General features: G+C 33.8%; 2 protein-coding genes across 6 annotated transcripts; both read right to left on the bottom strand.

The window, feature by feature from the left end:
• Window positions 1-43,997: 43,997 nt before the first annotated feature.
• LOC107893888 (uncharacterized) lies at window positions 43,998-47,932 on the bottom strand. The gene is made up of 4 exons (XM_016819027.2): window positions 47,241-47,932; window positions 46,536-46,640; window positions 46,229-46,403; window positions 43,998-44,513 (listed from the first exon to the last, which is right to left on the bottom strand). The coding sequence occupies exons 1-4, from the start codon at window positions 47,930-47,932 to the stop codon at window positions 44,352-44,354; spliced, it is 1,134 nt and encodes a 377-aa protein (XP_016674516.1). The 3' UTR covers window positions 43,998-44,351.
• Window positions 47,933-47,971: 39 nt separating this feature from the next.
• On the bottom strand, window positions 47,972-58,355 carry LOC107893887 (uncharacterized). Of its 5 annotated transcripts, XM_041086107.1 has the most exons (7): window positions 57,990-58,355; window positions 54,190-54,223; window positions 51,800-51,925; window positions 51,624-51,693; window positions 49,959-50,245; window positions 48,714-49,594; window positions 47,972-48,601 (listed from the first exon to the last, which is right to left on the bottom strand). In XM_041086107.1, coding segments are annotated over exons 4-7 (1,800 nt in total). In that variant the 5' UTR covers window positions 51,626-51,693; window positions 51,800-51,925; window positions 54,190-54,223; window positions 57,990-58,355. The 5 variants fall into 5 exon arrangements, with proteins under 5 accessions (XP_040942041.1, XP_040942040.1, XP_040942042.1 ...); XM_041086106.1 differs by lacking the exon at window positions 54,190-54,223; XM_041086108.1 differs by lacking the exons at window positions 51,624-51,693; window positions 54,190-54,223.
• Between the last annotated feature and the right edge of the window lie 13,734 nt (window positions 58,356-72,089).

Here is a 72,089-nt window from a genome sequence, read left to right as displayed (position 1 = left end):
CCAAACGTCTATAGTCATGCAATTCAAGACCAAAGAAAGAGGGAAAATACAAATTAATGTTTTTGGATCAAATCTTGCATGAAGGCTCTTCAAGAAGTATTTTTTGGTTCAAATATAAGTACTTAAGATGGATAAATAAGGTTAGATTTTTAGTTATGGGTGTATACCAAACAATGCCTTAGGTCATCCCTAGGGATCTCAATACTCACAAATTTAGTCCACTAAATTATCACAAATTCAACAATTTATCATACATACTAGCATGCTTGTTTCCCTTTATTTCCTATATCATATGGTATATTAAGTTGCTCAATGCCTATTTACAGTGTAATATATAGAACTTATTAGTCAAATAATAAAAAATTTAAACTCAAATATCATCATGCCAAATTTACAAGAAATACAATCAACCTATGTATATACTATTAACCAATCACTTGTATTTCTACAAGCTCAAGCACACTATTAACAATAAAAAAATCAAAGAAAAGCATAAAGATTAAGGAGAGAACTTAACTGATTGATTGTGGTAGTTTCGTAAGCTGTTGGTGGTTGCTTTCTACTTTCATCATTGGAGGTTTGAATTTGTTGTGCTTCTTCACATGAGGTTCCTACATAGAAAATAAAAAACGCAAGACAAATAATAATCTACTAATACTCATACTGCTAAGAAAACATATTTCAAAGTTAGAACGATTCCAAAAATTTAGTTTTAATCTTTATCAGAATTATCAAAATGAGGCTAATGGCTCCTTTCCATCGGTGCTTTTCCCTTCCCTGAGCTATATCCTTGGTGGGAGCTTCCACCTGCCAAAGGTGCATGTCGGGCTAGGCTTCGAATGATGGGCCCCTTAGTATAGAGTATTGTGGCTGGAATGATGCCTCATAATTGACATCCTGTCTCTGGAACTCTTGTTCGTCCACCTTATCCTCCTTGTCTGAAGTCGCCTTCTCATCTCTTTGATGACTTTACATAGGCCCAAACATGTCCAGTAGGTAATTTTGAGCTCTTAAACCATGTTGTTGTGTGAATTCTTAAAGAACTGGGCTCGTCTCTTGCATCCATCTTATCATTCCATCTAGTTCTTCTTCTGTGCTCCTACTTGTTCCTTTTCGAGCCTTTGCTTGTTCCTTCCTTTTAATCGAAGCCAGAACATCCATTTTCTCTTTCCTCCTTTGTTTCTAGTCAATGATTTGCTTTCTTTGAAGCTTAACATACTGAGTATATAATGAATCACTAATTAGGCTTCTTGTTGGCTTTTTGAATTGCTTATTTTCTCCCATCGGGACCTCCACCCTTTTACAAAGTGCCATCACAAGGTAGGGAAAGAAGAACCTTACTTTTTGGCCACTTATACAACACTTCATATTGTGGTATATCCACCTACCCACGCATACTTTTTTATGTTGCAAAATACCATATAATAGAACAACTCGAAAGGTATTAACGTTAGAAACATTTAATGTAGGTGTTATTCTAGTGCATATAAATTGCATCCACATTTTGGCTACCGGAACATAATTGCTTGATTGAAATTAGTCAAGATTGTAGTATCCGGCCTATGGTTCTATATTCCTCTACCTTGAGGAAGTATTTTAACAATGTCATTCATTTCTATGTCGTTAAATGCAATTAAGTCAGTATTATCAAGGAAATCTTTTTCATAGTAAGGGACATCGTAAAACTCACATATTTCTCTAAGGGCAATCGGTACTTCTTCACCAAATTACCATTACAGTGTCCCAAAATTCACGTTACCTTTATCTAGTTTCCTAATCTCTAAAAGAGGCGTAAAATTCTTGTACTACTAGTATAATCGCATTCTCCTTAAGCGTGGCACAAAATTGCTCCCATCTATGGTACCTGACTAATGTTCAAATTTCTTTGCAAATGGCCATTGATGGTCCAAACCCTTGCTCTTGTATAAAAGTTTTTCCTCGTAATTTGAGAAAATATTTCTCGACATTTAGATGTTGGAATTTTTTAGGGTCAGATACCATCGAAGTTTTTTGGACATTAGATTTCCTATTCTTTCTAGGAGGCATATTCAATATTCAATACCAAAGCAGCTAAATAAAATCAAATAATAGTCGATAAAATAGTAAAAACAAGTAGAACTTAAAATAGTGATGGAGGCTAATGGATTTAAAGGTTTGGGGGAAAGAGGTTTTGAAGGTTGAGAGTATTTTAAGAAGTTTACTGTTTAAGGAGGGTTGGGGTAATGAGTTAAGGTGTTTTGAAGTTAAAAATAAGGTGTTTTTACTTTTAAAAACCAGGAAATAAAAATTAAACCACTGAGTTGCACGATCAGGTTAGGTTAACCCTGCAGGAAATTGCAGTGATGTCACAACATAGGGATTCTGTGTCGCAACATTAGGGTTTAATGTTGCGAGACACTCTGAAATTTTGGAATTCTGGGTACATTGTCTTTGGTGTTGCAACATACAGAGCCCATGTCACCACATCAAGTTGTTTTTCGTAATTCCTTAAGTTCTAGCCTTGGTGTCACGACATAGGGTTACATTATTGCGACACCGACTCTGTTTTTACCTAAAATTTTAATTTCCATAGTTTTTTTGGTTGTTATAAAACGTAAATTTGATACAAATTAGAATCTAGACTAAATAGTTAAATATATAAAAATTTAAATAAAAATAAAGGTTAAACCAAATTATCAAGTTTTACTACTGAATTCGTCCTACAACTCCTTTGATGCATACAAGGGTGGTTTTTTGTTTCTTTCAATGTTAATCCAACATCCATTATGCCATTTTGCTCTTCTTCATTTATCTCGCTCTTTGGATTTACCTTTTCGTCCTAAATTGATCACTAATTTTTTTTCCGCAAATCGTCACAATTAGCTACTTTTAAAATTGGGTAACAGTGTAACAACGCTAAACTTTTTGTACAGTCCCTATTCTATAGGATATTCTGGAGATATTTTCCATACCTACTTTGGATAAATTTTTTAAGGAAATAATCCAGTGAAAGAGGTTTCTCGAGGATTACCTCAAACAGCCTAATTAGGGAATCGTTATAAACCGCATTACTTGGTTGCTTGTTCCAAAGGCCTTCAGGTTTTCCCTCATGTTGAGCTACTATTTTATTAGGTGATTCTTGTAGGAATCGAATACTTCGTAGTTCCTTCAACTTCTTCTTTGTGTTTAGTGTTGGTACTACTTGCCTACTAATAGCTTTATAATCATAGATTCCATCAATATATACTTTTCTAATCTTCATCAGTATCTGAAAGACTCCTAAATTGTCAAAATTTTAAGGTGTCTTATTTTGTAGAATATATTCAGATTATAAGTTCCCTCAAAAGTTGCATCGTTGTCCCTACTTTCTTCCACAAGTTTCCGAGACTCATATTCCTTCGTTGAGTTAACAGGGATAATTATTGCCTCTACCAATTGAGGTGGATTCATAACTTGAGTACCCTTTATACATTTTGATCTTGTTCATTCTTTCCATCGAAAAGACCTAACGTTGTTGGAAGGGTGAACTCGACTCTTGATTTAGTCATCTATCCGATCACTATCTCCTCAACAGGCTTTACATCTTCCTGAGTAACTTTTCGTGGTGTTATTTCTCCTAGCCTACCTCGGTATCCTTCCATACTCAGAGCTGTTTGACTATTTGAGGGTTCCCTCCCTGCATAGAAGTTTACTTATAAGTTTCCTTATTTGTCTAGGCTTTGGGCTTGCTCATACTGGTGACTCATTAGATTTACGTTGATGCTTGTGTCACAATCTCACAAATCGGTTGGACTTTCACCTCGAATTTGACTCAGTCCTAGTATGAGTAATCTCTGATTTTCCTGAATCTTCTATTCCTCATAAACTCCTTCATAAATTTCATCATCATAATCCTGTTCCTCATCTGACCACATGAAGTCAAAGTTTTCCATGGTTTCTACTAAACTAATTTCAGGAAAGTATTAGTAATGTTAACAACTAACTAAATGAACTGATTATCATATCTATAATTTAGATATTTCCTAATTATTCTATTTTAAATGAAAAAATTAAAATCAATCTAGTGACATTGCCTCCCCAGAAACGGCGAAACAACTTCATTGCCTGTGGACATACTAACGTCTAGAATAGAATTCCTGTGCAAAATATGTTTAAAAGGCGGTATCCGTGTAACACCCCTTTATTAAGACACATTCAACATTATCTCGTCATTATACATATGTTCCACCTACTTATGATAAACTAGTCTAGCCACATTATTACATATTCATTTGACCTTGTCATCTCATTAATCACTTATACCATTAAACTAAGGTTACTAACTTATACATCAAACACCCATGTTCAAGGCACTATCATCTTATTACCATATTACACGTTTAATTCATGGTCATGACCACCTCGATTGGTCATAAAACATGCATTCAACACACATGACATATTACCAACCATGCATGGCAAACAAACATATTCATATCATCAAATCATATGCATTAAAACGTAACATGATTAGCTAGACTTACAAACCATAATCAATATGAGCCACCTCTCATGTCCATATACAATAGCTAGATATAGGCCAATATATTTAGCCAAATAATAATAACAAATGTCATAGAACTAGGTCCCTATACATGCCACTCACTTGATATTTCTAACATATGTATCAATACTCCAAAGGTATTGGCTTGTAGCGTAATACTGCCTCCGGTGATCTCCAACCCCGAGCCAACCTAAAAAAACTAAAATAAATGGAAAGGATGGAGTAAGCTTTACGCTTAGTAAGCTCGCATGAAAAATAATAAGCAATGTATTAACATGCTATTTTTCAATTCCTCTCTATTTATTCAAAGTCTAGTTAAGTTATTTTCTCGCGTCATGGTCACTGAATTATTTATATCTGGAGCTATGGGACTCCAAATTTAGAACTGCTAATTTTCCCAGAAACTAAACTCACATATATTCTTACCATAAAATTTTCAAAATTTTTGGTTGAGCCAATAACTACAGTTTATTCTTTAAAGTCATCCCCATTTTTCTGTCTGACAGTTTCGACCCTTCTGCACTAAAAATTAATTATCTCTTTGTACAAGATTTCCATAATGTTATCATTTGTATCTTTCGAAAATAGACTCATTAAGAATTTTAGGTATATAAATTATAACCCATAATTATATTTTTATAATTTTTACTGATTTTTCCAAGTTAAAATAGGGGATTCAAAAATCATTCTGACCCTATCTCACAAAAATTCAAATATATCATAATATGAAATTCTTTTTCTTACATCGTTTCCTTTATATGAAAATAGACTCAATAAAATTTAATTTAATATCTTATTCAATCTCTAATTCGATTTCCATGATTTTTGGTGATTTTTCAAAGTTACACAACTGCTGCTGTTTAAAACTATTTTATTACAAATTTCACTCTTACATAATTTCACTTGCTACATTCCATCTTACCGAAAGTTCGCTCAACTATCGAGCACATTGCTCACAAATTTCCACAAACATATACCTGTACTTATTCATCACATGGTCATGTTCACATGTATTTTCACTTAGTTAATTTCCCGTTGAACTCATCGGAATAATAACAAATACACGGTTGCATGCACATATTACCACCCTTGTAACCGAAGCTATCTGGTACTCATAGTAGCCTGCACTTAGTACTACACATGCGACCAACAATCTGGTACAAGTAATAGCCTGCACTTAGTACTACACACGTGACCTAACCATCTGATACACGTAGTAGCCTGCACTTAGTACTACAAATGTGATCGAAGTTGTCAGGTACGCATAGTAGCCTGCACTTAGTACTACACACGTGACCTAAAACCGTCTTAAACACATAGTAGCCTGCACATAGTACTACACATGTGTTCTCAAAATGGATCATTCGTATCATTTCTATTCCAAAGGTTCGATTGGGAAATTTTTCACTTTTCAACATTCAATAAATTCATTCATAGTCTATTTCGATTCATAATTTACATCAAATGATCATTCTATAGGCAGCCACATCTCATATAATAACAAAATATAATAACATAAAAAGAATCGATATATTATTTACATACAAACTTACCTTCCTTTTCACTCTTTCACAAGTTATCCAACTTAATAAAACATCATGTTATATCAAATTCTCAATATATTCAGTTATTATATAGAAAGCCATCAATGATGGAACCATCAAACATTTCATGTGCTATTAGTCATATATCATTGTTCTCACAAATTTTATATACCATTCTTTCATCACTTTTCAATATATTAATCCATGCCATTCGTGCAATAATAATATAGAATTTTCAATTCAAATATAGCATTGCAATATTATTGACACATGAACTTACCTCGGCACCAAAATAGCAAAAAGGAACTTAACCGTCGATTTTCCATTTTTCACCGATCTAGGTCCAATCATCATTTTCCTTGATCTATAATATCACATTTACTCCAATTATTAGTCAAATTATTTAATGTGATCCAAAAATCACATTTTATAAAAATTACGTTTTTACCCCTAAACTTTGTCAAAATTACACTTTTACCCTTAGGCTCGTAAAGTGATTTTTATTTAATTTTCTCACTCTATATGCCTATCCGAACCATTTTCGTCACTATATAAAACTACAATTCTCATCAAAAACACACCTTTATACCATTTTACAACTTTTACAAAATGGTCATTTCGGACGTTTTCATCGAAAATCGCTTAGTAAAAGTCATTTATTTAACACCCAACACTCATTTTCTATCGTTATACATCAAAATGCATGTATGTCACACATGGGTCAATTTTTAAACATTAACCCTAGCTCAAATTAATGGTAGAAATAGATAGATATTGTTACGGGGATTGCAAAAACATAAAAATCATTAAAAATGGGGCTAGAGCGGACTTACAATCGAGCTTGGAAGATTGAAAAACCCTAGCCATGGTTTCTCCATGAAATTTTCAGTCAAAAGGTTGAAGATCGATAAAAATTGGCTTTTAATTTTGTTTTTAATTCATTTTAATAACTAAATGACCAAAATGCCCTTAATGCAAAACTTTGGAAACATACCTAACCATGTCCATTTTTGTCCACCATCTTAACCAATGGTCTAAATACCATATAAGAACCTCCAATTTAAATTTTCATAACAATTGGACACCTCTAGCATGTAGAACTCAACTTTTACACTTTTTACGATTTAGTCCTTTTGACTAAATTGAGTGCCCAAACGTCAAAATTTTCAAACGAAATTTTCACGAAATCGTTTCATGAAATTTTAGACCATAAAAATATAATAATAAAAAAATTCTCATCGGATTTGTGTTCTCGAAACCACTATTCTGACTAGGACAAAAATCGGGATGTTACAGTCCGCAAGCATACGGGTTAGGTTTTAATATAGTTACAACGAAGTAGGTGAGTACTCCAAGGATTGTACCCAAGCGAGGCCAGTAATAAATTAATCCTAATCTAAACACAAATGAATCTAATTAGTACTTTAACTAAATTATATTACAAATAAACATAAGTAAAGATTTTTAGAGTTTTTATATAATAAAGATAATAACATAAATAAAGAAACGTTTGGAAATCAATAAGTAAACAATATCAAATCTAAGCATGGGTGATTTGCTTGCTTTAGTAATCATAACCAAATGTTATTTTGGGCTTCTTATTCAATCAACTAATCGTTATCGTAGTAGGATTTTCTGATCTTCCACTAAAATAACGAGTCAACAAGAACTACTTATCTCTCGACCTCATAGTCCATACCAGTTCGGGGCTAAGGTCCTCACAGATAGGCCATACAAATTTTGGGTTAATTCCCATCTAAATGACTTCCTATGGTCACCAAGCCTGGGGTTTATGTTCTTTCTACCCCGAACAATTGATTCGTTAAAAAAACCTTACAAAATAATTAATTAATCATACCTCCACTCGCTAATCCCTATTAAGGAATTAGTTCCTCATGGATCTCATAAACATGGTAAACTTGATATAGAAAATAGACATGAAGAACGAATCAAGAGAATAAGGTTTAGGAGAAGCCTGAATTGTATTGAAAATAATGTCGAATCCACACAAAGTTTGATTGAGTTCTACAGAATGGATCTCCCAACAAAAGCAAATAACAAAACTAGAATAATCCTAAAACCTAAGGAAAGAGAAAACTAAAAACTAAACTATGAATAAAATTATACAATATAAAAAGCTATCCATAACATGTGTTAAATGAGGCTATTTATAGAATTAGAGTGGTTATCGTCCTTGACCCTAGGCTAATTTTCGTCCTCGTGCTTATTGTTTTATTGTGTGGACCAAAACACCTTTGGCTCATCATTATTTCCCATATAGAGTTGATGTCGAGACACACCAGGTCTTGTGTCACGACATCGAAGGCAGTATGATCATCTTTAAGGTATCTTCAGAGGTGTGTCGCAACATCCACAGACTGTGTCGTGACACCAAAGGAAATCTTGAAATTCTTCTCTTTTACTCCCTATGTTGTAACATAGCAACAAGTATCAAGTTAGCACTCATTCTAATGGTCTCTTGCATACTCACAAAGTAAATTAGCTCATCCTTAGGCCTTATTCAGCTCTTAAGTTCAATAAAAGACAAAAATTACGCAATTTATTGAATTTAAATAGAGTAAAGAAAACTTAACTAAAATCTAACTAAAGTGCTTGTATTCAAGCTCTTCACATGTGAAAACTAGTTTAATTTACTACATCGAATTACAGTAGATCAAGTGACAGTAATCAAATTTTGTATCGTTACCCAATCATGTGTAGCGATACTCGTAATAAAGTTTCGATACCTGTGACAGTCCTAATTCGACCCTAGTCGGAATGTGATTTCGGGGCCACAAGACCGAGTCCCAAAATTTATTTAAAATTTGGTTGCATATCCTCTATGTGTATTAGTGCATGTGTGAAAATTTGATGTTTTAATTTAGACTTATGAATGTGAATTTCATGTGATTGACTTAGTTGAGAACTTAAGAAAATATGATAGGGGAATATGTAAGGATCAAATAATAACAAAGTGAGGAAACTTGGGTTTGCATGTCAAATTGCCCAAAAACCCAAGTAGTGGCCGGCCAAGCCATGATGCCCCATCCACTAGGTTGAATTTCAACGCAATTCTTTTATTAGTTAACAATTAAAATAAATTAAAGAAAGGAATTGAAAAGAAAAGATGAATAAAATAAGGAAGGAAGAGGGAGTATTCATCTTCTTTCTTTTTTTTATTTGCAATTGCCGTGAGTTAGGAGAAGGAAGGAAGAAATGCTCTAGACATTCGGCCAACTCAAAAGGGGTTGATTAAGGTAGGATTTATGTTACTTTTACTAAATTCTTGTGAAAATCTAGTTAGTAGCCAATGGCTTATTACAACCCATATGTTAATTTTCTACCTAAAGGAGTACTTAGATGGCATATGGTTAGGAAGAGGTAAATGCTAAGAGTATGGTGCTTTTGATGTTGTGAATGGAAGTAGTGGAAAAGTGAAAGAAAATTTATGTAGAAATGTGGTATATGTGGATTTATAGGATGTTACAAATAGATGTGAAGCCATGCTAGATTAGGAAAAATTCGGTCAAGTGTTCATGAGATGAAATTTTGTGTTTAGATGAATTAAAGATGATAGTATAGTTGATATCATATATATATGCATATTCAGCCATCAAATTAAGAGCATAGGTGATGTTGAGTCTAAGTTTTGCACATTCGGCTATATATATATATAAATGTATGCCCATTCGTGATATTACTTTTGGATTATATATATAATCGACTAAAAATGAGTAATTAGCAAGGGTGGTTGCCGAATGTCCAATTATATATATATGCATGTGTGATTGGATTATTGATAGTAGGGTGATAGCATATGGTTATTAGCCGAATAGCTCAAAAACATATGGTAGGAAGATAAGAATTAGTCATGTATCTCCTATGATATGAAATCATTAATATTTGATATAAATATTTAGCAAGACGGTTAAACTAGTTAATTTATTGATTAAGCTCAAGAAGTTAAAGGAGGAGAATCAAGCAAAGGCAAAGGAAAGAACATCGAGTAGCCGAGTTGGAACCGTTTTACCCAACACAAGGTAAGTTATTAAGCATATATTTTGTATTGATTTAAATAATCATAATACCTATGTACTTATGCCGAATGGAATGATATATAAATGCATGTAGTGACAAAATTATCGAGTGTAAAAAGAAGTGAGATGTATTGAGTTGTTGATTTCGGCACTAAGTGTGCGGGTATAAACATTTACGATAATGAGATGGGCACTAAGTGTGCGAGTTTGATTATTAAGCACTAAGTGTGCGGACTTACTATATATTTTCGAATAATTATTAACATTAAGTGTGCGACTTTATCGAGTAGATCATGGACAGCGGAATGAGTAGATACTTTGAGTTCATGAGGAATAGACGTTATGTTTATATTTAGAACTAAGCTTGGTAAGTCTTGAACCTATGTGGTGATTATATTTGAAGTTAGGAACATAAGATTATTGTGGAATAGATGAAATGCTATTATTAGTATAATCTAAACGAAAATAAAATGATGTGTGGAAATGCATCAAATATCATATCGAATATCATACGAGATGTCAATGGAGGCTTGGCTAGTTGAGAGCATGTAATGATAAATGTACGTGAAATTATAGCATAGTCGGTATGGATGGAGTACCTAATCTTGCATTATTTGTTTTCTTTTATGATACTTTATAAATGGACGGCAGTGTAATGCTTATGACTTACTGAGTTATATACTCATTTGGTGTGTTTATTTGTCACTTATTTAGGTTCCTTTGATCCATTTTTGTGTGCTCGGGACCATCGTCGAAGTCATCACACCAGCTTGCAACTTTTTGGTATCTTCTTCTTAGTTGGTCTAAGAGAACATTTCGGCATGTGTAGGCTATTATGTTTTGTTTGAACTTTGGTATGTATACTTTTAGCCATGCGAAAATGGCATAAATGTTAAGTTGGATTTGGTCTTATGATACTTAGTTATAAGTAATAGTTAAAGTCTATTTGATTATTATGCCGTTTGTCATGGCTAATCATTTCCGGTGTTACACTCATGATATGGTTATTGAGTAGTAAGGAAATGCTTGGTAATGATTAGCCTTTGGTATGGCTAGTCATGATCATACTTGGTGATATGTATGTTAAATTACTCTAATAGGTAAAATTTACTCTAATAATAGATGCAGACAGCAGTAGTGATGTGAAATTGAAAAATCACTAAAAATAGTAGAAATGGAATTAAATAATGAATAAATTAAGTAATCGAAGCTGGATGAGCCTATTTTCATATGGAAGAAACGAAACAACCATATGAGCTATATTTTATGAGATGTTTAAATTTTTGTGAAACAGGGCCAGAGCGATTTCTGGATCCCCTATTCTGACTTTGGAAATTCGCCATAAATTTTGTAGAGATAATTCGAAGTCATCCTTTATATGTGCAGATTCATTATTGAGTCTAGTTTCATTAGAGATAAGCGGCATAGGCATTGAAGCCTTGTGTAGGGAGATATCTAAGTCGTAATGCTCAGAGGTCAGAGTAGTCGAACCCTAAAAAAGGGGAGACTTTAACAAATAAACTGTACTAATTGGCCCAACCAAAAATTCTAAAAAAATTTTATTAGATATATATATAAGTCTAGTTTCAGGAAAAATTTACGAAATTTGATTTCAAGTTTTGGAACTCAAGATACGAATTTTTAAGTGACTATAACGCAGATTGACAGCTTGTCTGGGAGTTTTAAAATAAATTGTTTGAGCTGTATAAATGATGAATTAAGCCCGATAACACCTCGTATTTGACCCCGGTGACGGCCACGGTTTCGGGGTGTTACAATACCTCTGCAAAGTTATCGATAAAATGTTTAGAACAAAAAAATTGGCAGAGAGCTAAAATGGTATCAATTTTTACATTAGTATTGATACCTAACACATAAATATCGATACCTGCTTCTTTAGTATCGATACTCACACTGTATTTCGTAAAATTTTCAAAATAATCATTATTTCTCGAATAATTCTAATTCTAATATTTATTTAAATGTTTAATTATGATTTCATCTCAAAAGGTTGATAATGGTAGTCGTTGCTCTTATTTGCAATTGTGTATGCATATGTATCAGTTCTGATTGTTTTTGTATAATCTTGTAACTCGGGTTCAGCGATCAGACCGGGTGAAGGGTGTTACATTTGGTGATATTAAAGCCTAGGTTATCTAACACTCAGACCTAAAGTTTTTAAATATTCAGAACTAAGGTAACGTAACCGTTGGACCTAGATTTTCATAGTAGTTAGGTTGTTTGACTTGAATATCTTTTTTTGAAATTATTATGAAATTACTTGTTTTAGGGGTAGGATTTGGAAAAAATTGCCTTTATTAAAATGTTATTTTAGGAATATGCCTTGGATCATTTCTTTCCACTCACACTCTTAGTTTGTTTATGTGTTTTAGAGTAGATACAATATGCCTCGTAGACGTTTGCACTATTGGTACATCCTTTGCACCACCTGTATCGCCTCATAGAGTAAATATACAATATGCGAGTGTTGATCTTCTAATGCAAGCCATGGTTGGGGCATTTTAAATGATTGGTGGTGCCAACCCTACTCCTATTAGTCAAGGACTGCCACTCGAATGTCTACGGTTGTTTGCTTGAAAAATATGTGATAATATGGCATGGAAATGGATAAAAGATGTTAATAGGTTTGATTGAGTTAGCCATTAATTTTTTACAGAGCAAGAATATTATTTTGAGCATGTAGAATATTTTAACTCGTGAATTTTTGCATTCTAAGTAAAAGTACTGATACTCAAGACCAAAATATCGATACATTAGAATGGAAAATTTTGAAAAACCAGTAGTAACCAAATTTGGTATCAATACCCAATCATGAGTATCAATACTAGTGATAAAAATACTAATACCTCTGCAAAGGTATCGATAAAACGTTTTGAACCAAAAAATTGGCAGAGAGCTAAAATGGTATCGTTTTTACATTAGTATCGATATGTAATGCCCCAAACCCGATCTGATGATCCAAATCCCAACCTAGGGAGTTGCTACTCAAGTACATAAGAAATTCAATTCTATTCATTCAAATTACATTCAATTACAACTGTTTATTTACTACTTTTCTATGAAATATGTGAGTGAGAACCAAGCAAAATTTTAAATAGTATGCATAGAGAATTTATTTACAACTATGACAGATTTAGTATCCTGGTCCATCATAATCATTCTGTGTAAAACAACTTAGACTTGAACACTCCAACAATTTACTCTGTATGCATAATAGCCTGCCTCGCCACTCCCTTGGTATAGCCCTAGTGTCGTCCCTCCATCGCAAACCTTTGAGAGTTTACTTGAAACATAACACGCTAAAATAAGTTTGATGGAACTTAGTGAGGCAACCACCATTTACCTGAATCATATTTTCTTACGCATCTAAGGTTTCAACAATCATATTGTTATTCTCGTTCTTCAACGATTCTCTAACAAAAACTGCCCCCTATTTTCATTTCTTTAGTCAGGTTCGTTACCATGCCTTTCTCTGAGTCCTTTTCTTTCTCCTTAGTGCCTTTAATACTTACCTATATTCTCTATTCACCAAGCCATAACTTCTTTGAAGTTCAGGAAGTGACCCACACACAAGTGATCGATACATTTTTTTGGGGCGTATCTTTTTTATGCTCATTTTCAAAATACATTACCATTACCTCACTAATTTTCTTAAAATTTCCATCTCTAAACCAATCTTAGTGTATCGAGTACTTTACTATGATACCTGTCTATACGTTTTGTACTTATTGATCGCAGTCTTTGCATATAGGAATAATAAGAAATACTCCTATCACTTAATACAAAATCTACCACAAGAAGCATCCATCATAGTTTATTCTTGGGAGCCTTTCCAGTACACGCCACAGGAGTATCCCATCCTATGTGTGCCATGAAAATTTCTTTATAAGATCCACTATAGAGGATATTTCCTTCATGACCCACCACAGGGGCATATCCTTCGTTCTTTTTTGTGAAGATTCTAAGTTTCAAATTCGCCTTTAATTTAGTTACCTTCCTTATTCGTCAAAATCCATTCCATTAGAATACATCATATATGTAACATCCCGAATTAGGGTCTAGTCAAAACAGTGGTTTTGAGACCACAAATCTGAAGTAGAATAATTATTTTATAAATATTTTGAAGTCTATGGCATGTTTGCATGATTGTGTGAAATTTTCATGAAGAAATTTTGTGAACAAAGTGTCCAATTTGACATTTAGGACTAAATTGCAAAAGTTGCAAAATGTGAATTCTTTAAGAATGAAATTTCCATGGATTATTAATTAGAGGTCCTTAAATAGCAATTTTCCCAATATCTATTTTTATGGATAAAAATGGGCATGGGTAGGTAAAATTTCAAAAAAAGTTAAAGGCATTTTTGTCATTTGATTAATAAAAGAATAAAAAGGGAAAAAATTAAGCATAAATCTTGTCCATCTTCTCCTACCTTAGCCGAAAATCTCAAGGACCCATAACTAGGGTTTTGTTCAACTTCCAAGCTTAATTGGAAGTCAATCCTAGCCCCGTTTTTAATATTCTTTATATTTTTGAAGTTATCATCAACCGATCTAGCTATTTCAACCATTATTTTGAGCTAGAGCTCATGTTCAAAAACTTACTCATGTGTGACATGCATATATTTTGATGTTTAATGGAAGAATACGAATATTTGATGTGTGATAAACATCATATACTAAGTGATTTCTAGTGAAAATGGCTAAAAAGGACCTTTTTGTAAAAGTTGTAAAATAGGTGGTAAATATATGATTTGAAAGAAAATGTGAGTTGTTATAAGTATAATATAGGTTCGGCTAGGCTTGGGTAACAAAGAAAATGAGTACATTTCATTTTACAAGCCTAGGGCCTAATTTGTAAATATGTGAAAGTTTAGAGGTAAAATTGTAATTTTACGAGAGTATGATTTATGGACTGTTTTGAACAATGTGATAATTAAATAAGAGAAATTTTCTATTATAGATCAAGAAAAACGGAGTCTGGATATAAACCGAGTAAAGAACAAAGTTGTAGACTAAATCGAACAGTTAAACAAATTTTGGTACCGAGGTAAGTTCGTGTGTAAAAAATTCAATATTATGTTATTATGTATCTATTTCTTTGATATTGCATGAAATGTATATTGTATCTATGAATTTGGTTATTGATGACTCGATGACGATCCACAAAGGTTTGGTGGTTCGAAATCTCAGTTGAACCTTACGAATAGTTAGGATACGAATGTCATGACATTAGGGTTAGGTGTGAAACCATGTAAGACCATGTCTGGGACATGGCATTGGCATCAATATGTGATCCCATGTAAGACCATATCTGGGATATGGCATTGGCATCGATATGTGATTTCATGTAAGACCATGTTTGGGACATGGCATCGATTTGAGACATCGTGTGAGACCATAGCTGGGCTATCTGTATCGATATGTGATCCCATGTAAGACCATATCTGGGATATGGCATTGGAATCTTGCTATGTGTATGAGATTTTCACCGGGTATCCTTTAGTAGTCCAAGTGGTTTAACAGGTAATTCAAAGATTATGTCAAAGAAATGACAAGGTATGATCATGTTGGAAGGGTACAGGTATGTACACAAAGCTCATAAATATTGAGATTATGAATCGATGAGACCTCGGTAGGAAGTGAAAATGACATGATTTAAGATGTATCTATGACACTTGATGACATGGTGACAAACCATATTATGTCATGTGTATAAAAATGCATGATTAATATTGTTAATTATTTACCTATAAACTTACTAAGCTTTATGCTTATTCCCCTGCCTTTTCCATTTTCTTATAGTATTACCAAGCTAGCTCGAGAATCGAAGGACGTTAGAGATTCGATCACACTATCAATTGGCCATTTGGGTATAGTTAGTCTCAACATTTTGAGTATGGCATGTATAGGGACTTGGTCTTTTTGTTATATGTCATATTGGTATAGCCAAATATGTTGGCTTATAATTATTTGATGATTCATTTTGTATATGGTCATGAGATATGGTTCATATTGATTATTGGGTTGTAAACCTAATTATTTATGCATGCATGTGTCAAAATTTTGATGATGATGGATGGTGTTATATGGCATACAAGTATGAAGAATGAATGATGACAAATTGATATGCCTTTGATCATGGTTTCAATGTGTGAATTGAGAGTAGTTTAATAATGTTGACTGGATATGAAATTGGTGTAGAATGTCTTAAGTAAGCTTGTTAATTTGAGTATGTGAAATGGTGACACTACATGGGCATGAATTTGTATTGATTAGGAATGATTGATTATCAAAATGTGACATGTTGTGTGCCATGAAATATGTCTAAGTATGTGAGTGTCTAAGGGTGGCAAAGGGCCTGGAAATTAGACCTATAGTTGTCCACATGGGTAGAGACATGGGCATGTGTCTCGGTCGTGTTTGACACACGGTCTACCCTATGGGCGTGTGATCCGGCCGTGTGTCCCCTACACCCTAATTAGGTAAAACAAAATGCCCAGTAGTAAACACACGGGCAGAGACACGGCCGTGTGTCTCAGCCGTGTGAAGGACATGACCTCAGGACATGGACGTGTGCCCTGGTCGTGTAAAGTCTGCATCGAATTTTTGGAATTTAATTCGCCACATGGCCTAAGCACACAAGCGTGTGACTTGGCCATGTGACCCTATTTAGTTGATGACGTCATAAGCAGAGAGTTACATGGGCTGAAGACACGGGCATGTCCCAAGCCACACGGGCATGTGTGACCACACGGCCTACCCACACGGGCGTATAACCCCCCAAAATAAGAAAATTTTCTAAGTGTTGTATAAGTTCTGAAAGTTCTTGGTTTAGTCTCAAACCACACCCAATGTATGTTTTGGGCCTCAGGGGCCCATATAAAGGACGATATGCATGTGTATGAATGGTTTTAAATTGAATGAAATTTTATGGCCCGATTTTGTATGAATGTTTATGTTTGAGTTTGGCAACGCCTCAGACTCTGTTCCAGTGTCGGATACGGGTAAAGGGTGTTACAATAGAAATTATTTCATTCTTTCAGGGATTGCCATAGAGGTGTTTCTTTTAGAAGGTTTCCACAACAGCTTCTCTTTCAGATATGCCACAATGGCTTCCATTTCCAATACACCACAAAGGCTTCCATTTTCTGACATGTTCACAATAGGGATTTGCTTAAACTCGAGGTTTGCCCCTTATCATCTTGGGTCATGCAGACAACCCCATTTGATAATAACTTTCCTTTAGTTCTTTCCATATGATGTCATAACCCACTGGTTTTACCGGATATGGTGTTGTGGACTTTCCCTTTCAGAGAATAATATTTAAAGTCCTGACAGACCCCTTTAGACGACACCACAGAGACAAACGTAGACTCATTTGATAGACTTTCATGGATTGATACCATATTAATACTTAGCCCTTTTGATTCATTCACATATACCAATTGCACATACACATAACCCTTCCCATATATTTTAATTATTCTCATACAATCTTATTTATATGTGAATGTTCTTGTCAATTATTGTACAACCATTCATGCAAACCTCGCAACTATACATACCATAGAATACTCTATACGCTTTATTTTCTAAGGTTATTTTCATAGCCCATATGATACTAAACAGAAGCATCTATAATATATTGTATACACGCAAGAGTCAGCTTTGGGGAGTCACTTGATTTTCACCTTCTGCAACTTCGAACTCTAAATCCAGACTTCTATCGAACAATTAGCAGCAACTACTTCTAAAGCATGAAAAGTCATCAAAATCGATTCATGTAACCCTTTTTTTCTTCATCTCAAACACTAAAATTGTCAAATAAGATCTTATATCATCCATCTTACCAAGTTAAATGGATTTACTCTTTCACAATCAAAGCGTGTAAAGTCATAAATCTTACCTTGGCATAAAGAATTCTCCCTAGGTTTCTTTAGATCTAGAAAAAAATACTTCTTGTAGTAGGAAGAAGAAAACTCTCATGTTTCTTAACCTGATTATATAGATATACAACCTTTGTCCCTATGGAAACTTGACACGCATCGTAATCCTGATCAGTTTTTTGTATTGTTGGTTCATAGTTGTACAGAAATCTATATAAAAAAAAACCCAACACACACACATATATAGTAATTTCATCACTCGCTTCTAACCACCCTATTAAAACATAACCAGTACCATGAATAACCAAACTTGGCATACAATATGTTTGATAGCCCAATCACTTGAAATTCCTTAATTCTTTACCAAGCCCCTATTCTTAACAATTCATCATTTTCTAAGGCAATTACTCGCAATATTCCACTGCCTACCACACCACTACTTTACACGCCAAGAGCAACAGTTGGGCGGGTAACATTATGCCGCTTAGAATACTACTTAGTTAACCAAGTTTAGAACCCGCTAAATTCATAACCCTCCAGAACTAGGTGTTACAACTCTTCTCCCCTTAACAAAAAATTTCGTCCTCAGAATTTTTATCTTGAAAAATAATTACAATTGTGTACTTGACAACTGATCTTCTCCCTACGCAATAATATGAGTTGCATTTTTTGAATTTTTACCATCGTCATAAAATTTCTGAATGTTACACTTACCTCCTTATGACAGATGTCAACCTTACTTTGGAGAATTTGAAAAGTCCCTTTAAAGTAAAATTCTCAAGCAAGTTCTTCTATAAATAGGTACTCAAACACTTCTTCGTTTCCTTTTGCAAAATTGATTGAAACCCTAACTTTCCTCTGCTAAATCCTCCTACATCTTCATCATTCAATTCTGATTTTTCTCAAGGTAACTCTTTTCTTCCTTCTTCTTTCATTTTTTAACTTATAATTCCAATCCTGAGAAGAACCACCATCAAAGGAAGGGGTCGTGACCAGCCCAACCAAACTGTCACTCGTGAAATCTCACCTCATATTGAGTCCAAAATTTGTGACTGCACCACCACTTAAGAGGAAATCAATCGTTATTTGAGAGCTTGGGGTCTCTCAAACCAAAATTTTGCCTACAATTTCTAGCTTCCTGATTAGTGTCATCCCAGTGACAGTTCCTTGGGCTTCATCTTACCATTCACTCTGTTGGAAGCTGGATTCCATCTATCTCTCCAACCATTCTCTTGTGTCATACTCAACAGTTATGAAATTGCACTAGGTCAATTATCAGCCATATCTTGAGGGAAATTAGTGGCATTCTTCATTAACTATTGCATACACAATGAGCGTCCACTACTGAGTGTCTTCCAGAGATTTTACCAACTCATGAAATAGAGAATCGGAGCTTCTGTTAGCAATGCTCACTTCAATGTACGGTCCAATTATGAGCTTCTCATCAAGAACAAAATTTCAAATCTTCATATTAGAAAGGACAAGTGCATCAGGGTTGTGAGCAAACTCAAGTCTAGTTTTGGTTTCCCAACCAAGTGGCCCCTACCTTGAGGAGGCATCTACAACACATGCCAGCCAGATGATTCTGATGTAGCTGAAAGGCAATACCAAAGGTTGAAAATGGGTTATGTGCTTGATTTGATGGAGTTGTTTTTAGTCAGAGATGTATTTCAGTACTAGATGAAAAACCTAAGTCCAAATGGTTACAATCCAACATTCAGACAATTAGTCCTATTATTCCTTCTACCCTCAAAGCTTGGCCATACAACTTAGATAGTGATTCGGTGCGCATTTTACTACGGTGCATTCGAGAGACTCTTTCATACTTTTATCGTATATGTAATCTATTCCTAATAAATTGGATAATTATATCTTCAGATCAAGTAAATTCACCTGTTGCTGGTGTACGATCTTCGTCATGTTCCCATCCTCAAGGCATGGACATCTCCTTAATTCTTAAAGGAACTCGTGGCTAGGGGAAGACTGCTGCTAAACTGCCATGAAAAATGACAGCAAGGAAAAAGGCCACATCAATTGAGGGTACTCACGAATCTAGAATCATTGAATGTCCACCCTTAACGAGGCATAAACCAAGTAAAGAACCTATTGCAACGCTCACCCACTCTTCCTCAGTTCTAGTTCTTCATGCAATTCTTTCAGTGCCCGAAGGCTCTGGCCCTCAAATAGATTCACCGAAGCACGGTTTTGATCTCCCTACATCAAAGAATCCCTCAAGGATAAACCCTCCAATTCAATAATATATTCTTCCTCCTCCAGAATAAGAAGCAACCTCTACATAATCAAGTAGTAACTTCCCTTACCACGGCCTTATAGAGTCAATGCCCTTTGCCACTCCTCTTAGTTCTATCTTTCAACAACAGCTACACTTGTTACCTTAATAGCTAAAAGAAGTTTTCTTCTCTTATATTGCATCCCATACCTTAAAGGATCTTTTATCTCTCATGGCTCAAATCTCAAAGATCTCGTCACTCGAACATAGTCTTTGGAGAAGGGTCCTCTGAAAGGCTAAAATAGCATATTTGGAGAATTCTTTACAATCTAACGAAGACGCCCTAACTGAACTCTACCAAAAATACCACAACTCAAGCAATATGTTCTCAAGGCTGTCTATCAAAATCACGACTCTGAAGAGTAAGTGCATGTATGTTCAAACAGAGAATAATTAGTTGGAAGACAAGATCAATCATTTGAGGGATGAAAAATTTATCTTTGAGTGAAGGTCCAAGGCTCAAAAGAAGCATCACTAGGCTGAGTTGGAGAGGCTGCGCAAATCCTATAATGAATCCTTCAAGAAATATCAAGAGGATACTCGTAGGAATCTCATTAAGCTCTACCAGAGTAGAAATCAAATCTCATTCTGCACGACCAAGTGGCCGTTGATCCCCTTGACCTTAGCGAGGAAGACTTCAATTACTTAAAGGATACCTCTGTAAAGTTGCTCAACTTTGGCATTTACTATCATAACGGCGAAGAGTAGGAAGCCTTCCAAAGAAAGTGTAAACAACCTATTATATTTTCCACCTCCAACTTGTGACAGCCCTAAATTGACCCTAGTCGGAAAGTGGTTTCGGGACCGCTAAACCGAGTCACCGAAGTATTTGAATATGATATTTATTGTCTAAAATATGTGAATATGAATGTGTGAAAGTTTTAAGCTTCGATTTAGTCGATTGCATGTGAATTTAATTAATAGGACTTATGTGTGACACTTTTAAAAGGTGATAGGTTAATCTATAAGGATCTATTAGTGCATGTTATGAAAATAATGGGTTTGCATGTCAAATTTCCACCTATGACAAGTAGTGGCCGGCCATGATGGGTTATATACATGCAATATGTATTAATTATTAGTTAGTAGCTTTATATTTTATAACATAAATAAAAAAAAAGGAAAAAGTAATTGAAATAAGGAAATGAAGGGTGATGAAAACAAAGCTTGAGTTTCTTTCTTCTTGGCCGAATGTAAAGAGGAAGATGGGAGAAAGGCATTTGGTCATCTTAAGTTAGCATTAAGGTAAGAAGTTATGTTAATTCTTGAAATTTTGGTTAATCTTGAATGAGGTATCAAGTTATTTTAGTAACCCATGTTGAATTTTTGATTGTTGGAATGAGTAGGGCTTTCGGCTATGGTAATTAATAAGGGTGATGGTTGTTGTTTCATGATAAATTTAGATGAACAATGGTAGATGAGTGTTTGAACTATACGAATGAGCATATGTGAGCATTGGGTGCTAAGGGAAAAGAATCGGCTACCTTATTATGTACCAAGACCAAATGTGAATTTGATTATGTTTGAGTAATTTATGTACTTAAAATTGATGTAGTATAAGTTACCATGTTCTTGCCGAAAATGTAATTGATAAAGGAGGAGTTTGTTATTGAATGTTAGGCTAAGTCCCTAGTGGATGGATGAATTGATAATAATTGTGTATAAAGATTTGCTTTACTATGTCTTTGTTAACAAGATGAGAAATGAGTTAAGATGGTCTTAGTGTACCGATTAGGACCTAAGGAGTTGAGCTTATCGATAGTATAGATTTCAAATGCACCTATGGTAATAGCCGAACATGTAGTTTTTTAATGTTTGAACAAGTGCCGTTTAGGTGTTCTAAATTGTCTAAATTAGATGTTAATCATCTAAGGGTTCGGCATTGTGCATTCTTGTTAAGAGTTTGATTTGAAATAATGAGGTTTTGTTGACTTGTGTTTAAATGGCATTCGGACATGGTCTATGAGTGTTTGCAAATCCGGTTTAAGTGCATAGGTGCTAAATACTTTGTATTGGAAATTTTGATGTATAAGTAGTAAATTGATTCAAATGAATTGGTTCTAAAATGTATATGAATGCCGTATGATTGTGTTTGATTGGGGAGTAAATTGTTTGATTTAGCTCAAGATCTTAGAGGATCAAAGTTGGATAAGGGAAAGGAAAAAGTGATTGAATAGTCGTTGAAATCGTTCGACAACATCCGAGGTAAGTTTTTGAGTAATGAAACTTAGTTTATGATTTGATTAAGTCATGACATATAAGCATAACAAATAAACGGTGATATAATGATTCTACTTGAATTGTATATTGAGGTGATTAGTTTATACCTATGACGGGTAGCCGAATGTGTATAGAGATCATGTTATAAAGCAAATCAAAATCATGCTCTTTGTATGTGGCTATTGGGCCGAAAATGGTAATGGTTGATAAGCGTCTTGTGTTTGAATTCTAGTTATGATAATGAAATATGGATGTGTCATGATTTATTGGTATATGTGCTTGATTATTCGGATGATATCCGGGCTAAGTCCCGAAGGCATTTGTGCGAGTAGTTGCTATACCCGGGCTAAGACCCGAAGGCATTTGTGCTAGTGACTATATCCGGGCCAAGTCCCGAAGGCATTCATGCTAGTGACTATATCCGGGCTAAGACCCGAAGGCATTTGTGCGAGTTGCTATATCCGGCTAAATCCCGAAGATACTTGGGTTTGGAAGCGAGCGATCTTGCTGTAATAATTTCAATTAATACGCTCATAAAATACAAAGGATAAGGTATGTTTCGTATATGCATCGGAAAGGTTGATTCCTTTCAAATAGTACTCGCTTAATTGATTAACGAGCTTCCGGCCTCTAGTTAGGTTTGATACCCTGTGTATGAATATATTGGTTGAAGCGTGAAGAAATTATGATTTTGAGAATGTGCATATATGAAATTATTCATTTAGTCATATGAACGCTATACTTTAGTCGTAAATAATTTCGTTACTCAAAACTTACTAAGCATTAAATGCTTATTCCGTTTCTTTAATTCTCTGTTTTATAGATTTTTGTTCGTCAGCTATCGGACTCGGGATTGTCGAAGTCGAAGTCGTCCACACTATCTAAGCCCTTTTGGTACTCTTTTAGTTAAACGTTGATAATGGCATGTATAGGACTAACCTTTGTTGTTAATCAAGTACCTTTGGTAATGTGTATATATTCGGATAGGCATGCGAAAATGGCTTAAATATTTTGAGCATAGTATTAAAATCATTTTGCATATATATGGTTATTGAGAGGTGTGGAAATGCTTGGCAATGATTAGCCATTGGAATGGTTAATCACGATCATATTTGGTGCTATGTATGTCAAATGGCTAGTTGAATCATGGAAACTATGAAATAGGTGAAATTTACCTTAAAATAGATGCTGACAGCAGCAGTGATGTGAGTTTGAAAATTCACTAAAAATAGTAGAAATGTAATTAAATAATGAATAAATTATGTAATCGAACCTTGATGAGTTTATTTTTATATGAAAGAAGCGAAACGACCATATGAGCGGTATTTTATGAGATGTTTAAGTTTTCGTGAAACAGGGCCAGAACGGTTACTGGATCCCCTGTTCTAACTTTGGAAATTTACCATAAATTAACCAGAAATAATTAGAAGTCATGCTTTATATGTACAGATTCCTTTTTGAGTCTAGTTTCATTAGAAACAAACTGCATATGTATTGAAGCCCTGTACAGGGAGATATCTAAGTCGTAATGCATGAAGGTCAGAGAAGTCAAACCCTGAAACAGGGGAGACTTTAACTAATAAACTGTACTAATTGGCCCAACCAAAAATTCTGGAAAAAATATGTAGATGGATATATGAGTCTAGTTTCATGGAAAATTTACGGAATCAGTTTTTGAGTTTTGGAACTCGAGATATTATTTTTATGGTGAAAGTGACGCAGTTAGCCAGCTTGTCTGGAAATTTTAAAATGAACTGTGTAAATAAATGAATTAAGTTCGTTAACACCTCGTGTTCGACTCCAGAAACGGTCTCGGGTGCGGGGCGTTACAATTTTATTAGTATCAGAGCTACAGTTTCGTCGATTCTAGGACTACCGTACTACGTTCAGGTCTAGCTATACATGCCATTGTGTGTTTATTTGATAGTGTGGCGATTTCTGACAGTTAAAAATGTGTTTATTTATAGTAATGGATCCCGATCCCAACCAGGCGGTAGCTGATGATCTTGAGAGTGTAGGGCCTGCTCCCACTCAAGGGACAGCACCGGGGGACTCTCAACCTATTGCTAGTAATCAGAATGATGAAGCTAGACAGGCTTTTTATAGCGTGATGAATGATTGGTTCAACCAATACATTCGAACTAATACGGCTGTTCCACAACCCCCATTCCTAACTAATACAACCCCTGCACCTGCGATACCTCCGGTAACTGACCAGATAAGGTTAAATAAGCCCCCAGTTGATAGAATCCGAAAATATGGGGCTACTGAATTTAAGGCAACAGACAGCGACGATGTCGAGCAAGCTGAATTTTGGTTGGACAACACTATTCGGGTACTTGATGAACTATCTTGCACACCCGATGAATGCCTAAAGTGTACTATCTCTTTGCTACGTGATTCTGCCTACTATTGGTGGAATACGTTGATTTCTGTCGTGCCCAGAGAGCAAGTAACTTGGGAGTTTTTCCAAACCGAGTTTCAAAAAAAGTATATCAGCCAGAGATTCATTGATCAAAAACGGAAAGAATTTCTTGAACTTAAACAAGGTTTCATGTCGGTTACTGATTATGAACGAAAGTTTGTAAGGCTTAGCCGGTACGCTCGAGAATGCATTTCTTCAGAAGCTGTGATGTGTAAACGTTTCGAAGATGGACTAAACGATGATATAAAGCTATATGTTGGCATTTTAGAAATCAGAGAATTTGTGGTACTTGTCGAGCGAGCTTGCAAAGCCGAAGAGCTCAGTAAGGAGAAAAGAAAAGCTGATATGGGAGCAAAGGAGTTTCGTAAGAGATCTTCGGGGAAGCCCTTTCAACAGTCATCGAAGAAATTTAGAGATGATTTAGGCCGATCTAAAGACACTTCGGGCTTTTCTAGACGAGATCGTGATCGACCCCCTGTGAGTACACGAGTCACTTCGGTTGCCAGTGTTGGAAATGATCGTCGAGACAGAACAGAGTGCCAGTATTGTGGTAAATGGCATTCGGGGAGTTGTAGATTCCATGACCGCTCCTGTTATAAGTGCGGATCAGCTGACCACTTTATCAAGGATTGCCCGAGACTGTTCGAACAAAATGTAAACCAGAGTGGGAAACCGGGTACTACTACTGCTCGAGGTAGACCATCTAGAAATACGGGAAATCCTAATGGCGGTCAGAGAGGATCTAGAGACGCTACAACCAGATCTGAGGCTCGTGCTCCTGCTAGAGCTTATGCTATACGCGCACGCGAGGATGCTTCCTCGCCAGATGTTATTACCGGTACATTCACTCTCTTTGATACTAATGTGATTGCATTGATTGACCCTGGTTCTACCCATTCTTATATATGTGAGACTTTAGCATCCAGTAAGACTTTACGAGTTGAGTCTACTGTCTTGAATGGATTGCCAACAATAATATCCTCGATGTTAGCTCAAAAATATGTGAGAAAGGGGTATGAAGCGTATCTTGCATACGTGCTTGATAATGAAAAATCAGGAAAGAAACTTGAATCGGTACCAGTGGTTTGTGAATATCCGGATGTTTTTCCCGAAGAATTACCGGGGTTACCACCTGTTCGGGAGGTAGAGTTTGGCATCGAACTTGTACCTGGGACTACACTGATTTAAATAGCTCCGTATCGTATGGCACCAACGGAATTAAAGGAATTGAAAGCTCAGTTGCAAGAGTTGATGGATAGAGGTTTCGCTCGACCGAGTTTCTCACCTTGGGGTGAACCAGTATTGTTTGTGAAAAAGAAGGACGGAACCATGAGGTTGTGCATTGACTATCGTCAGCTGAATAAAGTGACAATAAAGAATAAATATCCGTTACCGCGTATTGATGATTTGTTTGATCAACTAAAGGGAGCCTCAGTGTTTTCAAAGATAGATTTGAGGTCGGGTTATTATCAGTTGCGAATTCGAGATTCGGATATACCCAAAACTACTTTCAGAACGAGATATGGTCACTACGAGTTCTTAGTGATGCCGTTTGGGCTCACTAATGCCCCTGCGGTATTTATGGATTTGATGAATCGAATCTTCAGACCGTATTTGGATCGGTTTGTAGTTGTGTTTATCGATGATATTTTTGTTTATTCGAGAAATGAAACCGATCATGCTGAACACCTGGGATTAGTGTTGCAAATTTTACGGGATAAGCAGTTATATGCTAAGTTCAGTAAGTGTGAGTTCTGGTTAAGAGAGGTTAGCTTCTTGGGTCATGTGGTATCTGCATCGGGTATTCGAGTTGATCCGAGCAAAATTTTGGCCATACTTAAATGGAAGCCTCCGAGAAATATTACTGAAGTTCGGAGCTTTTTGGGACTTGCCGGTTACTACAGACTATTTGTAAAGGGTTTCTTGATGATAGCCACACCAATGACGAAACTACTTCAGAAAGATGTTAAGTTTGAATGGACAGAAAAGTTTCGATCAACTAAAAGCTTATTTGACTGAAGCTCCAGTATTAGTGCAGCCTGAATCAGGCAAAGAGTTTGTCATTTACAGTGACGCATCCTTACTTGGGTTGGGTTGTGTATTGATGCAAGAAGGTCGAGTTGTAGCTTATGCGTCGAGACAATTGAAGCCACATGAGAAAAATTATCCAACCCATGATCTCGAACTAGCTGCCATCGTATTCGCTTTGAAAATATGGCGACATTACTTATTTGGTGAGAAGTGTCATGTATATTCGGATCACAAAAGTCTCAAATATTTGATGACTCAAAGAGACTTGAATCTGCGACAAAGACGTTGGCTCGAGTTGTTAAAAGATTATGAGCTTGTCGCTGACTATCACCCAGGAAAGGCTAATATGGTTGCGGATGCTTTAAGTCGTAAATCACTGTTTGCTTTACGAGCGATGAATGTACACCTGTCTGTTCTATCCGATAAGGTGTTAGTAGCAGAATTAAAGGCCAAACAATTGTTGATTCACCAAATTCGTGAAGCTCAGAAAGTCGATGATGAATTGGTTGCAAAACGGGCTGAATGCGTTCCGAATATGGAATCAGAGTTCCAAATTGATGATGACGATTGTTTGAGGATCAGAAGTTGTTTGTGTGTTCCAAGAAATTCAGAACTTATTTCGATGATTCTGAACGAAGCTCATTGTAGCCGAATGTCAATTCACCCGGGGAGTACGAAAATGTACAACGATCTGAGACGTCAATTTTGGTGGCATGGTATGAAACGAGACATTTCCGATTTTGTTTCGAGGTGTTTAATATGTCAACAAGTGAAAGCGGAACATCAAGTACCTACAAGTTTACTTCAGCCGATCATGATACCTGAATGGAAATGGGATCGAGTCACGATGGATTTTGTATCTGGGTTGCCATTGTCGGCAAGTAAGAAAGATGCGATTTGGGTTGTTGTTGATAGACTGACTAAGTCGGCTCACTTTATCCCCGTACGTACGGATTTTTCATTGGATAAACTAGCGGAATTGTATGTTTCTCAGATTGTAAGATTACACGGGGTACCTATTTCTATTGTGTCGGATAGAGATCCGAGGTTCACCTCGCAATTTTGGAAGAAATTGCAAGAAGCTTTGGGTACCAAGTTGCATTTTAGAACCGCTTTCCATCCACAAACTGATGGTCAATCCGAGCGGATAATTCAGATACTTGAGGATATGTTGAGATGTTGCATCCTTGAGTTTAGTGGTTCATGGGAGCGGTATTTACCTTTGATTGAATTCACTTACAACAATAGTTTTCAATCAATTACTAAGATGGCGCCTTACGAGGCTTTGTACGGTCGTAAATGTCGTACACCATTGTTTTGGGCCGAGCTCGGTGAAAGTAAAATTTTCGGAGTTGATTTGATTAAAGATGCTGAGCAGAAAGTAAAAATAATTCGTGAAAGTCTGAAGGTAGCATCAGATCGTCAGAAGTCGTACGCGGATTTAAAACGAAAAGATATTGAGTATCAGGTGGGAGACAAAGTGTTTCTTAAAGTTTCACCTTGGAAAAAGATACTCAGATTTGGTCGTAACGGCAAACTGAGTCCGAGGTTCATAGGGCCGTATGAAATATCCGAACGAGTTGGCCCAGTGGCATATAGATTGATTTTACCCCCTGACCTCGAGAAGATTCACAACGTTTTTCATGTCTCAATGCTTCGACGTTACAGATCTGATCCTTCGCACATAATAAATCCCTCCGAGGTTGAAATTCAAGCTGATATGAGTTATGAAAAAGAACCGATTCGCATCCTACCTCGTGAAGTGAAAGAGTTGCGAAACAAGAGGGTTCCGTTAGTAAAGGTGTTATGGCTCAAACACGGGATCGAAGAAGCTACTTGGGAAACCGAGAAATCTATGAAAGAACGATACCCAAACCTATTTACCGGTAAGATTTTCGGGGACGAAAATTTCTTAAGTGGGGGAGAGTTGTGACAGCCCTAAATTGACCCTAGTCGGAAAGTGGTTTCGGGACCGCTAAACCGAGTCACTGAAGTATTTGAATATGATATTTATTGTCTAAAATATATGAATATGAATGTGTGAAAGTTTTAAGCTTCGATTTAGTCGATTGCATGTGAATTTAATTAATAGGACTTATGTGTGACACTTTTAAAAGGTGATAGGTTAATCTATAAGGATCTATTAGTGCATGTTATGAAAATAATGGGTTTGCATGTCAAATTTCCACCTATGACAAGTAGTGGCCGGCCATGATGGGTTATATACATGCAATATGTATTAATTATTAGTTAGTAGCTTTATATTTTATAGCATAAATAAATAAAAAAGGAAAAAGTAATTGAAATAAGGAAATGAAGGGTGATGAAAACAAAGCTTGAGTTTTTTTCTTCTTGGCCGAATGTAAAGAGGAAGATGGGAGAAAGGCATTCGGTCATCTTAAGTTAGCATTAAGGTAAGAAGTTATGTTAATTCTTGAAATTTTGGTTAATCTTGAATGAGGTATCAAGTTATTTTAGTAACCCATGTTGAATTTTTGATTGTGGGAATGAGTAGGGCTTTCGGCTATGGTAATTAATAAGGGTGATGGTTGTTGTTTCATGATAAATTTAGATGAACAATGGTAGATGAGTGTTTGAGCTATACAAATGAGCATATGTGAGCATTGGGTGCTAAGGGAAAAGAATCGGCTACCTTATTATATACCAAGACCGAATGTGAATTTGATTAATTTTGAGTAATTTATGTACTTAAAATTGATGTAGTATAAGTTACCATGTTCTTGCCAAAAATGTAATTGATAAAGGAGGAGTTTGTTATTGAACGTTAGGCTAAGTCCCTAGTGGATGGATGAATTGATAATAATTGTGTATAAAGATTTGCTTTACTATGTCTTTGTTAACAAGATGAGAAATGAGTTAAGATGGTCTTAGTGTACCGATTAGGACCTAAGGAGTTGAGCTTATCGATAGTATAGATTTCTAATGCACCTATGGTAATGGCCGAACATGTAGTTTTTTAATGTTTGAACAAGTGCCGTTTAGGTGTTCTAAATTGTCTAAATTAGATGTTAATCATCTAAGGGTTCGGCATTGTGCATTCTTGTTAAGAGTTTGATTTGAAATAATGAGGTTTTGTTGACTTGTGTTTAAATGGCATTCGGACATGGTCTATGAGTGTTTGCAAATCCGGTTTAAGTGCATAGGTGCTAAATACTTTGTATTGGAAATTTTGATGTATAAGTAGTAAATTGATTCAAATGAATTGGTTCTAAAATGTATATGAATGCCGTATGATTGTGTTTGATTGGGGAGTAAATTGTTTGATTTAGCTCAAGAGCTTACAGGATCAAAGTTGGATAAGGGAAAGGAAAAAGTGATTGAATAGTCGTTGAAATCGTTCGACAACATCCGAGGTAAGTTTTTGAGTAATGAAACTTAGTTTATGATTTGATTAAGTCATGACATATAAGCATAACAAATAAACGGTGATATAATGATTCTACTTGAATTGTATATTGAGGTGATTAGTTTGTACCTATGACGGGTAGCCGAATGTGTATAGAGATCATGTTATAAAGCAAATCAAAATCATGCTCTTTGTATGTGGCTATTGGGCCGAAAATGGTAATGGTTGATAAGCGTCTTGTGTTTGAATTCTAGTTATGATAATGAAATATAGATGTGTCATGATTTATTGGTATATGTGCTTGATTATTCGGATGATATCCGGGCTAAGTCCCGAAGGCATTTGTGCAAGTTACTATATCCGGGCTAAGTCCCGAAGGCATTTGTGCAAGTTACTATATCCGGGCTAAGTCCCGAAGGCATTTGTGCGAGTAGTTGCTATACCCGGGCTAAGTCCCGAAGGCATTTGTGCTAGTGACTATATCCGGGCTAAGTCCCAAAGGCATTCATGCTAGTGACTATATCGGGGCTAAGACCCGAAGGCATTTGTGCGAGTTGCTATATCCGGCTAAATCCCGAAGATACTTGGGTTTGGAAGCGAGCGATCTTGCTGTAATAATTTCAATTAATACGCTCATAAAATACAAAGGATAAGGTATGTTTCGTATATGCATCGGAAAGGTTGATTCCTTTCAAATAGTACTCGCTTAATTGATTAACGAGCTTCCGGCCTCTAGTTAGGTTTGATACCCTGTGTATGAATATATTGGTTGAAGCGTGAAGAAATTATGATTTTGAGAATGTGCATAAATGAAATTATTCATTTAGTCATATGAACGCTATACTTTAGTCGTAAATAATTTCGTTACTCAAAACTTACTAAGCATTAAATGCTTATTCCGTTTCTTTAATTCTCTGTTTTATAGATTTTTGTTCGTCAGCTATCGGACTCGGGATTGTCGAAGTCGAAGTCGTCCACACTATCTAAGCCCTTTTGGTACTCTTTTAGTTAAACGTTGATAATGGCATGTATAGGACTAACCTTTGTTGTTAATCAAGTACCTTTGGTAATGTGTATATATTCGGATAGGCATGCGAAAATGGCTTAAATATTTTGAGCATAGTATTAAAATCATTTTGCATATATATGGTTATTGAGAGGTGTGGAAATGCTTGGCAATGATTAGCCATTGGAATGGTTAATCACGATCATATTTGGTGCTATGTATGTCAAATGGCTAGTTGAATCATGGAAACTATGAAATAGGTGAAATTTACCTTAAAATAGATGCTGACAGCAGCAGTGATGTGAGTTTGAAAATTCACTAAAAATAGTATGAATGTAATTAAATAATGAATAAATTATGTAATCGAACCTTGATGAGTCTATTTTCATATTGAAGAAGTGAAATGACCATATGAGCCCTATTTTATGAGATGTTTAAGTTTTCGTGAAACAGGGCCAGAACGGTTACTGGATCTCCTATTCTGACTTTGGAAATTTACCATAAATTAACCAGAAATAATTAGAAGTCATTCTTTATATGTACAGATTCCTTTTTGAGTCTAGTTTCATTATAAATAAACTGAATATGTATTGAAGCCCTTTACAGGGAGATATCTAAGTCGTAATGCATGAAGGTCAGAGTAGTCGAACCCTGAAACAGGGGGGACTTTAAATAATAAACTGTACTAATTGGCCCAACCAAAAATTCTAGAAAAAAAATCTGTAGATGGATATATGAGTCTAGTTTCAGGTAAAATTTACGGAATCAGTTTTCGAGTTTTGGAACTGGAGATATGATTTTTATGGTGACAGTGACGCAGTTAGCCAGCTTGTCTGGAAATTTTAAAATGAACTGTGTAAATAAATGAATTAAGTTCGTTAACACCTCGTGTTCGACTTCGGCAACGGTCTCGGGTGCGGGGCGTTACACAACTTGCCCGTGGTTGAGGATAATAAAGGGCACTTAGCAGACAGGGAACAAAACCCTGAAAGTCGTCGTTAGTTAGATGAAGTTCCTACCGAACTTGTAGATGAAATGTTTCGGAAGGACTTAAGGCATTGTTTTATTAGTCGAGTGCCTAAACAACTAACCTTTATGCTATATGCCCTTAGTTCCCATACTTTGAGCCTCAAATCTTTCTTTATTAATTAGCTTGACTTTTAAAGCCTGAAGCCTAAATTGAGTTAAAAACTCAATCCTTATTTGTCCTTAATATTAAAATGCACTATATAATGGACGTTGGGCCATGGATATTGAGGGTTAGGTAGACACATTATGGAGATTTCATTTTTTTCTTGAGAGAAAAGAGAAGAGATTGTATGATATGGTGTATATAGACCCTTGTTAAGTGACTAAAATGAAAATATATATATAAAAGCAATGTGAGGGTTAAAAGCAAAGTGAGTGGAATAAAATTATGATTGAAAGAGTGAAAAATTTAGAAAAAAAGCTCAAATGAAAAAAAAATCAATTTCGAGCCTCAAAAGAAATCTGTTAGTTTATAATATATTAGCACTTGCTAGCTTCGTATATGCACCAATATCAAACTGTATCTTCTAAATCTTTTGAGAGATAAGGGAGGCGAGAGAAAGAGAAATAAGGAGGTGAGCTTAATGATCAATTAAGGGTGATTAGGGGACAATGTCATTCGTTTCACCTTTTCTATTACTTGAAACTATTTTGAGTTAACTTTTTTTTGGAATCCAAGCCATCCTAAGCCTCTAAATGTTACAAGCCTAGAAGACCTATGTGACCTAAACATTTCTTTTGCCCGATTTTCTTGACTTGTGTATATTTACCTTGATGAATTATTTGATTCACATTTTGTGTCTATTATGTATCTATATAGTTTATGTCAATGGATAACACAATTAAATACATATTCATTTATATTACCTCTAGATTTGTTAGCTCTTTAACTTGTGGAACTAATCATGTTTGCTTTCAGAGTAGTGAGTTAGCTATATATCAGTCCTAAGCTGCATGTAAGATAATCTTTTTACAAATTTGATATTCGACAATTATATTCTCTTCTGCCTAATTTAGTTTAAAGGTCGTCTTCTGCATGTTTTTTTTTCTTGAGGACAAGCAAAGACTTAAATGTGGGAGATTTTGATCTGTTCATAATTTAATACGTCAAATTAGGCTCTTCATTACACTTGAAGAGCTTATTCTCGAGAAATTTGGATGTCTTTTTCATGTTTTTATTTAGTTTTAGCTTTTTGCTTGAATAAGTGATTTTGTGTGATTTAAGCTCTTTTTGAGACCCAAGTTAGCCAAATGTGCTATAGGGAACCTAACAAGTGGATTAAGTGTTGTAGAGAGTTGATGGTGGCTCGAATGTGAAGAAAACTTCACCTAAAAGGGGGGTATCATGATATCAAACCATGGAAGTCATGATACCCCTGATAGTGTTGAAACAAGAAAATTTGTGTAACAGCCCGTTTGCAATAAAATTGGAACAATGGTTTCGGGACCACAAATCTAATTCCGAAAAGAAATTTATTTTAATATTATTTTATGATCTACAGTATGATAATAATGTCATATAAAAATTTCGTAAAGAAATTTTACCGATTACATGTTTAATTTGATAAAGGACCAAATTGCACAAAGTGCAAAAGTTGAGTTTTAATAGCTAAAGGGATTAAATGCCTATGGAATTCAAAATTTGAGATCCTTATATGAGAAATAGACCATTAAAAATACTTAGTTGTTAAGGATGATGAATCATCCATGGAAAATAAAATAAAGAAAAGGACAAAATTGGAAAGATGATAAATAAAGGTGATAAATAATAAAATAAAGAAAATATGATCATTTTATCATCATCTTTCCCAAATAAATATGGAAACCCTACCCATGGAGAATGGAAGAAAGAGAAAACTTATTTGGCCAAATTAGGTAAGTATTCAAGTCCCGTTTTTAGTATTTTTTATATTTTTTAGATCGGGATAACCTAATCTAGCTATTTTGGTGATTAATTTGAAGAGTTATCAATGTAGAAATTTTTTCATGAATGAATATGCTAGAATTTTGAAATTTATCGTAGAAAATGAAAGGTTATTGATAGATAAACAACTTTTGTAAAGTGAATTTTGGTGAAAATGTGAATTAGGGACTAAGTTGTAAAGTTGTAAAATTTATGGAATAATTCTAAATTTTGTGAAATACATGGGCTGTAAATGTTACTTGTGAAAATTTTGCTAGGCTTGGAATAAGGATTAAATTGCATGAATTTCATTTTCCGAGCCTAGGGATGAAATCGTCATTAATTAAAAGTTTAGGGGCAAAACGGTAATTTTTCCTAAAATGAGAATTGGACTAAATTGAGTATGAATTATATTAAATTGATGTTAAATTTACTCGTATACATCCGGATAGACCAAATTCAGAGTTAGAACGAGGAAAAGAGAAAAATGTTGGATTAGTAGATTCTACGTACACAAACAATTATCGAGGTAAGTTCATGTAACTAAATTATGTATAATTGTATACTTGAATTGAATGTTGTGCTTGTGAATTGTATAAATATTATATATATATGACATTGAAGACATATCTGAAAAAGCCCAATAAATGATAATGCCCAAAAAATGTTAGTCCCGTTTAAATAAATGAAATTCGATGGATTACTAGATTTCCTGAAATAGTTGTAGTCTTGCATATGTTGCATATAGCTCGGACACAAACATAGCTCTTTATAAGTGTCATGTTTATTAATCGGTTATGATCCTGCATATGTTACAGACACAAACACAGCTCTTTATGAGCGTCCTGTTATGCGATCGGTTGTGATCCTACATATGTTGCGGACACAAACGCAGCTCTTTATGAGCGTTCTGTTCCGATGAGTTCAACGGGAAATCGATTAAATGAAAATACATGTGAAAGTGATTATGTGATGAACAAATGCAAGTATATGTTTATTTGAATTTATGAGCAATATGCTCAATATTTGAGCGAACCTCGGTAAAATGGAATGGGTTAAGTGAAATTGTGTAAAAGTGAACTTTAGTAGTAAAACAGTATTAGACAGCAGCAATGCATGACTTTTAAAATTCACGAAAAATTGTTTAAGTTGAATTAAATTTTAAAAAAAAATATTGAAATAAAGCTTAATGAGTCTATTTTCACATGAAAGAAACAAAGGAAGCAAAAGAATTCTATATTGTGTGATATTTGAATTCTTGTGAAACAGGGTCTGAACGAATTCGAGATCCCCTGTTCTGATTTTAGAAATTCACCATAAATTGTAAAAAAATTATTGAGAGTCATACCTTACATGCATGGATTCCTTATTGAATATAATTTTAAGTTAAATAAACGGCATGGTCGTTAGAATTCTGTACAAGGAGAAATTTGGTTCGTAGTGCACAGGGGTCAGAGTAGTCATACCCTGAAACAGGTGAGAATTTAACTAATAAACTGTACTAAATGGCCCGACCAAAAATTCTAGAAAAAAATTAGTAAGTATACATATGAGTCTAGTTTCATAAAAAATTTACGGAATTGGATTTTGAGTTTTTTAACTTGAGATATGATTTTTTTTAACACCGGGACTCCAAAAAACAGCCTGTCCTGAATATGTGTAATTGTACAATTATAGTGTTTTATCTTGAAAAGCATGGTAGTAATTACTTATTATTTTCATATGAACTTACTAAGCGTAAAGCTTACCCTTCCTCTCCATTTCTTTAGTATTGGCAGGTCGGCTCGGGGTTGGAGATCGTCGGAGGTAAAATCACACTATCAAACTATCATTTTTGGGAAAATTAATTCAAATATTAGAAATATCAAGTGAGTGGCATGTATAGGAAGTTGGTTTGTGATATGTATTTTTATTATGATTTTGACCATACGTATCAGTCTGCATTGAGTTATCAGATAAAATCATGAGATGTGGTCCTTATCCATTATGGTTTATAAGTTTAATTAATCGTGTCATGTCCTATGTTTTGACGTGATGATATAGTTAGCTTTGTTTGTTATGCATGTGTTCAAAAAGTTTTGAATTAAATGAAATTTTATGACCTGAACTCCTTGATATATGGCTATCCAGAGCTCCCGTTACATGACTCTTTGTGAGAATTCTTGATAGGCTCTTCGTGAGTTTTCTTATTAAAAGTTCTTTGTGAACTTCCCGTTTTAAACTATTATGAGTTTCCTGATTTAGCCCGGATAAGCTTCCTATTACATGGCTCATATGAGCATTCCTGATATATGACTCGAAAGAGTGCTTCCTGATTATGTACTCTGATGAGTAACCCTGATTATGATTTGACGAATTTCTGATTTGTACACTTCGAGTGTACTACCTACGTATCCATCGATATTTCAAATAAATTCAATGGGCAAATTTCTGATGTAACACCCCTAACCCGTAGGCGTCACCGGACTAGGGTTAAAGGCATTACCAAACAAACCGAAACATTTAACATACTTTTTATAACCATCAGAGCATCAAAGATCAAATATCAATATAGAGTCCCTTATATATGTCATCGAGACCTAAAACATGCATTAGAAAGGATTTGGGACTAAACCGAACTCATACAATTTTTTTCCAAAACTTAAACATTTTCAAAGAAGTACAGGTCACACGCCCGTGTGAATAAGCCGTGTGCCTCACACAGCATTTGACTCGCCCATGTATCCAGGTCGTGTCAAAACAAGGCATACATACTGACTTGCTCACACGGCCACAAGACACGCCCGTGTGCCTTGGCCGTGGTTGAATCTGACTTGGGCCACACACCTAGCCACACGCCCATGTGCCTTGGCTGTGCTCAAGCCTAACTTATAATTGTAGGATACCCCAAGGGACACACGGCCGTGCAACGTAGCCGTGTGTCGCACACGGCTAAGACACACGCCCGTGTCCCTGCCCGTGTGGACAAAAACAGGCCATTTGAATATTCAACTTGCCACCCCAATTGGGTCAAACCTAAAAACATCAAACTAAGCATATTTTGTACACCAATTTCAGCCAATCTCTATTCCAAAACATACATTAATCATACCTTTACATTATCAATATATTCCAATCTCAATTCATCAACCAAAACATACTAAAACCTAAACTAAATTCATACCAAAACATATGTTTCAATACATCATTCAATCTCAAGCTCAAAACTTACTAAAACTTATCAACATTGACCATTTCTTTTGGTCATTCAAAACAGACCATATAATTCACAATGCCTCACATATCATATAACATTTCCAACCTTAAGTTCAAACATAAACTAGCCATATCACATGGCATGATAAATACATTACAAAACCTAACCAAAACTCTTCTAGCCTATACATGCCATACTTTAATATATATACATTTTCATAGGTACCAAAATGAGGTTCGATAGTGTGGTGACAATCCTCAATGATTCTCGAGCTCACAGTAGCTTCGATATCTATAGAACAGTGAAAACACACACAAAATAAGCTTTCAAAAGCTTAGTAAGCTCATACCAAAAATCATCAACAGTTTATAAAATATAAAACATCAACACATAAGCACTTATAAATTTTCAATTCATCTATCAATTTTATGCCAACACAATTTGTAACACCCCTTACCCGTATCCAAGGCCGGAACAAAGTACGAGGCATTACCAGACTTAACCATACACATAGACGAAAGTCGGGCCATAAAATTTCATTTAATTCAAAACTTTTCGAACACATGCATAGACTCATATTTAAAGACAAATAACGTGGCACAAATGAGCACTTACACATCCATAATCATGCAATAACATGTCTTTCACTTTAAACATATTTGCTTACCATCCTGTATATAATATACATTCTTACATTAACTAGAACTAGACATGCTAAATCTTATTCACATTTTATACCATCATAACGTAGTTACCAATTTGTCCATTAAACATTCGTATTCAAGGCAACATTACTCATTTCCATTTAATTCATGATCCACTGGCCTGCATCTAACTTACCTGATGTATTACCAATCATGCATAACAAACAAAGCTAACTATATCATCACATCAAAATATAGGACATGGCATGATTAATTAAACTTATAAACCATAATAGATAAGGACCACATCTCATGATCATATACGATAACTCAATGCAGACTGATACGTATCGTCAAAATCATAATAATAATACATATTACAAACCAACTTCCTATACATGCCACTCACTTGATATTTCTAATATTTGAATTAATTCTCCCAAAAATGATAGTTTGATAGTGTGATTTTACCTCCGACGATCTCCAACCCCGAGCCCACCTACCAATACTAAAGAAATGGAGAGAATGGGTAAGATTTATGCTTAGTAAGTCCATATGAAATTAATAAGTAATTACTAACATGCTTTTCAAGATAAAACACTATAATTGTACAATTACACATGTTCAGGTTAAGCTATTTTATCGAGTTACATTTACTAAATCATTCATATCTGAAGCTAAAAAACTCCAAATTTAGTTTCGTTAATTTTTCTTGAAACTAGATTCATATAGCTTTCTTCCATAAAATTTTCAGAATTTTTGGTGTAGACAATTAGTACAGTTTATTCATTAAAGTTTCCTCTGTTTTGCTGTCCAATAGTTCTGACCTCTCTTCACTAAAAATTATTTATCTCATATTTCGAGACTCGAATGATGTTCCTGTCCATTCCTCATGAAAGTAGACTCATTGAAGATTCTATTCATATAAATTATAACTCATAATTAATTATTTACCATTTTTAAAAATTTTTCCAAGTCAGAATAGGGGATCTTGAATTTATTCTAATACTGTCTCACAAAAATTAGAATATCACATAATATAGAACTCGTTTTCTCCCCTTGTTTCTTTTATATGAAAATAGACTCATTAATATTTAATTCCATAACCTTTTTGAAATTTAATTCAAATTACAAAATTTTTAGTGAATTTTCAAAGTCACACAACTACTGCTATCCAACACTGTTTTACTAGTAAAATTCACTCTTACATAATTTCATTTAATCCATTTTGTCATATCGAAGTTCACTCAAATATCGAGCACATTGCTCATAATTTTCATAAACATATACCTACACTTATTCATCATATAATCATGTTCACATGTATTTTTACTTAATCGATTTTCCCGTTGAACTCTTTGGAATAATAACTGATACTCAGTTGCTTGCACATATTTTCACACTTGTAGATAAGGCTATCTAGTACGCATAGTAGCCTGATACACGTAGTAGCCTGCACTTAGTACTACACACGTGATCGAAGTTATCGGGTACGCATAGTAGCCTGCACTTAGTACTACACACTTGACCTCACAATAGATCATTCGTATCGTTTCTATTCTGAAGGCTCAACCGGGAAATTCCTCACTTTCCAACATGTTACAATTTTATTCATAGTCCTTTTTCAATTTGCAATTTACAACAAATAGTCATTCTATAGGCAGCCACATTTCGTATGATAACAAAATATAATAAAATAAAAAGAATCGATAAATTATTTACGTACAAACTTGTCGAAATCTCATCAGGTACAACCGTGTAGCAATTCATACAACCAAGGTAATAGTAATTTAACACTCAATTCATGTAACAATAATTTGCCATTCAATTTCACATGACACAACAAGCATTACATTTTTCCATATCATACATACCATCCATCAACTTCTCTTAAACATATTAAGTCATATAATTTATGCCATATCAATAGAGAATTACAATTCATGCATGGTATTGCATTATTATTAACACACGAACTTACATTGATCTAGAAACGGTAATTTACCATTTTAGTCCATAACTTTGTATTTTCCTGATTTAAGCCCGAATCTCGATTTCCTTCATCTATAATATCAAATTTAGCCTAATAATTAGTCACATTTTTACAAATTTGCATTTTGACCCCTAAACTTTTGCATATTTGCACTTTTTCCCTAAGGTTCGAAAATTAAACTCCATCCTATTTTATTATGTTTTATGACATGCTTATCATTTTTTCCTTTTATGGAAACATCAAATTCTCACTCTAACATGTACTTATGAACATTAGGTATTTTTACCGATTATACCGTTTTACTTGTTTTCACGTAAAATCACTTAGCAAAAGTTGTTTAACACAATTTCAAGCTTCATATTCTACCATTAAATATCAAAATACATGCATATCATTCATGGGTAAATTTTTAAACACAAACCCTAGCTCAAAATAATGGTAGAAATAGCTAGAACATGTTACCGAGACTTCAAAAATGTAAAGAACATTAAAAACGAGGCTCGGGATCACTTACAAATGAGCTTGGAAAGCTTGAAAACCCTATCCATGGTGTTTTTCATGAAAAATTCGGCCATGAGGAAGAAGATGAGCAAATTTGGCTTATTTTGGCATTTTTAATTCATTTAATTACAAATATACTAAAATACCCTTAATGAAAAACTTTAAAAACCTATCATACCATGTCCATTTTTGTCCAAAAACTTCAAAATGGTCTAATTATCATTTAAGGACCTTTAATTTAAAAACTCATAACAATTAGACACTTCTAACATGTAGAACTCAACTTTTGCACTTTTTACAATTTAGTCCTTTTGACCAAATTGAGTGCCGAAACGTCGAAATTTTCGAACAAAATTTTCACAAAATCATTCCGTAAAATCGTAGACCATAAAAATATAATAAAAATGAATTTTCCTCATCGTATTTGTGGTCCCAAAACCACTGTTCCAACTAGGCCCAAAATCAGGATGTTACACAATTCATATGTTTATACCAATTCAACTAACTTCATATACATAATGTCATCTACCACCTAGGTATTGTACATACCTGAACCTTTCCATATTTATTCATTTTCATTCTTACCTCTCATTCGAATACATTACTCTTTCCGAAGTCTTTCCAAGCTTGAAGAATTCACACACTTAGTGCTTTAATGATTAGCCGAAGCTAAAATGACCCCGCACACTTAGTGCCATCTCCAATAGCCTAAGCTACCTCAATATTGCACACTTAGTGCCTCATATAGCTAAAGCTATTCTATTTCGCACACTTAGTGCTATTTATAACTGCAATTATTTCAAATCGCACACTTAGTGCCAAATACCTTTGATTTATCGACTTACACAAATCATAATAAAACATCTATACAATTCATGCATCATCAAAGCATTAAAAGATGACTATAATATCATTTATCCCATACAAACTTACCTCGTACTCGGAATTGTCGATTTGAATCGTCTACTCAATTATCTTCGACTTTCCTCGGTCTAAATCTGAATTCCTCTTTTCTTGATCTAAATGTATTCAAAATTAACCCTTTTATTCACCAAGTCATTCAATTCAATCCACAAACATATATTTAGGGTATTTTGTAAACTAGCTCTCACATTTTCACATTTTGACACTTTAGTCCCTAATTCACAAAATCACAAAATACACATAATTTGCTTGTACATAAGCTTAGCCGAATTTTCATACTTCTCGTACAAGTCCATACATTTCATTTATTTCACATTTTAGTCCCTCAAAATAACATTTTTAAAATTTAGCCCAAATTACTCAATTTCATCAAAAATCCAAAGACAAAACATGTAAACCCAATATCAAACTTTCATAGTTCATCATTTAACAACATAAAGCTCATGAATCCATCCATGGCACATTTCAAAATCATCATCAAAATCAAAAATTGAGGCATGGGCTTGATAATATATGAAGCAACGATTACAAAAACATAGAAATTATCAAAAACCGAAGCAAAAACATACCTAAATCAAAGCTTGCAAATGTCGAACCCTAGAAAAGCTTTTCTCTTTTCTTTTCTTTGATATTTTCGGGTATATGAACATATTATGGCCTATTTTCATACTTTAGTTTTATTATAATTACCTTAATAAATATTTTACCAATTTACCCTTGCATTATAACACTAATATTCCACCAACTAATGTCCACCAATGTCATTTAATCAAAACCATGGTCAAATAACCACATAAGGACCTCACAATTATAAAGCCAATTCAAGTAGCACTTTTAACAAGCAACAGGCAACTTTTACATTTTACGCGATTAGGTCCTTTTATCAAATTGAGCATACAAACAATCAAATTTTCAGACAAAACTTTCACATATGCTAATTCACACATCATAAGCATGGAAAATAATATTTAATTATTTTTATGACTCGGATATGTGGTCCCAAAACCACTGTTCTGACTATGGTTAAAAACGGACTGTTACGTCTGACATGAGAAAATATGAACAAGAAATGAATATTACAAGTGTCTGCCTGAAATATATGAAATCGAACCTGAATCTGAAAACATCCGAACCAAACTTAACCGAATCTGATGAAAGTTCAATCTTAAACCTGTTTGAGCCCACCCGTTTGCCATGAGGAGCAACGAAAATAGGCCTAATTTACAGCTAGAAGCTAAGCGTTAGGCGGAGTACGCCGTAGTGCCCAGCGCTTCGTTCTATTGGCTTTAAACACATCGCTATTTTCCTTCCTTCTTTCCTTCTGTTTCGTAAAAAGAAAGCTCTTTGTCGAGAGCATACGGTAGGAAGACGAAACCATTACCTATTATAGACTAACAGCTGAAACAACCGTATCCAAAATCCAAAAAAAAAATAAGATACCAAAATAAAAAAATAAAAAAAAAATTTGGAAAGTTTCGCCTGGCTTGATAGGTGACTTTCGAAAGATCCCAACGATTGAAAAAAGGGTTTCCGTTAGAGGAAACTAGGGTCGAAATCTGAGACCGATTTGATGGTGCACAAAGTGGGTTGAAGGGTTTGAAGATCAAAGTAAAAGTGAGAATTTAAAGGGTTTTCTGTTGCAAAAGATGTTTGAAAATCTAATTGGAGAACTTGGGATAGAAGAGGAGTGGACTGGTGGTCATTTTGGCTGGAAGAAGCTATCGGTGGTGATGGCTTTAATGGCCGCAAAAATCTTGTTTTAGGGGTCAGTGTTGGAGAAGTAAACCTTCCAGAGAAAATTAAAAGAGTAGCTAAATAATAATAATAATATGAAGAAACCGTTAAAGCGCTTACCACCAATTCAATAACATTTAACAACAATTTCAATAATGTTAGAAATCAGTTTGTAGTTTTCTTTTAATTATCTTACAAGTTCAACTTGGGATTAAGTATGCATGTGGGAGAGAAGCCATAGCCGAGAAACCAGCTCCTTTCCACTTGATTAATTGCTTGTCAATTAAATTCACTACTTTCAACCCAGAGATGATAGATGTTCATCAATGGCAATGCTATCTTATCAGATATACAAGTTTATGGTTTATAAATCTAGTTAACAGTTCTCTGTCTCCATCCTATTTTCTCATCATCACCAACCCTAGGAAAGGTCCCTGCTCTCTCGCTATCAAAATACTATATTCAACAAGTTTAGACAGTACAATTATACGAATGCATGTAAGCATGGAATACACATATTCTATTTGTTTTCATATACTCGTACTATCCGAGCATCTATGTTCAAAATTTGTATATGTTTCAATCACAAATGACGAACAAAATATTTTAGAGAAAAATGAAAATTCAAATAACTCTCTTTCCATTTCCATCCCCCTCTTTCCCTCTCAACCAAAATGGAGACGTGCTTCCCATTCCCTCCTACTTTCTCTCCATCCAAACTGACTATTCAAGATTTCAAGATATTTTATTTAGCTAATGCAAAACCGGCATGTGCATGGTCACAGTTTGACGAGTATAAACTGGCTAATTTTAAACTCTGATCAAACTTAATTACATTATTTAGCAGTACGCTAAAAGCTATGCACCCACCCTATTTGAAAATTCGAAGACTAACAGTCCTTCAAAATCAAAACAAAGGAACACATACAAACTGTACAAAAATGGTGCATTCACTGACCCCTATCAAGGTTAGCTTCTACCTGGATGTTGCTGAACTAGCTGAATAAGCTTACTTGTTGAGTTGCACGAAATTAACTATTGTTGCCTTGAGAAAAAGAACTCATAGTCAGGGTGCCTGTTAAGATGTCTTATTTCCCTTGGTGACAACTGCCCTTGCCATAAGAGATGCAGTCTCCTCCAAAGTCCTTAATCGCTCCTTCAGTATCCAGGATGGACTTAATCCCTGGTTTTCACAAATATCATTTATTGTAAAGTGCCTCGGCTGGAACCAGCATTCACCCTGTTCAAGTGAGGTGCATTTCTGATTAATGAATCCATCGTCTTTAAAAATAGATGCACTACATTACAAATGCAGCAGCAAAACAAAATTTAATAACTACCTGAAGAGACAGTGACAAAAATAAGAAGATATGCTTTGCATATTAGACCGGATCAAGGACATTATTATTTCATAATCAACAAATGGATAATTTCATGATTCTTATACTATGCAGTATTACACGAATGGAATGTTTACTATTGGAACCTAGTTCTATAATACACTACTTAAATAGAATAAACAACAAAGATAATAAATAATCAATAAAGGCAAACTCAATTCATGTATCTTGATCCATGAGGCTAGGATGCAGATTTTTTATTCAAGAGACAAAGACGCATTCTCCATATTCAAAGCTAATCAGCTAAGTTTCACCAATCAATTCCAGTTCCGATTTTATCTAAGGGCTCAAGCATAGTATAATCTTTTAATGTCATTGTTCACGGTATGGACTCAAGAGGTGAAGCTTTTTTTTTTTTTTTTTTTTTGGAAGGGGGAAGGGGGACAAAATGCAACTTTACTATTGAATTAACTTGAACGTTTGCAATCTTTAGAAGGGGCTAGAAGAACAATTTTTCATTTGGGGGGGAGGGGGGGCCAGCAAAGGCCCCCTACCTGCGGCCCTCTAGCACCACCCTGACCCTGACACTCGAGCAATACCAATAAGCACATCTATTTTGATAAGGAACTAAGATAACATACCAGAAAAGTTTATATTGACTTCTAAACATGAACAAACATCAGTTAGAAAGTTTTAAACAATACGGTTGCTTCTGTATTCGGTGCAAATGACCGGAAGAAGACAGTAATATGGGATGCTGATGAAATGGGGTGAAGTAGAATCACCCAATTAGGTAATTTTGCATCCGTAATCCTACCTTTCTGAAGCTCCTTAATCAGGTATATACAGATACAGGTACCAACATATATAAAGTACTTCTGCCAATTTCAACTTGAATGTAATTCTGAATATTTAGGGTGTCCCAAAATAATAATCACTCACGCAAAATATAATGGACAAGTATAAATTTTGGTACCTGAACTTGGCTTCAATTTGGTACCTAAGCTTCTTTTCAGTCCAATTAGGTACTTGAACTTGTCTTTAAGGTTCAATTTGATACCTAAAGTTTTTTTTTCTGAACTTGGCTTTTTGGTCCAAATTAGTACTTACGATAAATGACTTATTTGAACCATGAAGCCAAGTTCAGGTACCAAAAGATATATTTACCCAAATAAAATTCATTATTCCAATAACAGAGAATTACATAACTAACTCTTTAGACTCTTCTAGGTTGGGATTTTCATATGTGGATATAAAATTCAAACAAACCAGCCAAAAAACCCTGTCATTAAAGTAGAACTAACAAAATTTATAAGGCTGCTCTTGTCCATTAGAAACAAAACAGTATATACAGATGACTGTTTACATCTCGCAAAACCAAGCCTGGTTAATGTTCAAGAAGCACCTATCCAAGTTAAGGATTAGTGCATGTCCATATTAAGCTAAAAGAAATACATCAAAGTACAGTTGGATGTTTGCCAAACAAATAAATTAGGCAACACATCTTAAAGTCTGTTTTTCTTATTAGAAAAAGAAAAAAGAGCCCTGCAAAGCCACCAAAAGTATCAAAGTTTATATTCAAAATGATAGTAATTGAGTAATTTATTATGGGTACCTGAGCATTGTAACTCTGAAGACCTACAACAGGAGATACTATAGATGCATCCACACTAGGGTAATCAAACTTGGATCTTCTACGAACCAAAAGGCCAAGTGAATGGTAAGTCAAAAATGCTGCACGAAAATTCCCATCTGGGATTTTATAAATAGGATACCATGCAACAGAATACCTGAAATATAGAACAACAGAATATTAAAACAAGTATTGGTATATCTAGGTAATACAGAACTTTCATCTTACCTAAAATAAAACCAAAAGATGCATCATTATTTAGTTCAGTGAAGCATATTTTATCACTAACCAAGATTGAGGATGCAAATCATGTATATTTATGGAGTTCAGATAAACTGGATCTCCATATATTTTGCACTGAGGAGATGCATCATCTCTAACCAGGTCTTGTATCCTGAAACAAACAGAACCACGAAAATAGACTTGTTACTTCATTTGCAAAATAAAGCTTCCTGAAGCTGCCAACAAGAGAATAGGGTTAAACCAAACTATAGTGACTAATTAAATATATGCCAACCTGTATCTTCACCTGCTGTCCCACAATTAAATGCTTGTTTACTTTTAATCAAAACAAGGACAGTGAATTATAGATATCATTAGCAGCAAGAACATGCACAAATATAGCATAAAACAAAAGCCCACCTAAGACTTATAGTCTAAAAGAACCTTTCTACTGCATTCAGCCTAGCATTCTCTCCGAAGCAAGTGCAGCCAGATCACGATTCTACTCATCAAATGCATGAGAGGCCAAGAATAGTAAATGTAAAGTTTTATGAGTATTTAATGATGCAAAATGGCAAATTACTACACGCATGCTTAGCAGGTCTCAAGGGAGAATAAGGGAAAGGGTTGAAAGGAAACCAAGAAGCATGAAAGTAGATTCAACTTGGGGAGGAAACTTGATGCATAACAGAAAGTACTAAAATAAATAAATTTAGCTAACTGAAGTGAAATTTCAAAGGGAAACTACTAAAGAAATACAATTAACACTTACCTTTCATATAACGCCAGTCTTTGTTGAGGCTGTTCAGATTCAAAGTACTTAAAGGCCAGTTCAAGACAATCAGACTGTGAAATATCAACTGATTTAACACGCAACATATCTTCAGGAGAAACTGGAGAAGGTTCTGATCTAAACACATCATCAACTTGCAACTGACTACTTGGTTCTGCAGTGCGAGGCTGTGGAACAACTGCTGAAAATATTGGAATGGAACCACAATTAGTAGAGTTTCTTGAAGTGGAACTGATATCAGAAGTCACAGAAACACCAGGAGAAGAAATTCTGGTGTTATTCTGGGTGGAATGACTTTTACTGTTCCTGAAAAGTTGAACTGCTGACAAGTAAGGAATAAAGTGGGCACGAAATGCAAACTGATCAATACCCAATCTTTTTGGATTTTTATAATCTTCTGCCCTTATTTCTAATCCATATCTGCCATGTTTCTCATACCACTGCCACAGACATCCCAATGGGATGTTTGGTGTCTCATGTCTACACAATAGAGCACTAGGAACCTGGTCCAGCAAGCAAGTTTGACAACCTACTGAACTGTATGAATGACAAATAACTGGAGAGCAAAAGTGAAGAAGCCTTTCAAACTCGGCAATGGGACACCCAGTGGCCATCTGAACAGCTTCAGATGCCATATGTGCCTTATAGACATCATCCAATGCCTTTGCCATCTTGTTTAAATCAGTTGCAACTGCTAATAAATCTTGTTCTCAGGTTTCATCAATAAAGTAATCAGCCCCACTATGCTTGTTTTCATTCTCATTTAAACAAGCATCAAGATTCCTCAATTTTTTAATATTGTTCCCATTTTCGAGAAAACTAATTCCATGTCCTGGATCCTTCCCAGTCCTACATAGTGTTCCGGCATTCTCAGAAGAAGAAAGATTTTCAGAAAAAGAAGTAATGTTCCCCTCAAAGGTATTTTTGGAAGTCCAATCTTCAGCATCTGGCCCATTAGCATGTTCCAAAGACAAATTGGCAGATTTAGAAGATGTTTTCAATCCAAGATCCTTTATCCTAATGGGTATCCATTTCTGCATAACAGAACCCAAAGTATGGCTTTGCTTGCCATTTTCAGCCAGAGAAATTCCTTTTTCTATTTGAGCAATACCATTCACCATCAGATGAGGGAGATGAACTGGATTTTGTTCCTCAAGCAAATTTAGCTGATCCAAAGGGACAAATGACTTTTGCGGCAAGCTGTCTTGATTATCTACACATAGATTATTCAAACCTAAACCAGTACCACAGACAGTGTCACATGGTTCTGTGCTGCTTGGACCAGCTTGAAAGTTGTTAACTGATTCAGTTTTCATGGTCCCAAGCCTTGGACAATCAACCTGAGAAAAAGACCTTGAAAGATTTTTAGTTAATACATGGTCATACATAGGATTTGAAACATCTAATAGCACTTTTTGGCATGCTAGTCTTCACATGAGCATTTAAATTTACCTTGATGGGATGACATTCCTTCCTGGAAAAACTGTTGTTTTCTTGTTTTGATGCTGGAGTAACTTTTCTTTTGAACTTCCTAGGAACCATGCTTTTTAGCTTCCTCTTGCCATCAGTAATAGATAAGTTTGTTACATTGGTAGCATTAGGATTTCTTTTCAGCACAGGAGCATCCTTTAAAGAAACACTAAACTCTGAGCATATTGGACCCATTTTCTTCAATTCAGAGCAGCATTTCTCTACAGGATTCTTCTGAACCCTTTGCCAAACAGAATGACTGTTCTCTGTTATCATTCGACCATGCAAGCTTCCCATAGTTCCAGGTTTGCAAGTACTAGGAGTCCCAGGAATACATTTAAATTTCTTACCCCTCTTGCCTGATGCCACCATTCGTCCACCAAGGCTGCTACAAGCCAGACCATGCTTGCTTTCCCCCATATACTCATGGGTTTCTACAGTACTACATAATGATTTTTGATGATAGGAGTCCTCCTTGGTACTGGAACCGGGTAGCTCTGATTGACTGATTTCATGGATGTTGTCATTAAATGGCTTCACAATATGACCAGCACTTGTACTGTCTTCACTGTTTGAACCAACAGAAACTGAGTCCAAGGCTAGAGAATTATGCATATCAGAGAAATCCTTCTCATGTAAACCTTCTAGAGGGCCCATATGTGAAAGATGTTTCCTCTCTATAGCTCCTTGACACCAGGAAAGTTGCTGGTCTTCACTACCAATTTCACAATTATTTAAATGATGCTCCCTAGGAAACTTCTGAACTTGAGTAGGTACAACAGATCCAGTTATATCCACTTCGTCAACATCAGATGTGCTTATATTTGGTGAACCAGAACTTGTAACAGCACCATTGCTGCTTTCTGCAAAATCAATCACATTAAGCAAGCCATCAGAGGGTGAAACTTCTGGTGAAGTTGCACCTGATACTACTATACAACAATCTATGTCATTATTATCACAGATTTCAGATGCTGAAGTTGCACGGGTATACTGCGAATAAACTTCTGACTCCGTAGAGCCAACATCACAGAACTGTTTCTTTTTATGTTTTCCCTTTTTTTTTTGTCCTATTTTGTGAATTTCTCCTTTTGGACTTGTTTTCCTTGGAACAATCAATGAACATAGCAATAAATCCTTTTGACGTAACAGCAGAGGAACCATTGCAAGTGATGGAAAAATGATAGGAAGAATTGCTTGACACTTCACTAAATTTATTTATTTTACCAGAAAAGGTCTTGTTGCAAAATTGATGTTGGACATTGGATCCAGAAAAGCTTCTGCCTCTAAATGGCTTGGCAGGATAAGTAACTGCAGGTTGAGGCCCTTTCTGTGTCTTCCATCTATCAACCATAAATGAATTGACAGATGAAGAGGAGATCAGATGCAGGTCATTCATATTCACCTGATTTCCAGATCTTAAATGGTTAGTGTGATCAAAGCATTGCAAGGGTAGTGCAAAGATTCTCCACTGCCCATCAGATTCAAGTGTAGGGAATGTCGCAATGGCACACCTAAAACATTAATAGGCAAAAGACCCAGTCAAAATATCTAGCAAGTCCTCACAAAATTCAAGTGTAGGGAATGTCTAGCAATATGTATCAACAAACTAAACATATTTCCTGAATCATAAATTTACCCCAAGTAGAGATAGACAATTGAAATTTTTAAAAGAGTATGGCCTAAAGATATCTAGCAAGTCCTTACAAAATTTTTACACCCCTTGAGTCACATTTATACACAGTGCAGACAGACAATTGAAATTTTTAAGAGTGTTTGTCAAATCTTTGCAAATGAAATGCATAATTTGCATTAACTGGTGGTTTGGAAGAAGGAAAATAATTTGTCTATATGTTCTATACATTAAAAAACATAAAATCTTTTGGCTCCTCTATTTCCTTCTTTTTATTTATTCATTTTTTATTATTAGCTTTTGGTAGCAGGGAAAGGGTCATTCACTTCATTTTGCACGTCATTTCAACAAAATGTGAGGTACTTTATCTATGATATTTGTTCAAAAGAAAAGGAATTACTTTTCATTTAACAAAATATCCCTTCTTAAGAGATGGATTTCAACAGATTTGAAACAAAGATTTTCTTTCATATTGATCAGAATATTAAAAGTAAACAGTAACTTCTTTTTCATTCAATTCCAATTATAGAGTACTGAAGCTGGAATTTTGTATTTTCTTTTTTGTAGTACACAAAAGCTAGTTTCACGATATGGAAGAAAGATACAATATTAAGAAATGAGAAAGTATCTAAAGAGAGTTATTTGAAAACAATTATTAAGCATTCACATTGAATGCAGAAATCTAGGGAAAAAAATATTTGAGGAAGAAAATGAAGATTGACAGCTTAAGCACTATCTTAAGTACCAACAAAAAGAAATTTTATTAATTTCTATGTTTGGAATATGAATTGGGAGGATGGATTTGAATTTAGTTTGTTATATAAATTGTGAATGATGAAAGTAAATGTTATCTAAAATCTAATTAAGTTTCAGTACAGCTCTATATTAAAAATAGTTCAAGCGGATAACTTCAAATTTCCTGAATTGTTAAGATACTCCAAATCCTCTACTAAAACAAAAGAAACTATCAGGTCCATGATTTTCAAAATGATCAAGAAAGCCATTTTTTTTCATGAGCTAGATTGCCTTTTAAGCTAAATTAAGTTCAAGTTTTCAACTGAACTACAAGTGAAGAGGCAAAGGGCTTTTATTCAAGTCATAGTTAACACTAAACCCAGGTTTGAACCCTGGACACCACCTACCTCTTATCCAAAAGAAAAAAGGAGGAAAGAAGTTTAGGTTTCCAAAAAGCAACCTAAAGCAACTTTTGGTGAATCACTTTTAAATTAAAGCTGTAGAACATACAAGTATATTCTTACATATCTAACAACCAAAACTGGATTACTTCTGGTCAATGTTCCTCAAATTGAAAGGAGAAATTCCAGAGACCTGAATAATTTATTTATAGTGATAGAAAAAAATTTTATTCAAGCTGATCACAAAGTAAAAGATTAATAACTTAATAATTTAATATTGGCACAGGAAAGTATCTAACCTCTGATGATCTTCTTGAACCGTTAAGCTGCAAAAAATTCTTCGACCAGTTAGTCTGTCCTACCTCTGACACTTTCTGATTATCTAGATGGGTTTGTGGAAGGGCACAAGGCATCTTTTGCTATGTCTGTCAAAGTCAATAGCACAAACTGTTGAAATATGTATATATTTTAAATTTATTTAGGTAGATAATTCTTATTTAGGTAGATAAGTTTTATTCATATTCTAGGAATATTTTTATTTTATCTTTTAGTAGTTTATTAGGACAAGGGAACTATTTTCTTTTATATTTTAGTAGTTTATTAGAATAAGGGAACTATTTTCCCAATTAGGATTAGGACTCTTTTCTCTATTTAAGTTCAATTCTTCAATTAATAATATAGAACAGTTTTATTAAAAGCTCTCTTGAAAACTTTCATTGCATATGAGGTAGGTTAAAATCTCTAGTAACATCATGGTTAAAACAGCCTTCACTAGAGATAAGAAAAAATCTTGGTGCGATCAGTGCAAAAAATATTGGCACACTCGAGAAACGTGTTGGAAGCTCCATGGGAAACCGACAAATGGAAGGAAAAAGAGTAACAATGGTCGTGGTTCACAATTAGGGAATAACAGAGCTTCCCAAACAACTAATGGAAATTATAAGGGCCAAAGTTCTCTGGAAGGGTCTCCATTCACTAAGGAACAATTAGAGCATCTACACAAGTTTTTTCAATCACCACAATTTCGGATGAATTCTTCAATTCCTAACTCATCCAATAATCCTTCTTCCTTTTTTGCCCAATCAGGTACTGATTTTTCTGTTTTTTTCAGTGTCAAGCCTTGTAAAACAAACACATGGATCATTGATTCTGGAGCTAGTGATCACATGACTAGTAGTCATTTTCTTTTTTCAACTTACACACCTTGCGCAGGAAACAAAAAAATCAAAGTAGCAGATGGGTCCTTCTCGGCAATAGCCAGGAAATGCACTGTTAAAATTTCATCTTCCTTGGTTTTACATGATGTTTTTCATGTGCCAAATCTAGCTTGTAATCTCATATCGGTCAGTAAATTATCCCAGTCCTCAAATTGTCATGTTATTTTTGACTCCTCTATGTGTAAGTTTCAAGACATGGTCTCGGGGAGGATGATTGGCAATGCTAAAGAATTTGGTGGAATTTACTTCCTTGAAGACGACCATCTAAGTCAACCAACAACTACTTTATGTTTAAATTATGTTTCTGATAAGGTTATGATTTGGCATTATAGGCTTGGACATCCTAATTTTTACTATTTAAGATATTTGTTACTTAATCTTTTTAAAAATAAAAGACCTTCTTCATATCATTGTGAATTTTGTGAATTGGTTAAACATCATCGGTCATTCTTTCCACCTCAAAAATATAAAGCCTCCAAACCTTTTTCGTTAATTCATAGAAATATAAAGCCTCCAAACCTTTTTCGTTAATTCATAGTGATGTTTGGGGACCTTCAAAAGTCTCGACATTTTCAGGAAAACGTTAGTTTGTCACTTTTATTGATGATCATACTCGACTTTGTTGGGTGTTTTTATTAAAAGATAAGTTTGAAGTTAAAAATGTGTTTCAGTCTTTTTATGCTATGGTGAAAACACAATTTGGTGTGAAAATAAAAGTATTTCGGACTGACAATGGTAGAGAATTTTTTAGCGACCAATTAGATGTTTTCTTAACCAAACATGGAATAGTCCACCAAAGTTCTTGTACAAATACACCACAACAAAATGGGATTGCAGAAAGAAAAAACCGACATCTTTTGGAAGTAACTAGAGCCTTGATGTTCACTAGTCAGGTACCACGTTACCTTTGAGGCGAAGCCTTGTTAACAACTACATATCTTATTAATAGAATGCCCAGTAAAACTCTAAACTATAGAACTCCTTTTAGTCTCTTTAAAGATAATTTTCCTAACTCTAAATTGATCACAGATTTATCCCTCCGAGTTTTTGGGTGCAGTGTTTTTGTTCATCTTCACAACCAAGGTAAACTAGATCCTAGAGCAAAAAAATGTGTCTTTGTTGATTATGCTTCTACTAAAAAGGGTTACAAATGTTATGATCCAATTGATAGGAAGATTATTATTACCATGGATGTCACATTTATTGAAACACAATCTTATTTTGATTCTAATCTTCAGGGAGGGAATTATACTAAGGAAGATTCTATAATTGATCAAAAAAAGATTAGGAATATACAACATAGGGATTCTAATAATGGGGAAGGCGAATTTATAATTAACACAGAAATTAATGATGTTAATGTTAATGAAAAGGAGGATGAAGGTGTAGAGTCTAATTATGAGAATAAAAAATAAACAAAGGAGTTAATTGTTTATTCAAGAAGAAATCGAAATCAAGAAAGTGGAATTTACCAGATTCATCACCAAGAATCCGACCCGCAAGATCCTGTCAAAAGTCCAGGTAAAACTCATAATCCAGTCAATGAATTTTCTGATTTAAATATTCCAATTGCCAAAAGAAAAGGTGTTAGAAATATTGTCAAATATCCCATGTCTAACTTTGTATCCTATAAAGCCTTGTCTTCGACATTCTCAACCTTTGTTTCGTGTCTCGATACTGTACAAATACCCAAAAATGTGAAAGATGCTTTACAGGTTCCTGAGTGGAAAGAGGCTATTTTAGAGGAGATGCGCGCTCTTGAAAAAATAGGTACATGGGAAACAATGGAATTACCTATAAGGAAAAAAACAGTGGGCTGTAAATGGGTGTTCACAACCAAATTCAAACCAGATGGATCCTTAGATAGATACAAAGCCCGGTTGGTGGCTAAAGGGTACACTCAAACATACGGGATAAATTATCTTGAAACGTTTGCTCCAATGGCCAAATTAAATTCCGTTAGAGTTCTTTTATCAATTGCTGTTAATCTTGATTGGTCTTTACAGCAGTTAGATGTGAAGAATGCTTTCCTAAATGGAAAACTTGAAGAAGAAGTTTACATGGATCCTCCTCCAAGTTTTGAAGAAAAATTTGGAACTAGAGTATATAAACTCAAGAAATCTTTGTATGGTCTGAAGCAGTCTCCTCGAGCTTGGTTTGAACAATTCACTCAAGTTGTTAAAAAATAAAGTTACTCACAAGGGCAAGCTGATCACACAATGTTCTATCGACATTCACAAAAAGGTAGAATAGCAGTTATTATAGTTTATGTCAATGATATCATTCTTACAGGAGATGATGTGGATGAAATAAGGCGTCTCAAGGAGCATCTAGCATGCAGTTTGAGATTAAAGACTTGGGTCCTTTGAAATACTTTCTTGGAATAGAAGTTGCTCGATCAAAGAAGGGTCTTGTGGTCTCTCAGAAAAAATATGTGATTGATCTTTTAAAAGAGACTGGGATGAGTGGTTGCCGCCCAGCTGACACACCAATTGATCCAAATGTAAAATTCAGAAATAAAAAAGGTCGATTAGTTGATAAAGGGTAGTACCAAAGATTAGTTGGTAAGTTAATTTACTTATCACATACAAGGCCAGACATAACTTTTGCAGTGATTTTAGTGAGTCAATTTATGCACTCCCCAATGGAGGAACATGAAAAAACAATGTTTCGAATTCTAAGATACTTAAAGAGTTCACTGGGAAACGGCTTATTCTTCAAGAAATCCGAACAAAGAGGAATTGAAGCTTATACAGATGCAGATTGGGCAGGCTCAATAACGGATAGAAGATCTACATCAGGATACTGTACATTTGTTTGGGGAAACCTTGTGACTTGGCAAAGCAAAAAATAAAGTGTTGTAGCAAGAAGTAATGCAGAGGCTGAGTTTAGATCAATGGCTCAAGGAATTTGTGAAATGATGTGATTAAAAAGAACTATGGAAGAGCTGAGTAAACCAATAACTTCACCAATGAAGTTGTACTGTGATAGTAAAGCTGCCATTAATATTGCTCACAATCCAGTCCAACATGACAGAACTAAACATGTTGAGATTGATAGACACTTTATCAAGGAGAAGATTGAAGAAGACCAAGTGTGCATGCCGTTTGTTCCTTCAAAACAATAGATTGCTGACATACTCACCAAAGGACTCTCTAAGACAAACTTTGATTTTCTTGTAAACAAGTTGGGCATGATTGATATATATGCACCAACTTGAGGGAGGGTGTTGAAATATGTATATATTTTAAATTTATTTAGGTAGATAAATCTTGTTTAGGTAGATAAGTTTTATTCATATTCTAGGAATATTTTTATTTTATCTTTTAGTAGTTTATTAGGACAAGAGAACTATTTTCTTTTATATTTTAGTAGTTTATTAGAATAAGGGAACTATTTTCCCAATTAGGATTAGGACTCTTTTCTCTATTTAAGTTCAATTCTTCAATTAATAATATAGAACAGTTTTATTACAAGCTCTCTTGAAAACTTTCACAAACATATAAACAGGCAACCTTATAAAGAGCTGATGAAGAGTACTCCACTCAAAAGTTACATTTGAGAGCAAAGTTTTTCCACACAAGTTATAGAATGAACAGCTGTTTATAAAATCTATTGGCAAAAGCATAATGGCTACCAACAAATTTCAGTCAAAGAAAAGCTCTGAAAAATACCCAGATTAAAGTAACTATTCCAACTCAATATAGATCAAAGAAGAAAAAATAAAACTCAGGAATGGGGTATAAGAGAATTGGACAAACTATGGAAAAAAGATAGCTGATGTAAAAGACATTTTAGAGCCATTCAATGAACTAACCACTACTACCACACACACTAGTGATAGCCAAAAAGTTTAAAAAATAAGCAATCATCAAAAGTCTTTATGGAAAAATAATAAGAGGAAAGCAGGTTTTGCGTGTACCAATTTCTTGAAATTATATTTCCAATGCAAACATGGAAGTGCTAAACGATTTCAGTTTCTCGGGTAAATAGTGAAATGACCTTTCAAGCCAATTTTCACTTTAATTTCACATAGCATAAAATAGGAAGATTCTGGACTCAACTGAAGCAGAACTATTAGTGTGTGTCAAATAAACGGTCATAGTGAATATGATCTACTTAAGAAATAACTAAGGGCGGTAGTTCAGCTCAATCAAAAAAATCTATATTATTTGAAACCACAAAAGGCCACATAAACCACAATGTTAACTAGTTGCTCAATCATACTGCATGCAACAAACACCACAACTTTCGGAAAGCTGAAACAAAGAAACAGCCACACTAGTCAAAGAGTTGAACATAGGAAAGTCAAATCAGGTTCTCCCAACAACCAGAATAATCCAAGCTTTTGCAACATATGACAAGCAAGATGCTAGCAGCCATTAGTAGAGTTAGGAACATTAACCACAGACAATATAGGCAATTCAAGAAAAATGTTTGATGTCATATTTTCGGGTTTTTTTTTTTTTTTTTTTTTGCAAAATAAACAATGCAAATAAATTTCTCGTTTCCATTAACTTCAACTTTTCAGAGTGGGGGATTATTTGCCAATGTGTTCATAATGATATCTTATTTTAATCTTGTATTAAAAGAAAAACACATATAAAAGTAAATTTAATAAATATATTTAGTTTAACATAAAGTGTAATAAACAAACAAAAATGTCTAAAATTTATAGTAAAAATACATTAGACATATAAACATAATGAGTTACAATACGATCCCTATTTCTATAAAATCAAACAAATTTATATAATATAAAAATAAACATATTACAGAAAGAAAATTATAAAGAGTGTATGAATTAAATAATACCATCAAAAGTATAATCATATCAAATGTTTTTGGTTACTTCTTGAGAAGAAATTATCAGAATTAATATAAAAATATAATTAAAAAAATATTAATCAAAATTCTAATATAATTATATAAAAAAGCTAAGAAGATAATTCGATCTAATTATTTAATTAAATATAAGAAAACAATACAGAAAACCAATTCCTAATTATATTATGTTACTTTAAAATTTAAATACTAGTAACCTTATAATTTAGTTCATTATATATCTTTTACAACATGGAATAAAAGTGTTTGCATTTAAAATTCTGGAAAAAATAATTAGCAAACAAAGAAAAAAAATGGTAAAACCCAGAAAAGAGATGCTACACCAAAAGGGGGGGGGGAGCGATTTTACCAGAGCTTTCAAGAGAGCAGTAAAAATCTAATCCAACAAGAAAAATAAAGAATAAAAAAGAGGTTGAATTAAACTCACCAGAATCATGCGACGATTTGAAGCTTCGGGAAATTGAAAGAAGAAAAGAGTAAATGGAAATTGAAAATCATAATAGATAAAGAAGAGAGTGTGAAAATTCTAAAAATAAGGAGATTCCCAATTTTTCCCAACAATATCTGAGGAAACAATCTAAGGAGAGGTCAAAAAAAAAAGGGGAAAAGGTTCCCCAAATTTAGGTGTGAGGTTCAGATAGAATAGCTAGAATTAAGTATAGAAATAAATTTGCCATGTGATTTTCAACAATTAGTCTTCAATTTTCTTCAAAAACCAAAGGTTCAAAAATAGATGCCAGAAGGAAGGCCAGTACGATTCTTTATTGTCAAACACTTGCTACAGGCCCTTCCAGTTTTGTCAGTGTTTTTTTTTTTTTCAGTTCCACTTTTAGGGTGAGTTTAGATTGATAATTCCACAATTTTTAGGTTGAGTTTAGATGAATGGTGCGTTTATCTGTGCTCAATGTAAAAACAGTGATGGTGATGAAATTAGATACTGTAGCGTGAAATAAAAAATAAACTAAACGCACCGCACCGCACCAATCATCCATCCAAACTTACCTTAAGTTTGAATTGGGGGAAGGGGAGGGAAAGGAAAGATACGGCAAGTAAAAGAAAATAATTATGTTAAAAATATATAATATAAAAAATTCTAATATGGATATAATTATATTTGTAAAAATTTATGAATCTTTTTTCTTAAGATATCGCAATAATGTGAATGCAAACCGAGCCTTAATAAAATAAATTCTATAAGTATAAAATAATTTAATAAAAGATTATTTTTGAAGTTTAAATTTTTATCTTAGTGAGGCAAATCAAATAAAATTGTAAGGATTTTGAAAAATCGTCTCTCTAGATGGAATATGTTAAAAAAAATTACTTATTCAAATCTTATCTTGAAATTAATTAAAATTTTTGAATTCTTTTAAAATTCATTTTTAGAATTTAAAAAAATTATATAAATAAGTATTAAATTTATTTATTGAAAATTTAAGTACGGAATTTAAATTATAAATTTGTTTGATATATTAGTTAAACTAATTACAAAATGTAATTAGATTGTTTGATAAATATAGATTTTAAGTTATGAAAAATTAAATTATACATATTATCCTTAATTTAAAAATATTTCACTTTATTCTAAACAAAAATTCAAATTTTAAACGTAAAATATTGATAGGATAACATAATATTAAAATAAATGAAATAAAATTGAATTAATTGAAAATATTCTATATTAAGTGATAAATAGCTCTTATCTACTTATTATTTTTCACACTTTTTTATAGAAAAATTTTTATGAGGTTATTTTTATTTTGAATTATTAAACATGTGTAAAAGTTAAACAAGAATTGTCAGCTTAGTATCAATATACCCCCGATAAAAGCTACAAAAAGGAAAGGAAAAATTAGTTTTTTGAAAAAAACACACAGAAAAATCTAAATTAATTCATCATATGCGGGAAAGCCATTTGTTTTTTCAGCACAAAGACTAGCTCCGAGCTACTCAATAATGTTACCAAACACATGCACATCTTCTATCCTATCAGAAGCCATCTTAACAATGTGATCAGCCACTTGGTTCTTCTCTCTTGGAACATGTCTGACACTCCACTGATCCATAGTCTGTAATATCAGATAAATCCTTCTTACCAAAGCTGAGGTCGATTCAGCCAAGTGTCTATTTTGAAAGGCATTGACCACCTCTAAACTATCAGCATGGACAATTACCTTGTTGTAACCCTCATTCTATTCGCGTACCACACTTCTAGTAGCAATAAAACCTACACCTAACTTAACAGCCTCGTTAGTATGTAAGTTAATCCAATTACCTGAAAAAGGTAGGTTAAGAGCAATATCAAACTATCTTGGTGAGGCCTTCTTATGAGCTAAATCAAACTACTTAGCTTAGCTAACAGATGATTTAATAGTGTTAGAGGAACTCCAAGTTATTCCTTAAAACACGAAAAGGTTTTTATTTTTCCATATGCGCCAAGCAATTAAAACAAATAGGCAAGTCCAATTGATCCCTCATTTGGCATCCCTAAAGGATTGCATAAATTGGACTTTATCAATTCAAACAAGTTACTAGAGAAAAAAATGAAACTAAGTTGATGATTAATTAGCACAATACTTAACCAGACTTCTTTAGCAGCATGACAATCCCTAAGCACATGAAGAATGTCCTCAAAATCATGATTACGTAACAGAAAAAAAAAAGCCATCATAGTCAATGCCTCTTCTTATCCTCTCCACATTGATAAGAATATGTTGTTTAAACACGAGCTATAAGAAAATTCGAACACGTTGAGGTCTTTAAAACTTCTAACCTACTTTCCAACACTTATCCTTCGAATTCCACATGGTTTTTTTGAGAGACCAATACGCACATTTAACCCAAAACTCATTTGAGGTGCGAAGCCAATTAATTCTATCTGTTCATGCAAAAGGGTGAAGGGGAGGAATGCTTACTATTTTTTTGACAATAAACAGATCAAGATTCCACATACCCTCCTCTATTACCATATCGCTAAGAGTACAATCTAAATTAAAATACTTGTAAGCAAACATGTAATTTAACAACGACCCTAAGTTCGGAATCCAAAGATCCTTCCAGCACCAGACAAAATTCCCCTTCCTAACTGACCAAATTAAGTTCTCGCACAATAGAGGCCATACCTTGCAAGGGATCTCTATACAAAAGAACAGTTTCCTCGCACTATGCTAACATGTAGACGCTTCTTCATCCCATACTTTGACTGAAGAATATGAACCCAAAGGGCGTCATCCTTTGAGGCTAGGTTAAACCCCAACTTTAGTAGGAAAAAAGTATTTTGGTCCTCTAGGTGCCTGAAACCTAAACCTCCACATCTACGAGGTTGACAAATAGAGTCCCAATCAACCAAAGACATCTTCTTCCTTCTATTAATAGACCCCCTTATAAATTGTTAGACGATATGTTCAATTTGTTCGCATACACCTTTTAGAATCCTCATAGATTGCATAAAATAATTTGGGATGGAAAGAAATACTGATTGTGTGAGAGTAATTCTGCTTGCAAAAGAAAGTTGCCTAGCATCCCAGTTACTCAGCTTGCTTCAAACCTTCTTCAACACAAACCCAATGTACCATAAGTTACTTTGTCATGGAAGAGAGGGACTTCCAAGTATGTTCCAAGGTTATGAACTCTTTGGAAGCCAAGTAAAGTTCTCAACCTATCACTTAGTTCACTGTCCACACCTCTAGAGAAAAAAATATTGGTCTTACGAGCGTTAACATGATGACTTGAAAGAGAGTAGAACATGTCAATAATTTCTTTAAGATTCAAAGTATGTTATAAATCAACTTTGGAAAAAATAACCAGATCATCAGCAAAGAATAAGTTTGATAACTCTGGGCACGAACGATACAATTTGATAGGACTTCAATCACCACTTAAAATAGTTGAATGGATACCATATCCTAACCATTACATGCACAATGCAAACAAATATGGAGATAGAGGGCACCTCTGACAAATCCCTCTTGCAGGCATGAAATTTTGAGTTGGCACCCTATTCCACAAAATCTGCATAGTGGAATTCGAAATAGCTGGCATGACAACTTTCCTGAGAAAATCTAGAATTCCAACTGCTCAGAGCAAACCATCAATAAAGTCTCGTCGTACGTTTTCTCTAGATTAATTTTAACTTTCATCCACCTCTTCTTTTTACCCTTATAGAATGTATGACCTCCTAAGAGGTAAGAATATTATCAGAAATGTTCCTTCTCGAATGAATCCAGCTTGCTTAGGTGCAATGATTTTAGGAAAAACCACATTGAGCTAATTAGTTATGATCCTCATACTCAACTTGTATAAGACTGAATAGAGACTGATAGGTTGAAACTCGGAGATGCTCTCAAGGTTAGATACCTTAGAAATGAGAATAGTAAGCGTGTTGTTTAACCCCCGATCTATCATTTCACCATCAAACACTTATTTGAACCGCTCACAAATATTGCCACCAATACTCCTCTACTGGTTTTGGAAAAAAAAGCGCATGGAAACTATCACTGGCAGGGGCCTTCAAAGGTGCCATGTTAAAAAGAGCACTCTTAATTTCCTCATCTGAAATCACCTTCCCCAAGAAATCCTTATGACATTGGTCAAGCTATGGAAAAGAACTAGGAGGCAAGTCTCCCAACAATGTTGGCAGCTCCCCATACAACTTTTGAAAAAAACTGATCGTTTCATATTAGATATCATCTAGGTCAAAGATCTAATCTCCTACCTGATTCCTTAAAGCATTGATGCGATTAGCCTTCCTCCTTTGAAATGTGCAGTTATGAAAGAACCTAGTATCTTGATCCCCCAAATTAAGCCAATCACATTGAGCCTTTTGCTTCCACAAAAGCTCTTCATGATGAAGAATAGAGCCTAGCTCCTCTCTATCCTCCAACTCCCTTTGTATCAACCGAACTGAACCAGAGCATTTCATTGCCCTCTGTAAGCTAGATAAAGTGAAAATCAAACATGTTACCATTAAAACTCCACTTTATTTTTTTATGAAATCTGAAAACCTCGGATGTTCAATCCACCGAGCCAAAAGCTGAAAGGGTCAACCTCTAGATAAAATGAGTTTTGGTCTAGAATTAATACAAAGGGTCTTATGATTCAATTTGAGCCTCATCAAATGGGTAATGTCACACCTAGATTTCTTTAAGGTCTCGAATTTAAAGGATTTTTGGGAGTCAATTGAACAAAATAGTGGGTTAGTGGGCTTTACTTGGAATTTTGGAAAATTTTGTGATTGTCTGGTAAATACTTAAGTTTCAATTCTAGTTTGGTAAGGTTGGCACTGGCTGGTTCCTTAGTGGGGGACAAAATAATTAATGATGGATGGCTAAGGTTAACTATGGAGATTGTGCTAAATTAGGATATATATATGTGTGTGTGTGGGAGAAAAGAATTCTCCTCAATTAGTTTATAATTTTCTTATCCTCTACATCATCTTCTTCGGTTGTTTTGAAGAAGAAGAAAATTTAAGAGAGTCCTACATGAAGCAGTGGTCATGAGAATTGATTGGAAGTAGAGAAATTGAGGAATTAGTAAGCTCCCTTATCTTTCTGTACTCGTGGTTTAGAGGAAAAGAGAGGGTAAAGAATTCTTGATAAATTTTTAAACTAAGTTCTGGGTTTTAAGGCTTGAATACCTTTGATTCAACCGATATATGGTTGTTGTGCTTAGCTTCTAGAATGATGGAGGCTCTGGCATTTGGAAAAGCTAAGCTGACGAGGGTGAATAGGTCCAAGTGAGTTTCTATACTTTGTCGCTGGGTTATCATTGATAATGAACTGTTTGGATGGTTTGTGTTTGAGTTTGTCTGAAACTATTGTTGTGTATAAAAATGGTAAATAAGCATGTTGAATATGACTCATACCATGTAGATATGTACGATGGATGTCACATATATATGAATTGACTAAGTAATCAATGGCAAACTGTATGACATAGTAGTAAGTAATAAGTGTAATGACTTAAGCGATATGCATGATTATATTATATGCAAAGTATAGAGGAATTTACCTTGATGGAGTAGATAAAGATAGGAATAATTGGCATATTGGAGGAATGGGCAAACTGAAATAAGGATTCAAGGGAGCTTGGGTGGCATCGAGGAATGGTGTTACATCCCAAAAACCAGGTTAGAAGAACCGGGTTTGTAAAAATCTAGAGTGGTCACATCCCGATTTATAAAGCTTTATGCGTTTGTAAATAAATTGAGGGTTTGAAATAGATACCAAAATTAAGATTATAAATAAATAATTAAAGTATTAAAACAATATAACCAAACGAAACTTGATTATGAGGTTTAATTTGAAAATGATGTGTTTTAATTGAGTTAGGACCTAATTGAAAAAGAGGAGAAACAGGGAGTGACCAAAAGGGCAAATTGCCCAATTTTTAGTAAATTAATCTTCTACTAGGAATTTCCACTGCCTTTTTCTTCTCTCTCCTAACCTAAATCTCCATCCTAAGTTTAGAGAGTAAGTCTTTCCTATACTTGTTGCTTTTGTTGATAAGCCATGCCTAAGTAAGTTGGGTTGTATTGTGTGATGCTATTATAACAGGTAATATGTGAAAAAAACGTGAATATGATATGTGATATGTTGTTTTTAACGCACACATGAAATATGATATATGATAGCTCAAGGAGCATTATTTTGGCACTTAAATGCAATTAAATATGAGTCTGATAAACATGTATTGTGTATGAGATTGTGGTGTGAATGGATGGAAATGAAAAAAGTTTATTTGCATTAAAATAGTAAATAAATATGGGTAATTGTAGATATTCTAGCCTAATGATCTCTTGAAACCTGAGTTCGATTCTCTCCCTATTATATTTTTATTATTTTCGGCAAACTAGGGTAAACATCATATCCCGAAATAAATATATACAATTAAGAAATAAAATTAAGCAAGAAATGAGCTTGAGGCTTCATGGTTAAGATTTAGAGCATCTATCCTAAGGTCCTAGGTTTGAACCCCTCATTTTCCTTTTAACTTTGTGATTTCGGCAAATATGCCCCAAAACATATATACAATTAAGTGTCTAAAATAAGTAAGAAATAAGACATAGGCTAAATGGTTAAGGCGTTGGTGCATCCTCCTTAAAAGCCAAGGTTTAAGCCCCCTCCTTCCCCTTTTATTTTGTTAAAATTAGTTAAGAAATAAGCTATAGGCTTAATGGTTAAAGTGCTAGAGCCCTCTAGACTCATGTTCGAGCCCCCTCTTTTCCCTTCATTTTTCCAATTTCGAAAAGGCTAGGGGAAATTTACAAATTGCCGCCCCTCGCTCCTAAGTTGGGTAAATTGAATGTGTTGCCCCTAGGGTTTACAAACCCTAAGAATTAATCAATTTTTTTCTAATTAGAATTCATATATTGCCCTTTCTCAAAATTCCAATAGAATTATGATTCCACTTTCTTTTCCTAATTAGATTTTTATATTACCATTTTTCAAATCCGAATAGAATTTGCTCTCCATCTTTTTATTTCTTCTCTTGCTATTTTCTTTCCCTTTTTTTTACACCATATTTTCATCATAATTGTTGACAATTATTTTGCTTTCCCCGAATCAAATCCTTCCTCGTACATTTAATTTCTATTAGAGTTGAAAATGTTTGTCAATAACATCCCTATTATTGCCAATAATCGGTAAGTACATCTTGATTTCGATGTTTAGATCCTGAATTTTCGTAATATTTCTATCAGATGCTAATCTTATGTTCGATTAATCAATATTTTACGGTTCTTACCGAATCTTTTATTAATCTTGTCAAATCTTGAAACCAATCATTAATTCGGGTGTAAATATCATTTGAAGAATCAAATTTAGGTAAAACAAATCAGAATCGGGCATGATGGACATTGATCAAACTCCCAGTAAAAGGTGTATGTTCTTTCCCAAGTGAATTGGGGCAAACTATGTGTAGGATTAAGGCCACTAGGTCTCCCGCACGACCACCACACAACTATATGCCTATGTAAACCTTAGGCTAGTTCATGAAGAACACGACCTTAGCTCTTCCACATAGTCTGCCGCACGGTCGTTTCTCTTCTATAGGGTAATTTTTAACGTTTACCACACGGTCACAAACTGTTAAACGGCCTGGCCACAAGGCCGTGGGACCTCTATTTTATAATTTTGCCCAAAATTTTGTGAATTGTTCAGATTAGTCACTGTATAATTCCCAAATTATTTTTAGAGATTTTGTACACTCAATTGTGTCCCTGATATTATGAACATGCTAGAATTTGAGAGCTGATAATTGAATTACGAATATTATAATGATGATATGTAAATGTTGCATGTCTATTATCACTGTATTTATGATGAATTGTTATTATTATTCTCACCACTATATTACTGGTTGCATGTTCAGCATGCCTAACGCTACTATTGAACCGAAAATATGGTAGACATGTCTACTATAACACGCCAAACTCGATCTTTAAGGAGGATCTGAATCTGACATGTCACTTCTTAGAAATCATTATCTTGAATTGTTTTTGGCATATACATTATAAAACCATAATATTTGAAATAAACCTTTAATAAAATATGGAAAATAGTATAGAATTTCAATAATATGTTTTATCAACCTAAATAAAAATACTTCTAAACCATTCCATAAATTTTAATGAAACTTTATAGAGCCATAATTATTTAACACAAGTCTTAATTTCAATTTCTTTTCAAAATACAATCAGACATCACCCCCATCATCATGCATAATACAAAACAACAGAAGTCGCATAGTAGCAGATGTCTTCTAGCGTAGTCTAACAAAATGTCTTCCTTCAATAGTAAGCCTGAGAAGAAAAAAGGAAACAGGGTAAGTTCAAAGAACTTATTGAGTTCCATAAGAAGTCTTATCAATAATCGTTAATACTTCAAACATATCAAATCAAAAAGTCAAACACAATCACACAGTTCGCCAGATGGCAAGTACTATACAGAGACAATCTATACATCGGTTTACTATTCCTTTGGCACATACACTATGCCCATATGACCATACATATAAACCTTATTCATGCCAACCACGTACCCAGATCCTTAGTCAGATTCATATCATATATTCCATTCATATTTCTTTCTCTTTGGAACTCACTAAGTTCATACGAACTTATTTGTTACATTTTTCCTTATCAAAAATTTGCTGATTGAAGGAAGACTTTGATCAAAGATTACGCTAGAGAGTTGTTAAGATTGTGAGCTGGTTGTTTTGTAACTATATCATGCATGATATATAAGTGCATTTTGAAAATGATGTGTATAAAGAACTTCTGTATACTAAGACTTTGTTTTGATAAGAATTTTATGAAGTATTAATATTTGTGTTTAAGTCAATATATTCTATTTATGAAGTATCATATTTGAATTTATGTGCCATATGAATTATATAATATTTTCAAAGTGATGATATTTCTTTCACCTTATTAAAATAGCAACAAAATTTTGTTTTAATTCTATAACTTGTAAGAATTCTTCAAAGCTTCTACTAAAATGTGTTTAAGTCAGTCTACTTTCAAGTAGTAATACACTAATCTTGGATCCTATTATAAAATTGGGTTTGGCATGTTACAAATTTCGTTATCGAGCAGTATCGCCCAAAAAGTCTCAACAATCCATATTTTATAATGACATTTTCACTTAGTTTAGACTTAGCATGTACTTAGGACGGTTTGATTAGCGAGTCTCTTTTATATTGGTTAATTGATTAGTTATTTTATTAAGCTATGTTAATTGGTTCTAATATTTTTTTCTCAAAGCATGATATTATTACATGAGTTATTTGTATGTTTTAAAATTCCTATTTTTAGTGTGTATAGAAGAACGATTTATTAAACGGGTTGCTCCGGTGACTATTGTAATGCTCTGAATCCAGTCTAACTTTCAAATCGATTTTGAGGTGTTACATTAATTCATATGAATCTTATCTAATATACAAGTTGGTTATCTTAGTAACATGTTTTTCTCATTTATAACCATATATCGACTTTATTGACAACATTGAAAAAAATTAGGACATTAGTCACATAATTACCATATTGCCATGTTAATATATTTTCCACTTAAAATATCATATGTCACTAAACTTTCCTATATTTCAAATTACTTATGATTGCCAATTCCGTGAAAAACCAATTCCATAGCATATTATTAATCAATATGGCATTTGATAACCAAATATTATACCACAACTTATCAATTTTTTATTTTAATATTTTAGAACATAGAACTTACAAATTTTCACTTAAAAATCTTATTTCAACATAAACTCATTTTAATTACACAATTTACCATTTCTTAACCTGTTAGAATACGAAAGGTAAGAATATCCAAGGGTATCTACCTCGTGGATGCATCAATACTCAAAATCAAACTTCCAAATGTTTGAATCCACTCTCATTCTTGCTGAAAACCTAACATCCAACATTTCCTCATGTTCTCATATACAACAAATAACCAAACATTAGAATCTAAGCTTTCCAAGCTTGTACTTAACAACTAATATTAAATAACAAGCTAGATAAAAATCAACACTTCTTACCTCGATGAAGCTTTTTCTCTCTCAACCCCATGAAAACCCTTACTGAAAAATAGAGATTTGAAGGTGGATTCAAGCTTATGAAAGAGTTTTTTTTAGGTGATTTTAATTAAATCTCAAGGTGGTTGTTGGATCTTTGAAGAGATTTTAAGAAGAAGAAAAAAAGCTTGAAAAATGAAAGAGGAGAAAAAGAAGACCTCTATGGAAGAGGCTAGTCAGCAGCAGCAAAGAGAATGGTTGATGGGGGTTTTCTAACTTACTTTTCCCATTAAAAGTATCATCCATGTTGGCCAAAAATCCAAATCCAACACTTAAATCTAAAATTCCATAACTTGTGGCCCACTTTTCTAATACATGACTCAATAGTCCAAAATTATCTCACATCAAATATATAATCTAATTAATATTACATTATAAAAATTGTGGAGAAATTAGTAAAATTCCCTTACATGATACCTTAAATGATAAGATTATCATCTTGCGCTTTTTTCCCTCAAAAGCACAATTTCTTCAGAATAATAAGCACTTATCCAATCTAAAACTCATATTTCACAATTAAATTTTAATAATAATCCTTGGATGAAGAAAATTACAATTTTACTCATTTCTCAATAAAAATGGGAAATTTATTAGTCTATATACTTTCAAATATTTTTCAATTTAGTCCCAAAAGTGATTTTCATCACAACATATATATTATAACTTATTATTATGCCAATTAAGCAATATTAACTCACATTTCATATTTTAGTCAAATTTGCACTTTAATCCTCAAACTTCATTTTTAGAAATTATAATTTAGTCATTTTGCCACAATCTCACCTTTAAAATTTTTTTCATTAATTCTCATATACAATATCGACTTTATTTTCATAAGAATCCCTTATCAACTAATTTCTCAATTTTTTCTCAAAATGTTGCTATTTTCCATCTTAGAATAGTATCAGATTCCTTATCTGAAATTTAAGGAGTGTTACAGTGTGTCATGATTGAACTTTGAATTATTACTCCTAAGGGCTCAATGCTAATAAGAAATAGGTAAATAGGTTTATCATTGTGTAGTTATTACACTCATCGATCTCATGCACTAGTTATTTAAATGCATAAGTTGTAGACTTGTCAAGAAGCTTACTATTCTGACTTGGAAGCATCGTATCACCATTCAAGATTTTGAGGTTTTAATGTTTCTTTGTTGATTGTAATTATTACTTGTATCGTGGCATATACATAGAGACTTAGACTATTAAAGGAATTGAAGTATTTGAATGTTATGAAATCTAGTGACTTCTAAAACTATTTGAATGTTTATGTTAACCTTTGAATTATAAACTGATATGATACATGTATGTATGCTTAATTGAGTTTGAAATGGTTTTAGAATGATTCAAAATCATTTTAAAAATTTATTCAAGCTTTCTAAATTATGAGAATGGTTTTAAAGAATTTTCACCAAGTCGTGAAACGGTGTTTACGGAAAGAAAAATTGTTTACTAGTTAAGAAAATGTTCCAGTAACATCTCCTATCTGTATTGGATGTCGGGATTGATATGGGGTGTTATATAAGTAGTTGAGGAGATTTTAGTGTTTCCTATGATTGTGGGTTTGGGAGATGGATTGGTAGTTAAAGTAACAATGGACGACTAAAAAGTAGCTTGAAATGATAACCTTAGTTCAAAGTTTGAGTGTTGATAACGTGTTTGGCTAGATTGCTTGGCCGAAGTTCTCACATACGACGCCAATTTGTTGATGTCGTTTTTAATAAGTTAGGTTGATAAAGTGTTGATAAGTGAGATAAATTTCAAAAGAAGAGAAAAGGGTTAAAAGGCACCTGAGTTTTTTTTTTTTGGAGTGTCCTCAAATGTTTAAGTTAGTATTGGTGCAAACAATGGAAAACAAAAGAGATGCTTTTAGGTTTAAAAGTTAACAAACCTAACTTAGAGGCATACATACATTTTTATAAACTTCATATTCTATTAAGATTGATTAGGAGAATCTAACAACTTTATTCATAACTCCCTCGTGAATTTAGGTTCACTAGATCCCTCATATATTTTGTGCTATGAGGAAGCTTCAAATTAAAAATGTAGAAGAAGATGAGGATATTTTAAAGATAAGCACTAATCCTTTTATGAGGGAAGATCCCTTGATAGGCCTTAATTGTCTACCCTATAATGTATGTGGGTTATTTGCCTTTAACAGGCTTTTATTATTTGACCTAAGCATGCTCAGTGTGTCGTTTATGTTTGCTTAAGCCTAAACCACTCGTATTGATTACTTTGGGTCAAAAGCCAAGAAACTTAAATTTTAAATGAAATAATTACCATAAGCAAAATATTTTCATTTATAATTATTAAAATAAGGAATAATATTTGGTACACTATTAACAAAGTTGTTAAACTCCACAAGCAAGTCAAAAACTTAACAAGTGCCCTATGAAGATATAACAAAATATTAAAAAATAAATTTTTTAAAACTACTTATGAAATAAAAAAATACACTACCGATTTATCAAATATTAAACCTTAAAACAATATATAAATGTCAAATTATCAAATTTAATATAGAGAAATAATCTCTCTCATTATTATACCAAAAATTCCACATAACCGAGAACTATTGAATTGTCAATCAAAGTAATTTTGAACTTAACATGATTATGCAACATAAACATGATATTAAAAATAGTGTTTTTATACAGATATTAATAGTTGAACGATAATAAAATATGGACATTTCACGTAAATGAAAATACACATAAAAAGAATTATAACATTTCAAAACATATACAAATATCTAAGCAACATAACTGACATGCAAATGCAATACAAAAAGTAAAACACTACATGACATGAAAACATAAATATGACAAATATATCAGCATCTCAAAATCTATGTAAAACAAATTATTAATATGCCAAATTCTATATAGAATACCTTGAATATTACTACAATGCAATAAAAATAGCATAATAAAAATATAACATGAATATATAATTTTGGCTTCAGGGTGTTTTTTTTACTTAATTAGGTACTTGTTGGCAAAAGTAATCAAAAAGACCTTTTAACTGTTAACTTTAACAATTGACTGTTAAAATTAACTATCCCTATTTTTTTTCAATTAAAATCATCTTGTGTCACAACCACTATGTGACATGTGGCAAAAAAATTATAAAAAATAAAAACCAATAAAATTATAAAAATTATTAAATTTTTAATTAAAAATATAAAATTTTATTGAAAATTAGAATTTTTTTATAAAAATAGTAAAAGAAATATAAAAAATTGTAAAATTTTATAAAAATCATAAAAAAACTATAAAAAAACATAAAAAAATGTCCTTTAACCATTGACTAACAAACCCCAGTTTTTTTTTCAATTAAAGTTATCACATGTCGCAATACAGTGTGATATGTGACGAAAAATGATAAAAATAAAAATAAATAAAAGTAATAAAAAAATTATAAAATGTTTCTTTTGGTACGATAATTTTTATAATTTTTCTTACAAATTTTGTATTTCTTTACACTTTTTATAATTTTCTTACAACTTTATAAAATTGTATAATTTTTTTCTATATTTCTATATATTTTATAATTTTTTTATGATTTTTAATAATTTTTTAAATTTTAAATAATTTTTTATTAAAATTTAATAATTTTTATTTTTTAATTATTTTTTAATCACATGTCACGTCATAATAAAAAAACTAAGGGCAGTTAAGTGTTAAAGTTAACGAATGCATTTTGACAATTAGAATACCCAAAGTGCAAAATAATAATAATAATAATTTTAAAAAAATTTGAGAGTGTTTTAGTTTTTGATGCAATTTAAAAATTTAAATTCCCAATTTAGTACAAAAAAATAAAAAATAAGAACTTAATTTTTTTTTAAATTTGAAGACTTTTTACATCCATAAACTTATAGCTTTTACACAATTTTTTTCTTTCCTTTCCATTTTTATTTCTAACCCTTTTATTAATCCATC

This window comes from Gossypium hirsutum, chromosome A13 (genome assembly GCF_007990345.1).
Source record: "Gossypium hirsutum isolate 1008001.06 chromosome A13, Gossypium_hirsutum_v2.1, whole genome shotgun sequence".
In the NCBI taxonomy this organism is placed as follows: Eukaryota; Viridiplantae; Streptophyta; class Magnoliopsida; order Malvales; family Malvaceae; genus Gossypium; species Gossypium hirsutum.
This window is presented reverse-complemented; position numbering and strand designations above follow the sequence as displayed.

What these genes read in the sequence shown, in the direction of transcription:
- LOC107893888 (XM_016819027.2), bottom strand. Translation starts at nt 47,932, where the DNA reads ATGGCAAAGGCATTGGATGATGTCTATAAGGCACATATGGCATCTGAA. An exon ending in GATTTGCATCCTCAATCTTG is followed by an intron (nt 46,404 to 46,535) that starts GTTAGTGATAAA and finishes TCTATATTTCAG; the next exon opens with GTATTCTGTTGCATGGTATC. An exon ending in TTCAGAGTTACAATGCTCAG is followed by an intron (nt 44,514 to 46,228) that starts GTACCCATAATA and finishes TCACTTGAACAG; the next exon opens with GGTGAATGCTGGTTCCAGCC.
- LOC107893887 (XM_041086105.1), bottom strand. Translation starts at nt 49,895, where the DNA reads ATGGTTCCTCTGCTGTTACGTCAAAAGGATTTATTGCTATGTTCATTG. An exon ending in AGGAATGTCATCCCATCAAG is followed by an intron (nt 48,602 to 48,713) that starts GTAAATTTAAAT and finishes TCTTTTTCTCAG; the next exon opens with GTTGATTGTCCAAGGCTTGG.